The sequence below is a fragment of the Miscanthus floridulus genome, chromosome 3 (assembly GCF_019320115.1).
Source record: "Miscanthus floridulus cultivar M001 chromosome 3, ASM1932011v1, whole genome shotgun sequence".
Lineage (NCBI taxonomy): Eukaryota > Viridiplantae > Streptophyta > Magnoliopsida > Poales > Poaceae > Miscanthus > Miscanthus floridulus.
In genome coordinates this window covers 142,291,104-142,362,934 of record NC_089582.1, presented here as the reverse complement: position 1 = coordinate 142,362,934, position 71,831 = coordinate 142,291,104, and the positions used below count along the sequence as shown (strand labels likewise).

The 71,831-nt window shown below is 42.9% G+C and overlaps 4 protein-coding genes and 4 pseudogenes across 10 annotated transcripts; 6 read left to right on the top strand and 2 right to left on the bottom strand.

The window, feature by feature from the left end:
• Positions 1–15,450: 15,450 nt before the first annotated feature.
• LOC136542661 (SART-1 family protein DOT2-like) lies at positions 15,451–21,455 on the top strand (annotated as a pseudogene).
• Positions 21,456–23,280: 1,825 nt separating this feature from the next.
• Positions 23,281–24,951, top strand: LOC136547311 (uncharacterized protein C24B11.05-like). The gene is made up of 7 exons (XM_066539271.1): positions 23,281–23,429; positions 23,551–23,616; positions 23,687–23,784; positions 23,883–24,008; positions 24,135–24,338; positions 24,445–24,510; positions 24,609–24,951. The coding sequence occupies exons 1-7, from the start codon at positions 23,384–23,386 to the stop codon at positions 24,768–24,770; spliced, it is 768 nt and encodes a 255-aa protein (XP_066395368.1). The 5' UTR covers positions 23,281–23,383; the 3' UTR covers positions 24,771–24,951.
• Positions 24,952–35,517: 10,566 nt separating this feature from the next.
• Positions 35,518–38,384, top strand: LOC136547310 (wall-associated receptor kinase 4-like). 2 transcript variants are annotated; one of them, XM_066539270.1, is made up of 2 exons: positions 35,518–35,684; positions 37,019–38,384. In XM_066539270.1, the coding sequence occupies exon 2, from the start codon at positions 37,065–37,067 to the stop codon at positions 38,274–38,276; it is 1,212 nt and encodes a 403-aa protein (XP_066395367.1). In that variant the 5' UTR covers positions 35,518–35,684; positions 37,019–37,064; the 3' UTR covers positions 38,277–38,384. The 2 variants fall into 2 exon arrangements, with proteins under 2 accessions (XP_066395367.1, XP_066395366.1); XM_066539269.1 differs by lacking the exon at positions 35,518–35,684 and adding an exon at positions 36,125–36,242.
• A 317-nt stretch (positions 38,385–38,701) lies between these two features.
• Positions 38,702–40,322, top strand: LOC136544583 (wall-associated receptor kinase 17-like). The gene is made up of 2 exons (XM_066536692.1): positions 38,702–38,944; positions 39,345–40,322. The coding sequence occupies exons 1-2, from the start codon at positions 38,702–38,704 to the stop codon at positions 40,218–40,220; spliced, it is 1,119 nt and encodes a 372-aa protein (XP_066392789.1). The 3' UTR covers positions 40,221–40,322.
• A 1,466-nt stretch (positions 40,323–41,788) lies between these two features.
• LOC136547309 (uncharacterized) lies at positions 41,789–44,461 on the top strand (annotated as a pseudogene).
• A 1,814-nt stretch (positions 44,462–46,275) lies between these two features.
• Positions 46,276–49,460, bottom strand: LOC136547308 (ras-related protein RABA5a). 6 transcript variants are annotated; one of them, XM_066539264.1, is made up of 6 exons: positions 49,074–49,460; positions 48,690–48,821; positions 48,256–48,600; positions 47,293–47,689; positions 46,701–47,032; positions 46,276–46,586 (listed from the first exon to the last, which is right to left on the bottom strand). In XM_066539264.1, exons 4-5 carry the CDS (start codon positions 47,630–47,632, stop codon positions 46,704–46,706), a joined length of 669 nt encoding a protein of 222 aa, XP_066395361.1. In that variant the 5' UTR covers positions 47,633–47,689; positions 48,256–48,600; positions 48,690–48,821; positions 49,074–49,460; the 3' UTR covers positions 46,276–46,586; positions 46,701–46,703. The 6 variants fall into 6 exon arrangements, with proteins under 6 accessions (XP_066395361.1, XP_066395363.1, XP_066395359.1 ...); XM_066539266.1 differs by lacking the exon at positions 48,256–48,600; XM_066539262.1 differs by lacking the exons at positions 48,256–48,600; positions 48,690–48,821.
• A 6,841-nt stretch (positions 49,461–56,301) lies between these two features.
• On the top strand, positions 56,302–58,660 carry LOC136547307 (uncharacterized; annotated as a pseudogene).
• Positions 58,661–59,255: 595 nt separating this feature from the next.
• On the bottom strand, positions 59,256–62,922 carry LOC136547305 (protein GAMETE EXPRESSED 1-like; annotated as a pseudogene).
• Positions 62,923–71,831: the final 8,909 nt, after the last annotated feature.

The following is a 71,831-nucleotide window of genomic DNA, read 5'->3' as shown; positions in this document are numbered from 1 at the left end:
ACCGTAACATCTGGGTTTAATTACTTTATATTTTATAACTGATGTCGTTTCCATTTCCATCAATCATGACATAAATACATGTGTCCTATAAAGATTAGGGTTTGTTTACTTGAAAAAGGTACTGCAATATTTTTGTTATCTATTTTAATGTAATTATTCTCTCATCGTGCGACCTATCCATGATATAAACTCCATATACCCATCGTTGATCAATTCCTTGACGTAAAGCTATTGTCATATCCATATCCTCTTTCTTTTTTCACTCTAATCTTGTAGCTATGAATTTTTTGTTTAGGCCAAATTAAGATAGCCTTCATTTTTTTCTTGATGAGAACTATTCCTCTATATCGTTGTCCACGTCTCTTACAAATTGTTTAATTTCTTGCTATTATTTATGTCTTTGGTTCATAGAAATAGTATAGGAATTTTTCCATTGGCTATTGTTTTTGGAGAAAAGCTATAGGAATTTTAGGGCCCCTTTAAAACACATGATATCCAAAACATAGGAAATTTTCTCGACATACATCGTTGTCCACATCTCTTATGAATTGCTCAATTTCTTGCTATTATTTACGTCTTTGGTTCACAGTAATAGTATAGGATTTTTTTTTCTCCTTTTGGCTGTTGTTTTGGAGAAATGCTACAAGAATTTCTAGGGCCCTTTTAGAACACAGGACAGGATATCCAAAACATAAGAATAGAAAAAAACATAGAATTGAAGTTACATGTCACTTACAATCCTATAAAAAATAAAAACACAAAAAAAATTCTAAGGGGGCATTTGATACAACGCGAGAGAAACACATGAATTAGAAGGGACAGACACAAAGAAAAGTTTCCAAACGGTTGGACCTCATGTTAGATTTCCTTCAAAGTTCCTATGGATTGAGTCATTCATTCCATAAGAATTTTGTGAATTTTAGAATGACTAATCCTTTATTCCAAAGGATCACATATGAAAATTTCCATAGATTTAGAATTCTATACAAAATTCCAAATAGGCCATCATTGTAACCAAAACAATGGTGTAATTTGAATTTAATTATTAAATGCTCGCTTTAGCAACTATATTTTTAGTTTCATACAAAATTACGGCATTGGCAAATTTGTCCCAGGCTCCCAGCGATCATTTCATACGCTAGTCACATAATAATTCCAAGAACGCAGGCCCAATGTGAAGTCTTTGGGCCCAAATCAATGTACAACATGCAACATTAGTTCATGGTCGGCGACCGCGTCCGTGCCGACTAGTCACACTATAACAGTCCCCACCGCCGGGGGACCCTAGCCACCGACCCGAGTGGCAGTTACCTGGTGCCAAGCCCCCCAATTATTTTCGTGCCAAACAATATTTGGCAGCGCAACAAACTGAATTTGAGCTTACGTGATGACCAGGCCTGCGTAAGGCGTAGCCAACCAGGCAGCATACAGGAAATTCAAATTTGCTAACATCAGCATATATTCTGTACTTTTTGAAGTAGAAAAATAGCCGCAACTCCTAAACTAAGTATCTTAATTAAAATTTGATTGCACCATCATGTTTCTTACAATAAACTCTACAAAATAAGACCCCACGTAGATACATTTCGATATTTTTTGTGAATATTTATCTCATGATGAACCTGTATTTAAAGATCATCGTCGAATATCACATTAATACTACACGAACATCGAAGAAAAATAGCATAGAACATCATATGTATAGTACAAGAACATCATATATATCATGAAATGTAAAAAAATCAAAAAATATAAATTAGTGAACTAATTAATTATAGTCAAATAAAAAATACTACTGAACATATATATCGTAGAACATCACACTAAGACTAAACGAACATCTCTAAATATATAACATAGAACATCATATGTATACTACGCGAATATTACAAATACATCCTAGAACATCACATTAAGACTGCACGAATATCGCTAAATATAGCATATAACATTATAAATATAGCATATAACATTATATGTATACTACACGAACATCACAAATACATCGTAGAACATCACACTAAGACTAAACGAACATCCCTAAATATATCATAGAACATCATATGTATGCTACATGAACATCGCAAATATCATGTAATATAAATAAAATAATAAAATTAGTTAAGTAATTAATTAAAGTAAAAAAGAAGAAAAATGCTACCGAACATCATAAAATATATCCTAGAACACCAATGTATTCTTATTGAACATCACAAAATACTTCGTCGAACTTCACATTCCTACTCGCGGACATCAAAAAATCAATATCAAAGTACCTCCTTTCATCGGGCTCAATCCAATTCAATGGAGTTCTGCACTTTCTGCCATACAAGGCTTCAAATGGAGCCATTTTGATATTCGCTTGATAACTGTTGTTATAGGAGAATTCAGCTAAAGGTAACCATTTCTCCCATGAACCTTTTGAAGATATAACACAAGCTCTAAGTAAATCTTTTAGGATTTGGTTCACTCGCTCTGTCTGTCCTGAAGTTTGCGGATGATAAGCTGAACTTCTGATTAGCTTGGTTCCCAAAGCCTGGTGTAAGTGCTCCTAGAAACGAGCTATGAACTGTGATCCTCGATCTGAAATTATAGTCCTGGGTACTCTATGCAGTCTCACGATCTGGGAAACATATAACTCAGAGTATTTCTCCACGTGATATGTTGTGTGAACTGGTACAAAATGTGCTGATTTGGTGAGACGATCAACAATAACCCATATTGAATCGTGACCTTGTGGCGTCATTGGAAGGCCTGTGATAAAGTCCATGCTGATTTCCTCCCATTTCTGTTCTAGAATAGGCAATGGCTGAAGTAATCCAGCAGTTTTCATATGGACGGCTTTCACTCTACTGCAGTTATCACACCTAGCAACATAGGCTGCGATCTCTTTCTTCATCTTAGTCCACCAAAAACGGGTTCTTAATTCTTGATACATTTTACTACTACCCGGATGGATAGACAATTTGGATGAGTGAGCTTTATCTAAAATTTGATTCCTTAGCTCACGGTCTTTTGGTACCACTAACCGGTCCTCAAACCATAATACACCTCTTTCGTCCAATCTAAAATGTTTGGTTTCTTGCTCTTGCATTTTTCTCTTGATGTGACTTATTCCTACATCTGTCTGCTGTAGCTCTATGATTTTTCCCTCAAGTGAACAACTGATTGTGATATTGTGTAGTACAGCATGATGTAACAAGTTGAATCCATCTTCCAATAATGCTTCCACAGTGTTGCAATGGGACTTCTGACTAAGTGCATCGGCTACTACATTTGCTTTACCCAGATGGTAATGCACTTCCAAATTGTAGTCCTTAATCAATTCTAACCATCTTCGTTGTCTTATGTTCAGCTCTGGCTGGGTAAAGATATACTTGAGACTTTTGTGGTCAGTATAGATATGACATACATTGCCCAACAAGTAATGTCTCCATATCTTTAATGCATGGACAACGGCTGCAAGTTCCAAATCATGTGTAGGGTAGTTGACTTCATGTTTTCTCAATTGCCGAGAAGCATATGCAATTACTCTCCCTTCTTGCATAAGTACACATCCCAAACCTATTCCTGATGCATCACAAAATACATCAAAAGGCTTTTCAATGTCTGGTTGTGCTAGCACAGGTGCTGTAGTCAACAAAGTTCTGAGGGTGTGAAAAGCTGTTTCACATTCTGATGTCCATTTGTACTTATCATCTTTCTGAAGTAGTCTGGTCATAGGCTTAGCTATCTTTGAGAAATCTGGAATAAACCAACGATAGTATCCTGCTAACCCTAGAAAACTCCGAACTTCATGAACCGAAGTTGGGGCTTTCCAATCCATGACCTCTTGTACTTTGGATGGGTCTACTGAGATTCCATCTCTTGATAAAATGTGACCTAAGAAAGGTACTTTGCTCATCCAAAATTCACATTTGCTAAACTTGGCATATAGCTTATGCTCCCTCAGTCTGGATAGGATAATCCTTAGATGCTCCTCATGATCTGACTCATTTTCAGAATAAATCAATATGTCGTCGACAAACACGACCACGAACTTATCAAGTTAGGGCATGAATACCGAGTTCATCAGGTACATGAAATAGGCTGGAGCATTTGTTAGTCCGAAAGACATAACCAAATACTCGTATAAGCCGTACCTAGTAGAGAAAGCAGTTTTAGGTATATCCTCCGGTCTGATCTTTATCTGATGGTAGCCTGATCTTAAGTCAATTTTGGAGAATACCTTTGCCTTCGCTAGCTGATCGAACAAGATGTCGATGCGGGGTAATGGATATTTGTTCTTGATGGTCACCGCATTGAGTGGTCTGTAATCTACACACATTCTCAGTGACTTATCCTTCTTTTTCACAAACAAGGCTGGACATCCCCACGGAGATGAGCTAGGTTGGATAAGACCCTTGTCCAATAGATCTTGCAATTGAACCTTAAGTTCTGCTAACTCATTGGGTGGCATTCTATAGGGCCTTCTGGATATGGGTGCGGTACCTGGCACTAATTTAATCTTAAATTCCACGTCCCTATCCGGTGGTAGACCTGGCAATTCTTCTGGGAATACATCCGGAAACTCACAAACCACGGGGATATCACATATTGTGGTGGTTTGGATAGCACAGGCTAAATGTTGGGGTTCGAAATCGCGGGAGAGTGGGACTAGAAAAGCATTCCCTCCCTTGGGTTCTCTCAACATGATAGTACGAGTGCTAGTGTCAATAAGAGCACCATGATACTTCATCCAATTCATGCCTAAGATTACATTTATCGACAACCCCGGCAATATTATCAAATCTGTTGTGTACTCCCTCCCTTGTATCGAGATGAGTACGTTTTTGACTATCTTTTTGGTAGTAACAGTTCCCCCTGCTGAACTTATGTTAAAACCCCCTTTGCTTACTTCTATTATTTCTTGATCATGTCTAGATGCAAATGCTTGACTCATAAATGAATGAGAAGCTCTTGAATCAAATAAAACAACAGCGGGATGCTTGTTGACGAGAAACATACCAGCCGTGATAACTTCTCCGGCGGGCACTTCCTCCATAGTGGTATAATGCACTTGTCCCTGACGTGCCCTGGCATTCACCTGCCTCTGATTGTTCTGATTTGGGTTGCCATTCCTCTTGGGGTGGGGGCATTCCTTGGACCAATGACCCAGTTGGTTGCAGTTGAAACATGGTTGATTACTTCTGAATCCGGTGGAGCTGTCCTGATTGCCATTTCCTTTTGGTAAGGCAATAGTGAACGCCTTACGGAATGGTTTCTATGGCCTATTATTCTGAGCTTTCGGTGGTGGAGGCCTAAACTTGGGTGCAGGTGGACGGAATTGTGGCCTAGCTGTGATAGGTGCTTTTGACTGGAAAGATCCGGATGCACCGGCCTCATATGCCCTCTTACGACCTTTAGCAACTGCATGCATGTTGTTGTGGTTTTCTTGGGTCAAGGCATCGCTAATAAACTCATTGTACGTGGCACATCGAGAATTTGCCATAGTCTTCATTAGTTTGGTACCCAAACCTCGCTTGAAACTCTCTATCTTTTTCTCCTCGGTATCCACAAAACTGGGAGCATATCTTGACAAGTTGTTGAATGCGTGCATATATTCTGTGAGTGACTTTGTTCCCTGAGTGAGCCTCATAAATTCGGCTGCTTTCATGCGCATCAGGCCTGGGGGAATATGGTGTCCCCTAAAAGCCAGCTTGAATTGTTCCCAGGTCACTCGTGCATTAGCAGGCAGAGACGACAGGAAGTGCGTCCACCAGATCCCTGCTGGTCCTTGCAATTGATGAGAAGCATACTCTGCTTTCAGATGCTCCGTGACCCTCAACAGACGGAATTTCTGCTCAATGGTATTCAGCCACTCATCGGCCTATAGTGGTTCCTCAGCCACTTTGAAGATCGGAGGCTTCGTGTCTAGAAACTCCATGAATGTACTGTGCTGATTTGGCTCGACCCCTGGTTGATGTGGGTGGCCACGAGCAGTGTTTTGCGCAATAAGGCGCAAAGCTTCTTCCATTGTCCTCTGGCTCCCTAGGAACCGTGTAAAGAATTCCTGAGCAGACGGCGGCGGTGGGGGTGGCAAGTCATCATGGTTGCCATCCTGGCTGCTACTAGCTCCTGCACGGGTGCGCGTCATCTGCGAAGTTGCAACAACAAGCGATTATTGGTGGATGTCAAGAGATTGCAGATGAATTAGGTACTCATGCCAAACTAAAATTACTGGAGAAAATTCTCAAAAGCACAATAAAAACAGAGGCATAACAATTCATTCTTGCAACATGACATCACCAATTTGACCACTTATCGCGCTCATAACGCATGCAAATTTAAATCGTGATCACCAACAAAGGACTGGAATAACATTGATGTTCAACCAAACGTGCAATTAATCAACATTACATGATAGTCGGGTTACTAATACCAAACTTTGAACTACAGGTCCATTACATGAATAAAGGTGATACATTAGTCCTTCCACTAAGTGCTAAGCGATCTAATCCTCATCATGATCACTATCGAGGTCAGACGTAGGATCATCTCCTTTCTCAGGTTCTACTTCTTCTTCAGGCTCCACTTCTTCTTCTTCCTCGTACCCCTCTAGATCCATTTCTGTGGCTCCAGGTGGGACGTAAGGGTGGAGTTGATTGTTCAGTAGATGAACCTCTTCATGTAGATTATCATTGTATTCTTCCGCATTGGCCAGCTGCTGTCCCAGCTTAAACTGTCGAGCTCTGAGGACATCCTCCCTGGTCTAGGCTGCATTCCGCTGGTGAGTTAACCGAGTCATCTCTTCAGTGAGCCTCTCAATCTCGGCGTCATGCTCCCTCTGAAGCTGACGTCGGTCCTCGCGGGCATGACCAAGAGCACCAGACACATGTCTGAGGCTACCTTCTACTCCATCTAACACTCTTATCACTGCGAACATGGCGCTCATGGAAGGGTTATCACTGTTCTGCCCTTCTGCTGCACCAATCTCCAACGATCTTCCTCTTGCCTGCTGCCATGAGTCAGTGGAGGGGTTACCCCTTGGAAAGACTCCAACCAAAGCGGCTGCCAGCTCCTGAGGAAAATGATCCATGATATCCCTCAGGATCCCAAAGGCTGCCCTGCCAGCTGCTTCTTCAGCAGTCCTGCCAGTTGACTCATAACACCAGCCTGTCCACTCAGAATCGTCACCTTGGGGACGAACAACGGCCTCCACAGTAACTAAGAGACCTTCTCCCAACCGCTCATTCGCCCAGAAGTAGCGGGGTTCCATTCCATCAGGATAGCCTACATGGTTGAGCACTCTCCACAAGAGTGTAGGCATCCCAAACTCTCCAAGGAACATATGACATTGACGGGTACATGGAGCAAGCTGACGGCTAGGAGCTCTGCCTCCGGTGGACTTGCGAGCGGTCCGCTTGGTGCGTGCCATCTGCACCATTAACATGTACCCCTTGGTGAGACAATGCCATAATGGATAAGAGTTACATAACCAAGTAAGAATTTTATAAGGGGAGGAACAATGTAATTATGTGAATGGTAATTTAACATGATGCATGCTCGTGCCGTACGTCCTCACAAACTTAGGAAAAATTTGTTTCTAACGGTAGACACGGTGGCATACATACGTTCTCTCATAAATAGCGTAACTAGTCGAGCTACACGTTTCGTTGTTAGTGTACCTGCATAAAATTTCATTTCAGCCCTAAACCCATAATGAAATATGCAGAATGTAATTGTAAATACTTCCATATATATATACCCATACATATACTTCCGTATCAATCTACCCGACAATAATTTAAGCCCACAATTAAATACGTACCATATACACATGCAAGCATGCATACATAGCCGTACCAAAGCTAACTCTTCCTGACCGCACTCTCACGTCTTGCGGTCATACACTCATCATCTTACCTTGGCGTAGAGGCATTTGATCCATACATTACCACTCAAATGAATGGTATCCATACAATAGCACGCCGTATGGACGACGAAGTAAAAATCCCCATGTTAGTACTTAAATAGCCACCTAATAGTCCTTAATTTGGGCATAAGGAAAGTGATCATTGGCACACTTTAGATTTCAAATACCTATTATATAACTAATAGTTGCTAGAGAAGGGTTTTTGGAAAACAAAAACTTTTGTTTTAAATACACTTGTGACAATTAACGTTGAATCTTGCTCTGATGCCAGCTGTCACAGAACCGACCAATTTATAAGAATACAAGTACAATGGCAATCCACAAGCGGTCGCACTGTTATACTTGAACCCATATAAACCCGGTAGTCCGTCGAGTACCACGACGGGTCTCGATAAACGATTTATAACAACCAAGATCGTACAGGATTCAACATACATGCCACATATTACATAAAGTTCACAGATACTTTTCATCATCAGAGTACGAATAAAAGTTATTACAAACCGAGTTTGATAAATAAAGCAGAAGCAATTAAGTTCAAAGATAAAGTTTCCAACATAGTTTGATACAGTGCCAAGCCAGATCACGGTCCACAAAAGCAAAGATAGGAATTACTAAAGAAGCCTGCCCAAGGCTTACTCCTCATCCACGGCGGGATAGAAGCAACTCTTGCAATAACCATGATACACAGTGCTATCTGCAACAATGGGAAAATAAACCCTGAGTACGAGAAGGTACTCAGCTAGACTTACCCGTCATGAACCAGAAATAAAATGACTCCAAGGATTATGCAAGGCTGTATAAGTGGACGTAACTTGACAACATTTTGCGTAAAAAGGCAATTGACCCGTTGTACAATTATGATTTCTTTATCAAGTTAATTATAACTATCCATTTCTAGATTAGCAATTATCCTGTGCCAAACATGTGGTATATCATTTAGAAGCATACAATAGTAACCATAGCAGGTATTGTAATTCCATTTTCATCCGAACCATCATGTTTCATAACACAGTTACTACGATGTTGGAGCTAGTCAAGTTTCTCACTATCCGGGAGAGACGGTGATTCGAATCGATTTCAACCAGCTGGGAATTTATTCCTAACACAAACCTAGGTCTACCAGCCACGATAGCCTTAGGTCACCTTTGGTACAACTTCGGTACATATTTCGCAGGTCCGTACTGCGTCACACAATCTGGAACACCAGATGCCAGGATGCTCAGGCCAAGCCTGCCCTTGGGCTCAGTCTGATCGTTCCCCGGAAGGAGCGCACAACAGAACGATTCCCGACCTGAGTTGAATTACTCGGCTTCGCGGTCGGAACGAGTTATCCGGCCAGCTAAGTGAGAGGCATGCGTTCAATCTTGTCAGAAGTTCCAACAACGGTACGGTCCTTGATCGACACAGACGGGGATAGATCCACACCCAAGACCTCCATGTCTTGTTGCTTCTCTATCGACCTCCCGTCCGATCTCGATTTACTTTTACCTCATGGTTCTGTTCCACGATAGCAGATATAGCCAACCGTGCTCTGGTATCCACCTACATCTCGCAGGTGACAGGACATCACCCGACTTCTACCGATCTAAGCATGGCTAAGCATTTATTTGATCCTGGACCAATACCGGTTAAAGGTGTAATATCTGGACAAGGAATGTACATGCATCAAGTGGTTTCATTCAACTCTTATAACCTAATGCATCAACCATAAATATGTAAGTAAACATTTGTAAATTACTGGGAGACTTATAATGCTCCAGGGCTTGCCTCGTAGAAAGGAAGTATGGCGGTGGTCAGGGCACTCTGGAAGCTCTTCAGGGTTCTGCTCCACGCCTTCGGGAGCTACGGCTTGCGGATCCTCCTGCTGGTTCCCTTCCTCTGCTTCTTTGAATTCCAGCAACGTGATCACTTCCTCCGATCCTAGATGTATGAGTATGGCATAAGTATTATGAATGCATATATGTTAACAAGTGCATCATGTTTATTGAGTAGGTGCATATCTCTTCTCGATTATTACTTAACTACTTCTATAATGCATCGACTATGCCACAAACAGTAGCTACTTGTTTTACTCCTAACTGGAGTTCTACTAATCCAAAAACAGTGATCCTGGACTTTCTAGAAAGCTTATCAAATTATCTACAACTTTGTTATTAACCATTTTTACAGTACACATCAGTTTCAACATGCAACTCATCAAACTCTAGAATCAGTCCGAAAACTATTTAATATGCAATATAAAGTAATAATACTTCTACTTCATGTAATCATTCAAAATTTGACAACATAGAATCTACCAACAGTTTAAGCATACCAAATACATTTAAGATAATATAATGGTGAAGCCCAAACTATTTATTTAATTGCCTTTATTATTTTATCTAGATATCTAGGTTAAATAATAAACACATATCAGATGTACTTCATAAATTCTCAAAAATTTACAGTGCCTTACTAATGCTATGAAAGAACTACTATAAAAGTTTCATGTTATTCTACTAAGTAGAACATCCTATACAAAAATGACAAGGAAGCAAGGCTTGAAATAGCATAAATGGAAAATCCTATTGAAAAGTGTCAAGCAATAGATTTCCTATTTTTCTTAACATCCATATGGTACTAGTATACCCTCCAACAAATTTCATGAATATTGGATTCATAATTAATTTATTAAAATTTATACAAGGATTCACTATTTATAAAAGAAAAATCTATAACTATAGATCTACACATGCACTGATGCTCAAATTTTTACCAGAGTTCATACATGACAAGAATAGCTTACCACAAAAATTTCATAATTTTTGGAGCACAGGAACTCTAGATATAAAATAAACAAATTTGCATGCATTCAAAAACACATTTCAAATCTCTATTTAAATCTACCAAAATCTCTACTGTAAGTGCCAAGATAATATTTTTACTAAATACTACACTTCCTAGTGAACACTACAAAATTTATTTCATAAATTTAGGAGCTACCAAACTGGAGATATGAAAATCACAAAAGAAATCAAAAACTGGAATCAAATGAGTTAGCCTTCAAACACGGAGTCGCTGACCGGTGGGACCCGGTGGCCAGGGGACCCCACATGTCATCGACTCGAAGCAGGGCAGGCGGCGCTGCTTCGTCGCTGCGTGGCCAAGTTTGCCGGCGGCGAGCTTCACCGGCGACGGCACCTAGTCTACGGTGACCCTCTAGACCTTGCGCACACATTAGGCTATCTAGGCGGCAAATCACCAGCGCGAAGGACGATGGTGTCGGCCATGGCGGCACGACGGTGCTGCCCGGCGTGTGCCGGCCATCTCCGACCACGGCGACCATGCGAACCGAACTACATGACCTAGGCGGCTTGAGGCGCTCCGGCGAAGCACGGCCACGGCAACGGCCATGGCGGCACTCCGGCGAGAGTGCTCCCGCGGTGGCGCAAAGCGAGCAGCGGCTCACCTAAGACACGATCTCGGGCTCGGCAAGGTGGAAACGATGGGGAAGGCTGAGGCAGAGCTGAGAGAGCGACTGAATGGCGGATGCAGCGGTGGCGAGCGTAGGCGAGCTCGGCGGAGCATCAGCAATGGCGATGGCGAGGCAGGACGAGCACGGCTGACGCTACGGCGAGGAAGGAGGAGGCGAAATGCGAAAAAGGAGGCGCGGCTGAGTGCAGGCGGTAACTGGCGACTTAAACGCGCGCTCTGGCCAGGCTCTGCCGCGCTGGGCAGGGCGCCGGCGACGCGCGGCCAGCCGCGATGTCCACGCGGCGCGCGGACTCTGTTCCGGTCGGCCACTGACGCCGTGATTCAATTCGTTCAGACAACCCGAAGCCGAGCCTGACGACGTGTTTTGCAATTGAATTAACTCCCTAAGCAAAGCGATTCAGTGAATTCATTCAGAACAAAAGTCGTAGTCCTAAGTACCATCTCCAAATGTTGTTCAATGATCTCGTGCTAATTCGCAACCGAAACTGAGTAAAATCATCCCCAAAGTGAGCCTGTCAGTCGGTCAGTGACCCACGACTTAGAAAATTTTGTTAAGTATTGAAATGTTAATTTGCTGATTCTTGTGATCCAAATTCAAGCATGTTAGGAGCTGAATCAATCAATGACCCAAAAATAAAAGTTGTTCCTTATACCAAATACTACAACTTTGCTTTAGTGATCTCCTCCATGCAAGGTCTCTAACACCTAGTTCCAAATTGGTCAAACATGTCACATTTAAAAGATGAAACACATCAAAGCATGGCTTAATGACCAAACTAGCCCTAGCCCTAAATACCAAAGTTGTTCATGATGATACTCTAAGCATGTTTAAGCAATTTGCAAGGTCATTTAAGCATTTCATGTAGTAGTCACTCATAGAGCTATTTAAAGTAATCACATGAAATATGCCTTAAAGGCTTGATTATGAAAAGTGACTTTCATGAACCATGCCCTAATTGCTAACCCAAGTGTGGTTACGTGTTTTTGTGACTCAAATCTACCAAGTACATGTTTTCATTCATGATTATTTGCATAAGTACAAAGAAACATGCAAAAACAAGCAAACGTTGCATATGTTTCAAGAAACACGAGATAACAAGCAATGTTTCATATGTTTCCATCAAATGTTTCAATTGTAAATGATGATTTATGAATGCTTGATGCTCATGCTCATGTTATGCAAGTCAAGTTATGCAAGGCTAACACCCGAGGTGTTACACTTTTTTAGTCCGAGGATCATGTGAGAATCCATGAAATGTTTAAGAACTCATGATGTGTTTTACTCTCTTTTTTACCGTAACATCTGGGTTTAATTACTTTATATTTTATAACTGATGTCGTTTCCATTTCCATCAATCATGACATAAATACATGTGTCCTATAAAGATTAGGGTTTGTTTACTTGAAAAAGGTACTGCAATATTTTTGTTATCTATTTTAATGTAATTATTCTCTCATCGTGCGACCTATCCATGATATAAACTCCATATACCCATCGTTGATCAATTCCTTGACGTAAAGCTATTGTCATATCCATATCCTCTTTCTTTTTTCACTCTAATCTTGTAGCTATGAATTTTTTGTTTAGGCCAAATTAAGATAGCCTTCATTTTTTTCTTGATGAGAACTATTCCTCTATATCGTTGTCCACGTCTCTTACAAATTGTTTAATTTCTTGCTATTATTTATGTCTTTGGTTCATAGAAATAGTATAGGAATTTTTCCATTGGCTATTGTTTTTGGAGAAAAGCTACAGGAATTTTAGGGCCCCTTTAAAACACATGATATCCAAAACATAGGAAATTTTCTCGACATACATCGTTGTCCACATCTCTTATGAATTGCTCAATTTCTTGCTATTATTTACGTCTTTGGTTCACAGTAATAGTATAGGATTTTTTTTCTCCTTTTGGCTGTTGTTTTGGAGAAATGCTACAAGAATTTCTAGGGCCCTTTTAGAACACAGGACAGGATATCCAAAACATAAGAATAGAAAAAAACATAGAATTGAAGTTACATGTCACTTACAATCCTATAAAAAATAAAAACACAGAAAAATTTCTAAGGGGGCATTTGATACAACGCGAGAGAAACACATGAATTAGAAGGGACAGACACAAAGAAAAGTTTCCAAACGGTTGGACCTCATGTTAGATTTCCTTCAAAGTTCCTATGGATTGAGTCATTCATTCCATAAGAATTTTGTGAATTTTAGAATGACTAATCCTTTATTCCAAAGGATCACATATGAAAATTTCCATAGATTTAGAATTCTATATAAAATTCTAAATAGGCCATCATTGTAACCAAAACAATGGTGTAATTTGAATTTAATTATTAAATGCTCGCTTTAGCAACTATATTTTTAGATTCATACAAAATTACGGCATTGGCAAATTTGTCCCAGGCTCCCAGCGATCATTTCATACGCCAGTCACATAATAATTCCAAGAACGCAGGTCCAATGTGAAGTCTTTGGGCCCAAATCAATGTACAACATGCAACATTAGTTCATGGTCGGCGACCGCGTCCGTGCCGACTAGTCACACTATAACAGTCCCCACCGCCGGGGGACCCTAGCCACCGACCCGAGTGGCAGTTACCTGGTGCCAAGCCCCCCAATTATTTTCGTGCCAAACAATATTTGGCAGCGCAACAAACTGAATTTGAGCTTACGTGATGACCAAGCCTGCGTAAGGCATAGCCAACCAGGCAGCATACAGGAAATTCAAATTTGCTAACATCAGCATATATTCTGTACTTTTTGAAGTAGAAAAATAGCCGCAACTCCTAAACTAAGTATCTTAATTAAAATTTGATTGCACCATCATGTTTCTTACAATAAACTCTACAAAATAAGACCCCACGTGGATACATTTCGATATTTTTTTGTGAATATTTATCTCATGATGAACCTGTATTTAAAGATCATCGTCGAATATCACATTAATACTACACGAACATCGAAGAAAAATAGCATAGAACATCATATGTATAGTACAAGAACATCATATATATCATGAAATGTAAAAAAATCAAAAAATATAAATTAGTGAACTAATTAATTATAGTCAAATAAAAAATACTACTGAACATATATATCGTAGAACATCACACTAAGACTAAACGAACATCTCTAAATATATAACATAGAATATCATATGTATACTACGCGAATATTACAAATACATCCTAGAACATCACATTAAGACTGCACGAATATCGCTAAATATAGCATATAACATTATATGTATACTACACGAACATCACAAATACATCGTAGAACATCACACTAAGACTAAACGAACATCCCTAAATATATCATAGAACATCATATGTATGCTACGTGAACATCACAAATATCATGTAATATAAATAAAATAATAAAATTAGTTAAGTAATTAATTAAAGTAAAAAAGAAGAAAAATGCTACCGAACATCACAAAATATATCCTAGAACACCAATGTATTCTTATTGAACATCACAAAATACTTCGTCGAACTTCACATTCCTACTCGCGGACATCAAAAAATACATCATAAAACATTACATATATACTATATGAACATCGTAATAAAAAAGTTGAAACATAAAAAAAAAATATATAAAATTTAAAAATAAAAAGATAAGAAAACAAAAGAGAAATAAAAATTAAAACTAAATAGAAGGAAGGAAAGGAAAAAAAGAAAATAAAAATTAATACAGTAAAATAAATATAGTAAAGAATAAATAAAATAAAAAGACAAAAGTCCAGAAAAAAGGCAAATTAAAATAAATGAATGAAAGTAAAGAAAAAAGAAAAATATACAATAAGAAAATGAAAATAGAAAAAGAAAACAAAAGAATAATAAAATATAACAAAAATGAAAAAAAGAAACTAAAAAAGAAATAGAAGAAAATAAATAAAATAAAAATAATAAAATATGAAAAGAAAGAAAACATAAAAAATAAATAGTAGAAAGGAATGAAAAACAAAAACAAAAAAGAAATAGAAAAAAGAAAGGAAAAAAACGCAACCAACCGAGCCAACCAACGGAACGAATCAACGAATTCGACGGAACGCGCCTCTACCTGCGCTGGCGCGCTCTACCTGGGGCTGGCGCTGGGCCGTCACCAGCTGCTGTGGGCCGAAATCGTGAGCGCGGAGGGGGGGAGGGATCGGCGCGCGGCTTCGATCCGACTGGTCGGCACCGACGGTTCACGGTTTCCGCCCCACCGCCTGCCTTTTCTTCTCTCCTCCACCCTGCGTGCGCGCGCTCTTTCGTGGCCCTACTAGGCCGGCGCCCAGCACTCACCAGGTAACTCCTTCTCTCCACTTACTGTTGTGCGAAATCGAGCACCCGAACCCTAACTTAAATCTATTTGGGTACGAACCGAGCGCCAGAACCCTAACTTCTTAATCTATACTATATTGGTATTTGTATTCGGATCTGATCTAATTATGTCGGTCCCTGCGGTGGACGAGATGGAGCTGGACGGTGGTGAGAGACACCGGGATCAGGAGAGGACGGACATAGGAGGGAGGAGAAGAATCACCATGGTAGTGGAAGAAGGGACAGGGAGAGAGAGAAGGACGACAGGAGGAGGGAGAAGGATGACGGCAAGCATAGAGACAGGTTGAGGGAGAGAGACAGGGATAATGATAGCAAGTACAGGGACCGGAATAAGGAGCCAGAGCGTGACGGTGACCGTGAACGGGGCAAGGATCGGGAGCGTGAACTGGATCGGCAGCGTGACAAGGACCGTGGCAGATACCGGGATAAGGAAGCAGAGCGCGATAAGGAAAGGGAGCGGAGGGACAGGGATAAGGAGAGAAGCCGCAACAGAGACAAGGACAAGGATAGGGCAGAGAGGGACGATAGGGAGCACGAGAAGTCAAGGGGGAAGGGTCGTGGAGAAGATGATGCAGATTCATCCAAGGGTGACAAGGGGGATCAGAAGCAGAGAGTTGATGCCTCAGGGGATGCTGAGCAGCCCACAGCAGATGAGCTCAGAGAGCGCATTGCAAGGTAACTCCTTGGTCTTTCCTTCTTCATATGTTTGATAGCGTGTTGATCAACTGTATGTCGTCATTGCCTCAGTTCAGAATGATATATATAGGTGATATAGCGACTCAACGGAATTAATAATATTCTCACGGGCATTGTCTTCCTGCGACGTTTAATTGCATCACCTTCTCTGCTGATACATGGTTAACTCAAGAAAGCATTTATGCATAACCAACCAACATTGCAAATACGGCTATTTTTCACATGATTTATTTTACTTGTTGCGTTCATATGCATTAGTCAGGCAAAGTTGTGGCTGATGGCTGTCTCCAGCACATTTAATGTGCATATGAAGTGCATTTTGGTTGAAACCAGTCGTGTTGTTATAAACCTGTACAGCTTTGAAGGTTTCCTAAGGTTCCCAGGTTAGAACAACCTGGAAAATACTGCCTTACTGATGTTGAAGTTATGAACAGAGAAACCTTTACACTGTAGAACATTGGCAATCTTTATCACAAAGCATGAAAAACATGTAAGTTCAAGGAACATTTTATAGGTCTTGAGACTTTAGGCAACAGAAACCTTCGGTAGTGGTCTATCATTGAACCATGACCATTCAGCGTAATCCGTGAATGTCATATATTGTACTCCCTCCATTTTTAAATATATATATGACATTGAGGACAGACTAGAACTAATTAGCTTGTCCTAAATGTCATATATTTAAATACGGATGGTGTATCTGTTAACAGTCTGTATATCGTTCCTGAATCAACTAATAATCTTTGTTTCTGTTCAACAAAGTACAGCTAAGTATATAATGATTTGGTTCTGCTTCCCTTTTACATCTTCATCCATCACTTATAAAGCAATGGAGCTTGTAAATCATGATCAAGCTAGAGTTTTTAATGTTTTCTCTTGCTGTCAAATCTTGCTATTAAGCAATGAAACATGCAAATAATTTCTAAATGGCTTTTTCCTGTAGGGCAAAGGAGGAAAGATTGAAGGACAAAAAGGACGGAGGAATACTGGATGGTAATGATGGGGCTTCTGAGATACTGTCATGGGTGGGAAAGAGTCGTAAACTTGATGAAAAAAGGCAAGCTGAAAAGGTGAAAGCATTACATCTTGCACGAGCATTGGAGGAACAGGTTATTATTGCTAATTGTTTTTTGGATATACTGTCATAAGGTATATGTCCTTCACTAACCTTAATCTGTTTTGATGTCAGGATAATATCTTGGCAGAAAACGTCGACGATGATGATGATGAAGAGGAATATACACAAGTTGGAGGTAGTGATATACAAATCTTTTTAGTCGCAAAGACTTTCTTTTCTTGGAACTGTTAATAGTTGACTAACTGCTACATTTTTTGGGGTGATACAATTGTTTGTTTTTATTATACTGTGAATTGCAATCATGGTTACAAGTGCCTTTGTTTTTTGTTTTGGGAAAAACAGACCACTTATCTGGTGTTAAGGTTCTTCATGGCCTTGATAAGGTTTTGGAAGGTGGTGCAGTTGTCATGACTCTCAAAGATCAGAGTATTCTTGCCAATGGGGATATCAATGAAGGTAAAGGTTCCTCTCTGTCTCTTTCCCTCATCTTTTCTCAGTCTGGCCATTTTCTCTAAAAGAAAATATTTTGTAGACGCTGATATGCTTGAGAACATTGAGATTGGCGAGCAGAAACAAAGAGATGAAGCTTATAAGTCTTCAAAGAAGAAAGGAACTTATGATGACAAGTAAGTTCACTATGCACATAACATGGTCGTTGGTTGTTGCTACTGTCTCATAGATTTGTCCCCTAATCTTCATTTTATTGGTTGTTTGTAGGTTCAGCGATGATTTGTTGTCAAAGAAGTCGATGCTGTCACATTATGATGACCAAATGGAAGATGAGGTAAACATTCTGTTTAGCTTCATTTGCTTGCATTTCCAGGATATTTCTGTAATTGTGTTGTCTTTAACTTATCAGGGTGTGACACTTGATGAAGGTGGACGTTTCACCGGTGAAGCAGAAAAAAAGCTAGAAGAGGTGATTTATATTTTGCCCTATAAACCATAATAGAAAACTAGCGGCATTTCCCTTGTTTCTTGGGATAATACAAATACATTCTGCTGGTGCACTGCATGAAGCCATGAACTGATAGACGTTTTTTTGCCAGCTCCAGAAAAAGATTGAAGGTGGTTATGTTCAGAAAAAGACGGGAAGACCTTACTTCCACCACAAAGGTGTCAACAGACTATTTTACACCTGATGAAATGCTTAAATTTAAAAAACCAAAAAAAAAAGAAATCCCTGAGGAAGAAGGAGAAGCTGGATCTGGACGCACTTGAGGCAGAAGCAATTGCTTCTGGATTAGGGGCCGCTGATCGTGGCTCCAGGAACGATGGAAAGAGACAGTCCGCTAGGGAGGAAGAGCAAGCGGCTGATGCTGAAAAGAGAAATAGTGCATATCAAACTGCCATTGCAAAGGCTGAAGAGGCATCAAGAGCATTGCGCGAGGAGAAAACTGCACCTACTAAACCTGCTGAAGAAGAAGAGCTTGTTTTCGGTGATGATTACGAAGATCTGCAGAAATCTCTGGAGCAAGCAAGAAAGTTGGCCCTAAGGAAGCAGGAAGAGGCTGCCGCTTCTGGTCCTCAGTCCATAGTTGAACTGGCTACTGCAACCAAGAGCCAAGAGGATACAGAAGCCGCAGAAGGAGATTCAGAACAGAATAAGGTTGTTATCACAGAGATGGAAGAGTTTGTGTGGGGACTACAATTGAATCAAGGTAACCTGTTTGAAGGTTTTTCCATATAAATTTTTGATGATGTGTGATAGAGTTTACAAGTCCTAGTGATAATGAGCTCTTAAGTATTGACTACTGCTGTTATTTTTTTAACAGGAACACGCAAGCCAGAAGACGATGTGTTTATGGATGAAGATGATGATGCCATGCCTTCAGATAATCTTGCAAAAGATGACACTAATGGGTTGGCAGAGATGGAAGAGGAAGCTCTGACAGAAATACCAGCCAAGGTTGAAGAGGATGGAGTCAAACTGGATGAAGTTATACATGAAGTTGCAGTAGGCAAGGGTTTAGCTGGTGCTTTGAAGATTCTTAAGGAGCGAGGGAACCTCAATGAGGGAACAGATTGGGGAGGCAGAACTACAGACAAGAAAAAGTGCAAGCTGATAGGTGTGGAGGATGGACCTAAAGACATTCGCATTGAAAGAATAGATGAATTTGGTAGAGTGGTAAGTACTCAGCCACATCGTCCTGCCCACTCCCACCCAGGTCTCCATGATGCATAGACACAACGGAAATTGATTACTGAACTGCATTTTGCATTTTTAATTATTTTGGCAAGAACTAACTTTCTTTATATAGATTGTTAGTACTATCTTATTTTCTCAACATGATAATCATTTCTTTTTTGGTGCTATTCTTGCAATTTATTTGACATCTGGGAGATTGGATGTGAAAAAATGACAATGTTTATCCTGAACTATGTGTTTTCTCCCCCCTCAGATGACACCTAGGGAGGCATTCCGTTTTCTTTCGCACAAGTTTCATGGCAAGGGGCCAGGTAAAATGAAACAAGAAAAACGCCAGAAGAGATACGAGGATGAGCTGAAAACCAAGCATATGAAATCTTCTGATACACCATTGTTGGCCGCGGAAAAGATGAGAGAGGCTCAATCTCGCAACCAAACAACATACCTCATTTTAAGTGGCAATGCAAAAACAGGGTATGCTCACAACATGCTTATAGCCTCCACAGTTTGTACTCAATCCATTCCAAATTATAAGACGTTTTGGTTTTTCTAGATTCATTACTTTTGCTACGCACTTAGATATACACTATGTCTATATGCATAGTAAAAGCAATGTATCTAGAAAAGCCAAAACGTCTTATAATTTGGAACGGAGGAAGTATTTTATTTTTCATTAAGCTTGACAGATGTTTTTGATATCCTTGAATTCCTATATTTGCAAATGTCACTTCTTGATTTTAGTATTATGTTATGGTACACGGTTGTTTCTTTCACTAATATTTCATTTTGTTTATTAATCTTGATTGGCCGATATAAAATTGTTATCTAGTTATTTATGTTGGCCTTGTAAGCTTTGGGAAAGTATCAAGTGGAAACCCACTTGATAAGGATTTATTGCCTTTAGTTTAGACTTTGGAGGAACTTAATGGACACATGGATGGTTATTTGTGTAACTTCCATGAATTTAGAAATAGAATACGAGGGATCCCAATATAAATAAGAATATGAGCCATATGTTTTTCATCCAATGGCTCATATGGGAGAGCTTGAGTGCCGCCAATAGAGACGCCATTAATCATCCCCTTCCAATCGAGGTTGATAGCTACCTTATGTATGTATTATTATTCCTGATGAGATGACTAATCTAGTTTATCTATGTTTGTTTTAGTCAAACAAGTGATGCTGGCAGCTATGCTACCTTGGAGACAGAGCAACCTGGAAGCCTAACGCCCATGCTTGGGGACAAAAAGGTTGGCCTGTTGTGTAATACTCTTGTTTAATGATGGGCAGTGGTATATATATTCAGATATCTGATATTGACTGGTTTTTTCGGCAGGTTGAGCATTTCCTGGGCATCAAACGAAGTGCCAAGCCTGGAAGCTGACCTCCTCCAGTCCCAAAGTAACCAAAGAACTGAACCTGCTCTGCCATTCACTGTGTAGCAATCAGCCGACCTGCTTCAGCAGGCTACAACACATTCACTGTGAGAAGTAATCAGCCCACCTTCCAGGCTAATACACATTCGTTGTGAGTAGCAATCAGCCCACCTGCTTCCGCAGGCTACAACAGGGCCAGATGCCTACACGGCATGCTGAAGCCCCAGTGCACTGAAAATGCAATAGCCTGTACATTTCTTCTAAGCTGATCACACTAACATTCTGACACGTTCGATGGGGTTTTGTAATTCAGTGATACGTGTGCATCCTTGCTCTGCCAAACGCAGATGTTGAACATTTAAGTGATGGAACTAAATATTGTTCTCGCGACACATCGTTTTGGTTTGAATAAACTGTAGTTATGATGTCTGCCTTGGGGTTTCAGTTGTTGCCGGCATTCAAGTTCTTCGAATAGTGTTGACAAACTCAAGGTCGTGACAGCTTAAGGTTGAAGCAGCTTGTGTCAAGTGCTACCTCCGTTCCGAATATGATGTGATTCTAGACTATCTAATTTTTTGATCAAGTTTATATATAAGAGCGGTAGTCTACTCCAACTTGCTTGGGACTGAAAGACTATGTTGTTGTTATTGTTATATATAAGAGTGTTAATATTTATGACATCAAATAGATATGCAGGGAGTTGGAGTGATGAATATAGTGTCACTTATTTGATATCATAAATATTCTTTTGAGATGCCTGATTGATAGATATGCAGGGAGTATTGTCAGCGTCCTAGACTTTCAGTTTAGTTCCTCCACTTGGTACCTTTAATCTGGGGCCGTCCCCAAGCTCCGTTCGGAACGTTGTTTCTCGTTTGGGAATCAGGTTTTCAAAACTTGGAATGAGACGATGTTTCACGGTTCATGCTGCTACTTTTTCGACAAACAAAGCCAAAGCAGCTCCTTGCGCGCCAATGCAGCAGGCAGTAGCGATGGTGTGATTTCACCGCACTTTGAACGGCTCAAGTGGTCTCACCTCACATCTCACGTGTTAGGGACACAAGTAATTGACGGTAGAAATCAGATGTCCCTCACAGTAACCGGGCATCATTAGTAGAGATTTTAATAAAGGTGAAAGGCGACGGCGCTGGCCATGATCATGACCTGACCTGACCTTACCTCGTGCGGATTGCGGTGGCAAGCAGGACGCGTCGCCTCGCCGCCTGACCTGAGACGTGAACCTCGCCGTCCGTCGCCGCCTGAGAGACACGATGAAAAAAAAGGCAACGGAGACGGGGGGGACTCAGAGAGCCCCTCGATCGTCTCCTACGCCTACGAAAGCTAGCTTGGACAGGTCGCCACGCCATGTCCAAAGCGAACGAGAGAGCGATGTGATTCTACCGCACTGACACCGCCCACGGCCCGTCCTAAGAAATGCCATTCAGAGGACACTGCACGCTTTATTACCTGCTCTGAAAGCCAAAGTCGCAGCCCCATCAGCGTCTGATCTGATTCCTTTCCAGCACAGGCCATGCCGAGTGATCCCAGCAACACACACAATCGCCACGAATCCTGCCGACCGCTCCTGCCTGCCCCCTGTACCGGCAAAAACCCATGCCTAAAAATCATCCACGCACCAGGTCGGTTGCGCTTGCATAATTGTATTGCGTTTGCACCCGGCGCCAAAAGCAGGCGTCACAGGCCAGCTCCGATCCATGAACTGGACGTCGCGTCGGAGAGCACTCGGAGTCTCTCTCATGGTTGGAGATGGAGGATGACGAGTAAAGCAGGAATCCCCGCCCTGGAGTAGTTTAAGCAGGAATCCCTTAGAATTCAGAAGGGCAATGCTACGGCACTCTGATTAGTGATTAGCTACCAGGAGTCAGGAGATAATAGCTTAAGCAAATTTGAGTCATTGAGTTTTATAATTTTATATATTAGTTAAATAAACAAATAACTATGAAAAGGAGGAAAAAAATCCCCTCCAAATCCCTTAAATCTCAGGTTGCATTCTGATTGAGAATCATTGTTTTTCCTATCCTTCCTTCTATCCGATTGGTGTTTTGGAATACCATAGTAAATCCTAATTCAGAAACACACATCACTGACTGAAACAGCTCCCACTGACTGACGTCGATGTCATGCGTATGCCTATGCGTGCGTGCCTGTCATCCTCCAACAAACAAAGCAAAGGCCAGCCGCGGCCTTTTTTTCGTGTATAAATACGGCAGCCTGCTATGCGGAATGCAGGCGCCATCAACCTCTGCAGCTGCAGGACATTGTGGTTGTGGCTGTGCTTCTGGCGTCTAGGGTTCTTGCATTGGGTAGTGCCGTAGTGCAGGACACTGACGGCCAAGATGGAGGCGTACGCTGCTGGAGCCAAGTTCGATTGCTTGCTGTTTGGTGAGGACCAAATTAATCCAGCATGAACTGAGGAGCCCCGGTGCTGCGCCTTTTGTTTGTTGGTTTCTTTGTTTGCATGGAATTCTTCTGAAATAAACATGAATTGGCCTTGCACGCGCAGACATGGATGACACTCTGTACCCGCTGAGCCTAGGCATCAACCTAGCATGCCGCAAGAACATACAGGGTACCGCAACTAGCATCTTCCAAGTTTTTCTTGCTTGCAGTGTAACGAGTAACGACTGGCCAAATTGCAGAGTACATGCTGAACAAGCTGCGGATTGAGGAGAGCCAGGTCCCCAAGATGTGCCTCGACCTGTACAGGGAGTATGGAACTACAATGGCCGGCCTCAAGGTATGCATGCCTGCCCTTCATTCAATTCAAAGCTTCTGTTTCATAATCTTTGACACCACGTCGTTTATGTTTCCTGATTTGGATCATTTACGTGCTAGGTTTTGGGGTACGATTTCGACTACGACGACTTCCACGCCTGCGTCCATGGCACGCTGCCGTATGAGAAGGTGAAGCCTGACCCGGTGCTCAGGCAGTTGCTGCTTTCCCTGCCGCAGAGGAAGATCGTGAGCCCTTTTCCCCGATTAAGATGCCAATTAATTCATCTTTAATTTCCATCAACAAGGACTACAGTGTATGCTCATGTCTGAAACTAACTGCTGCTCCTGCCCCTGCCCCTGCCCCGTCTGCAGATTTTCACCAACTCTGACAACGCCCATGCGGCCAGAGTCCTGGAGAAGCTCGGCCTCGAGGACTGCTTCGAAGGGATCATCTGCTTCGAGACCCTCAATCCGCCACCGACCGAGAAGAAGGATGGCAGCGGGATCCTGTGCAAGCCCTCGCTGGAGTCCATGGAAGCCGTCATCGACATCGCCAAGCTCGACGCCAAGAGAACGGTACGGTAGTCGAACGAAACGAAACCACAGTGCTTGCTCTCGCACGCTCGATTCTCCACTGAAATTGAAACCGCCACGACCACATCGTGGCTCCCTCGCGTCGCAGGTGTTCTTTGACGACAGCGCGCGCAACATCGCCGCCGGGAAGGCCGCCGGTTTCCACACCGTCATCGTAAGCTTTCTCAGTGTCTCACTGCATGCGTGCGTGTGCGTTCTGCAATCCACTGCGGATGCTGATCGAGAGCCGCCATGGAACTGGAACCTTTGCAGGTGGGGAGCTCGGCGCTGGTGCCAGGGGCGGACGTGGCGCTGGAGAGCATCCACAACATCAAGGAGGCGCTGCCGGAGCTCTGGGAGGCCGCCGGCAGCGGCGGCGACCACGTCGAGGCCGTCCTCCGGTCCGCCGCCGTCGAGACCACAGTGATTGCCTGAATAATACGAAGAAATTAACCGTACGTCACGGGCTCACGCAGCCACGTACGTAGTGTAGAGTATATCTGGTGACGCGCAAAATGCCTTGGAATGTGGTGCGCCTGATTAAGCCTTAAGCACAACTACTAATTGTGCCGGACCGGAACTTATATATACTAGTACTAATAAGGTTTGTACAGCTCATCCTATTGGTCCGTTAGCCTGTTCGGAACTGTTGGCTTGTCCGTTGTCGGTTCGTGAGAAAGTACTGTTGACTGGTTTATGTGAAAGGAAAATACGGTCCTGGCTGAAAATACTGTTCATGTGAACGGTGCCCATGTGAGAGGGCAGCCAGCCAGCCGCTCCGGCCGAACAGGCGGCGTGTTCTTTCACGGCGCGGCCCGTTGTGAAAATGGATGGCTCGTTCAGAGGGACACGAATTTGTTTGCCCAACAAGTGCTGCGCGCACTGTGACACGTACTTTGTGAAGCATAAAATGCATGTCCATCTTCCTTAAGATGTTTAACTTTTTTGGTTAAACATGCGACTCAATAACGGCGTGACGTCCGCACGCCAGCCCCATCTGGACGCCCGCACCTGTCCTGCCCCCTGCTGCACGCGCCCGCATCAGCCTGCTGCTGTGCGCCTATGCATGCTGCCCTACCTGCTGCACACGCCCGTATGCTCACAATTTTTGAGCAGGAAGCGGACAACCGGTCATCGTTGTGGACTCCAGCTACAAGCACGAGATCTTCTAATACTCCACATGCGCCTGCTGCACGCGTCAGCATGTGTCTGCTGCTGCTAGCACGCCTACCCACGCGGCACGCCATGCTACTGCACATGCACGCAGGGACCGCCTCTACGTGCGCTCGTTCGGTGCCTGCTAATAAAAACAGTTGCAACTTGCTTCAATATTTGTCTAAAACAAGTAAAATATTTGAAACATACGATTACAACATATGTGTATAGCCACTGTAACATATACAATATCCAGATAAAAACACTTGCAACATACTTCTGAAAACAGCTAAAACATTTGAAACATATACTTACAACATATGAAACTTTCAGATAAAACACTTACACTTGCTGCAACATAAGATTGAAACAGATGAAACATTTAGTACATACGCTTGCAACATATATATGTGTGAAATATATGTAACATCCAGATAAAAATGCTTGCAACATACGTATGAAACAGATAAAAACATTTTGAATAAACACTTGCAACACTCATCTACAGTGGCGGAGCCAGGATTTATACTCAGGGGGGGCCGGCCGTCAGGAATTATACTTAGGGAGGCCGGCTCGGTCTTTTTCATTGCGATAATTTTATTATCTAGTTGTGTTTTGTATGATTATATTATCTAGAAGATATTAATAGGTATATATGACAAGAATTTTATATAATCTCCCTCTTAATATAAATAAAAAATATTAAGTCATACTACTAATTTTTTTTGTTGTGAAACATTGGGGGGGGGCATGGCCCCTGCCAGCCCCCCCTTGGCTCCGCCAGTGCTCATCTAAAACACTTACAATATATGTAACATGTGCAAAATTCTCAATCTACTTTTGCAACATCCATATGATGCATTTGCAACATACCTCTAAAACATTTGAAACACTTAAAACATACGTGTGCAACATGCGCTTTCAGCGCAGTGCAATATCTCCTTGCTGCTTGGGAGAATGGAGGCTCGTCGGAGCGTGGAGTTCACCGGAGATGGCGGCCCGGCGGCGCTTGTAGGCTGCGGGCCAGTAGCGGTGGTTGTGCGACGCAGCAAGGAGGCAGTGCTCGCATGACTGGGAGAGGGAGCCTTTGGTGCCAAGCCTACCGTTGGTCCGCCCATGACCGAGGCCATCAGCGCTGTTGCGCCGCCGTGTCCAAGATCGCTTGGCCTTCCGCGTCGTGGCCCGTTTGTGCTGAGGCCCCACCGAGGCCAGGCCCGTTCGTGCTGAGGCCACGCCGAGGCCGCTGCGCCGAGATGCTCACCCGCACCACAGTGAGAGAGATGGAATGAGTAACGCTGGAGGCACGTGAGAGCGAGACAAAGCGAAGGCAGAGAGGCACGAGAGAGCGGATCAATGGCTGATATTTTTCGAGACACGCATACAAACTAGAGAGAGGAACGAGTGGCTGATATTTTTCAAGACACGCATTCCAATGGTACTTACAGGCGGGCGGGTCAGAGTCCGGACATCCTCAGCCTATCATTGTCGATATGTTGTCGGTGCTAGATGTTCTAATCCAAAACTCCGAATAATATGGACAGCGCAAATAAATGAGTTTGACTTGTGGCTGCACGGTTACCGGGATCCATTCTTCTCTCTCTTTCCCCTCTCACTGACACCACCGCAGCACCCGGAGCCAGAAATTCGAGCTTCACCGGCTCCGGCTCCCGCGTACTACAGCAGAGATACAGTGTAGCTACAGTGCAGGGGCCGAATCTGTCGGAGTCCGGCCAAACGGCCCCTCACTATCCACTCAACATGACTTAGGCCTTGAAATTAAATTCATTTTAATAATCATAATTTAGACACACTAATTAAACTAATATGGTTGTATATGGATTATATTTCTATATTATTATTTAATGAGGTAGTTATGTGTTGCATTTCTATTGTAGAGGATCGAGTTAAAGAGCGTGTTATAAGTTGTAAAATAGAAACGTAGAATATTGATGTATAGAATTAATTTCCATCTCCTATCCTATGAATTTGAGATAGCTTACATGTGAACTTTGAAAAGTGATGGAATATCAAATTCTAAGCCAAATAGCCTAATTTATTAAATAGATTTCAATTTCTCTAAATAAAAGGAACCAAAACGGTCCCTTAGAGAAATCCAGAGTGAGACTGCAACAATATATATATATATATATATATATATATATATATATATATATATATATATATATATATATATATATAGGGGATAATTCCTGCATCTTGACTTCTTGAGGTTAAGCAGCTCCAACAATATTAAAAGAGCTAGCTCATAGAATATTTTATTGAGTATAAGGAGAGATAATGATAACACAACTTGTAATAACGCATAGTCGAAAGCAAAATTCATGCAAAGACGGCAATAAAAACTAATAATCCTTTAACTAAAAACTCTTTGCCCTGTTCTGGTGGAATCAGAGACATTACTCTAAGTACACAAGTTATTTAGGTTTGGTCCCAAAATTTCCTATGTTAATTTAGTGTTTCTCTTTTATACCACAATCTTCTACAAACCGAATAAATCGAACTTAAATTACTACATTAAGTGAGTGTTTTCCTAATAAAATTATGGAAAACCAATGCTTAATCACAATATGCCACCACATCTTTTGTAAAAAAAACTAAATGGGCCCTTTTCCTTAAGGCAAAAAAAAAAAAGAGGAGAAAAAGAAAAGGAGGCCCGATGTATAAAAGCTAGTCGCCAGAAATAACTTATCGGCGAGGCGGTGGTTGTGATTGTGGAGCTGTGTGTGAATCACTCCACTCCAGGTATAACGGTTTGAACTCTGGTGCCACAAATTTATATACACGCTGAATTGTTCAACTCCTTTTAAGTGTGTTTAAGTCTTAACTATTATTCCCTCTGATTTTCTAAAGAACGTCGTTTTGGACAGCGACACGATCTAAAAAAACAACTTTTACCGTTACTTTTTGCTATAAAATATTTATATAGATGAATCTACTTACATCACTTTCATATTTTTAAACTCAACCCAAAATAATCTATTTATAGTTAAAGTTTAAAATATTTAACTTAAGACAACCTTAAAACGACATCCTTTAGGAAACCGGAGGGAGTAAGAATGTGACTGTACTCTTTACTTAGACTCTAAAATCTGATCTAATCCACTCCATAATTGAAGGGAACCAACAAAAAGGAATAATACACTATACTATATACGTGGTGTTTCATTTCATCTGGCCCCGTTCGGCTTACTGAATCTTGGCTAAAGCTGGCTGAAAACACTGTTCTGGCTGAATTGTTGAGAGAGAAAAATACTGTTCCGACTGAAAAAACAAGTCGAACAAGTCGAATATGAGGTAAGCCGAACGGGGCCATTGGCAAGGTATATAATTGATGATTCCAGTGGATGATGATGCCGACTAAACCCCTACGTGGTGCCTGATGCGCTGATAGTTTCATAATAGAGAAATCGCACACGGAAAACGTTACACGTGTATATGCTCCGTACTCTAATAATCTTTTCTTTGGACTAATTAAGCGTGCCGGTTTGGTTGCCCTTGTTTAGTCCGTGAATTTTAGGAATTTGGGTTACTGTAGCGCTTTCGTTTTTATTTAGCAATTAGTGTTTAATTATGGACTAATTAGGCTCAAAACGTTCGTCTCGTGATTTTCAACCAAACTGTGTAATTAGTTTTTTTTCGTCTACATTTAATGCTCCATGCACATATCGCAAGATTCGATGTGACGTGCTTCAGTGTGGTTTGGTGAGGTAGGAGCTATCATGTGTACAGTTTCGTGCTCAATGTAGTTTTATGGCACTTCTATTGTGAAGTTTACTTAAAAATTTACCCTTATTTTTGTAAGGTTGTGAATTTCCCCAACCTTTCAAAACAAAGGGCGAGTACTTCCATCCTCCGTTCAGAGAAGTTAACCACGTTAGTTCAGCTAAAAAACAGGAATTTTTTATTTTTAATCCTTTTTTTATTCAATATTTTAATAATAATCGCTTCTTTTTTTTGCTGATCTGACCCTTTTGGGCGACCAAATAACGTTGTTGCGTGCACATGCATTGGCGCGACAACATCAGCCATGTTAGACGACGTTTCTGACGTGAAAAACCTTGTTGCGCCACTCCCGCCGGCGTGATAGTATTATTCTGTCGCGCCACCGAGAGTGACGTGAAAAGACTGAAACTTTGAAAAATCATAACTCTTTAATACGATATCGGATAAAGATGAACTTTATATGAAAATTGTAGCTCTCAATGAGATCTATAACTTTCTTGGTTTGAGTTTTTTCATTTGAGAACGTTAAGATGCTCAAAAAATTAATATTAAATTTCAGGACCACAATAATCAGTACTGGTGCTTGTCGCATTAGAAAAATAATATCATTTTTGTATGTTGTCAAATGAAGATACTTTTTACATAAAATTTGTAGCTCTCAATTAGATCTACAACTTTGTAGTTTTCAATTTTTACATTTGAGGTTGTTAAGATGCACGAAAAAATAATATAAAATTTCAGCAGCTTAATAATCGCATAGTAGCGTTTATCGCATTAGAAAAATTTATTGAACAAGATTCTAAACTCACTATATGATTCTAGTGATTCTGTGATTCTAAACTCTTATAGCATCGAATATTTGGACAAGATTTTGAAAGATTTTTACAACAAAATATGCAAATATTTCAAATCCAAGCAAATTTTAACAAGTTTACATACTTAACTAACCATCTGCAGGACTTGGGAGGGCTAGGATAAGGTGTTACCCTACGTGTTAGCATTAAATTTATTGAAAAATTCTTTTTCTTTAATTCATTTATTTGACCTCCAGCTAACAGAATCAAGAATAGATACGAATGGTGGCTTTGGATTTAACAAACAAGGGTAAAATCAAATAAAGTTAAAAAGACAAAGTTAAAATCATAATTAGTCTTCAAAAGAGGAGCAAGGATGTCAATCTCCATAGTATAATTCCACACTTGTATAGGAGAAGTGAACAAAAAGTTAAACCGATGAGTTTGTCCGAGAACTTTTCCTTTTACTCATGCTCCATTATCTATATACTTTTATAAAGCTAAACTTCACTATATGATTTTTCTCTTCATGCAAGGTGTCCATATCATTTTTCACTAAGTGACCCTACTAGACATGTAAGGTGTCCACAACATTCCCCACTAAGTCCATGTCATCCCTTATTAATTATAAAAAAATACCCATGTCTCTATCACGTGCAATATTTTTAATCTTTAATCATTAACATACAAGTCATCTACCTACGCTATTTGTTTCAGCAATATACTGTTATAAAGCTAAACTTCACTATATGATTTTTCTCTTCATGTAAGGTGTCCACACCATTTTAAACTAAGTGACCCCATTAGATGTCATATCTCTTCACGCAAGGTGTCCACATAATTATTCACTAAGTTCATGTCATCTCTTATTAATTATAAAAAATATCCACGTCATCTCTATCATGTGTAATATTTTAAATCTTTAATCATTAAGATACAAGTCATCTACATACGCTATTTGTTTCATCATCTATTCCTTATTCTATTGGTTTTTCTTCTATTAGTTTACCGATTTTTTTATCAGATCTGATATAATAAAATAACATGCAAGTCAAATTCATATATATACATAGTATATAGAATACCATATAGTAAAGCTATGTATATAGTAGATTTATTTTAAAAAAAATCCCACGACAACGCACGGGATATGCTTCTAGTATAATATGTCACCACGCGAGTAGTGCACAACTGCCACGATCTAACCTATTCGCAATGCAGTAAGCTTCAATGTTTAATTAGTAACCACGGCAGCGTAGCATTAACACCGGCCTCGTTTGCGTGCCCTTAAATACGACTTGATCTGCTTTTTTTTATTCGAAATAGTGTTTTTCTCTCACAAATTTCTCCAGATTCATTCAGATTCCTCCAGAATTCCTCCAAACGAACAGGGCCTGGTCTCGAGCAACAAATTAACCCCGTGCCCAAGCCTGAGACAGTGAAATGAGTGCTCATTAACAAAGCAATAGCAATCACCACGCATTAAGGCGTCCGCAATGGTGACAGAGAAATCACTAGGTTGGCTGCGTTTAGTTCACGAATTTTGAGAATTTAGTTACTGTAGCATTTTCGTTTTTATTTGGCAATTATTGTTCAATCATGGACTAAACGTTCGTCTCGCAATTTCCAACCAAATTGTGCAATTAGTTTTTTTTCATCTACATTTAATGCTCCATGCACGTATCGTAAGATTCGATTTGATGACTACTGTAGTATTTTTTGAAAAAGTTTTTGAAAACTAAACGACCACTTAGAAACAATAAAAAAAACGGATGTCAGAGTACTCCACTACGTAAGCTGTGAGAGAGGGCTTTTTGAAGAATGTGCGAGCCAAGCTAGGAGTGAGTCGCTAGCGCGCTGTCCTATCTTTCATCTGACCAATGAGATTTCATTTAGACTAGCTATTTAAACCCCGTTAGGGACGCCCTTATGCATTCTCACAACTACCCAACTACACTCCTCTGTCTTAAAGTTTATATAAAAATATATATATTACTCTCTCAGTTCTAAATTATAAACCGCTTTAACTTTTTTAATTCATCCATTTTACTTTATATCTAGACATATTTATTATTTATCTAGATGCATAACAAAATAAATGTATCAAAAAAATTAAAACGACTTATAATTTAGAACTGATGGAGTAATTATTTATGGGACCAAAGAAGTGTCACTAAATTCTTCTTGTAATATAATTTCATAATATACTTAGTTTGCATTATAAATATTTATACTCCTTTCTATAAATTTGATTACAACTTGAAATAATTTGATTAAAGGTAGAGGTAAATTTATATTCTTTGCAGGACGTACTCCTAGCCAATTTATTTAAAAAACGTACGGCGAGGTCACATCGATGCACACTCGTGAGCAATTGTCTATTTGGTCGGTTGCATCCGAGAATTAATGTTGTTCGTGTAGGATAGCAACTAAAGCAAGAATCTTCGGTCGGTTCTTACCTTCTTTGTAGATGACACGTTGCTAGCAGGTAAGAAAGACTGTTAAAAGAACCTCGTGGATTAGTTTAAGGTCAGACACTCAGACGTACTTCCACTTGTTGATACTTAATGCCATAGGAGTATGTCATCTCCAAACAAATAAAGGCGGCAGGCCTGTAACCTTCAAAGATGTACAAGTCTATGTTCTAAAATATAAGACCCGATTTATAAAATTAGTCTTTTGACCTGTAATCTATCTTATATTACAACATTTGTAGCAACAAAATTGTAGCTATGTTTTGAGGAGTCAAACAAAATTGTAGCCATTATATTGTACTTTTAAATATTTTTAAATTCTAAACTAAGAGTTGAGTGTGTCAACCTAAAATCTTAAATTTATAGGAAAAGGTGAGCAAACACCTCCTCATATATAGGCTCTCTCGGTCTTTCAATGTAGAAATATAAGTAGATTGTAATAATTATTTCTTTATTACATCCATCAGGATTTGAACTCGAGATTTCTAGTTTTGATGCCATATTAGGTTGCATGGATTGATCAGTTCCACCAAAATTTTAAGCGAAATAGCCAACTTCGTCCATCATTTGTCGTTCGATGCTCAATTTCATTCATGTTATATCAAAGTGGTCGGTTTAGTTCTTAAAGTTTAATTTTGAGCTCAATTTCGTCCTAGAACTATCAAAATAGGCATTTAAGTCCTTATATTTTATTGTTGATCTCAATTTCATGTATATACTATCAAAGTGACCATTTGAATCCTCAAAATTTTCTTTTGGGCTCATCCTCACTCCTCGGTTTGAGGACTAAAATGACCTTCACGACGAAGTTGAGGGCCACTAAGCCTGGACGAAGCGTGTATGCTGTAAGGAATTCCATGTTGTAAAGATGATGGGAAAAGTTCATTCTATTTCTTTGAACTATCATCGTAGTCTGATTTTTATCTTCAAACTCCAAGTCAGGCACTTTACCCACCCTAGACTTTCAAAACCATTTGAATTACCTCCCTCCCTAGTTCAGAGTGATTTTGAAGGTGGTTTATCTTTCGTAGTAAAAAATTTGATAAATACTTGATAAGGTTTTAAAACTATATATAATATCTCTAAGCTTTAATAATTTCAAAAATAAATTCTAAAGATAAACTCGGATACACTAGATGCTTCAAATGTAGATTTAGCTTTGGAAAGATGGAAAATATAAAAACTTTAGAAATTTTACCAAAACATCCTAATTGATGTATAAATGTGTTTCAAAAACTTATCGCAATAAAAAAAATAATACACAGACTAGCACAAATGCATAGCATGAATGCATTCATCATTTATATATGTTGCATCATGCTAGTTGCATCTCATATTTTTTTTGCCTTACCCAATTTAAAAACATGTTTGTATATTGATTAGAATGTTTTATGATTTTTTTATATTTTTTGTGGATATTTTTCTATTTTCTTATAGCCAAATACTTTGAAGTGTATAGAGATATTTTTATGAGCTCTGGGTACTTCATTTGAATTTGGCATATCCTAATCTATCTATATTTTTTTTAAAAAAATTGTTAAAAGTGTAGAGATATTTTATGTAATTTTAAAACCTTATCAAGAACTTATAAAAAAATTAACTTGAAAAAGACAAAACCACTCCAAACCAAGGCAAGGAAGTAGTTTGAGAGTTCACGAGGTAAGTTTTCTTATTTTGAAGTTTAAGGAGAAAAATTAGACTCAGGCCTTATTTAAATTCAGGGTGTAAAGTTTTTGGGTGTCACATGGGAGTGTCGCATGGGATGGTCGGATAGTAATAAAAATAGCGAAATATTGTAGCTTTACTGTAGCAACACGATGTCAAATCATGGACTAATTAGGCTTAAAAGATTCGTCTCGCAAAGTAGTCGCAATCTGTATAATTAGTATTTTTAGTCTATATTTAATACTATATGCATATGTCCAAACATTCGATGGGATAGTGAGTAAACTTTTTTAGGAGGAACTAAATCAGGCCTAAATGATAGGTTTTTTTAGGGGAAGACTCAATGATTAGTTTTTTTTTTTTTGAGGGGAACTCAATGATTAGGTGATATAGTTCACGCAGGTATAACTTTTTCAAACGATGAATGCTGGGCCACAGAAAAAGCTTATAAGCCGAAGTGGACATTTCGAAAGACCAGCCCACGAAAAGAGAACAAAAAACGCTATGACAGCCCAGTCCATTCAAGCCTCTCCATGGGCCGAGGCCTGCCCGCGCCCGGGGGCCGCCCACGCGTCTTCGTCCGCGTCGACGACAACCCCTTCTCCGTCCTCGGATTCGCCGACGACGAGGGCCTCTCCTGCACCCAGCCGTCCGCCGTCGAGGGAGACGACAACGGCGGCGAGCCCTCCCCCTCCGCCTCGGCCGATGACGGGGGAGAGCTTGACCTCCCCGACGACGACCACGAATACCTTGTCCACCTCCGGGAGCTCCGCCCCTCCCTCTCCTCCACCGTCAGCGGCGGCTCCTCCGCCGTGTTCCTCCCCAGCCGCCGCCCCACTCGCTCCGGCCTCCGCGTAGACGTCAAGGTCCGTCCGTTTCTGCTTCCGTCAGCATTCTGTACCGTTTCGTGAAGCAACATTCGCCGTGGACAGTGGCGGATGCACGATGCGGGATAAGGGGGGCTAAAACAATGGAGATGTTGATTTGCATGAAGATTTAATGGTGAAATCAAGCTTTTGCTACAGTGATTAGCCTTGAAATCAAGACATTAGGGGGGGCTGGAGCCCCCCCAGCCCCCCCTTTGGATCCGCCACTGGCCGTGGATACGAAATGAAAAATGATCAGCATCTGCAGCTTGCATTTGCACCGTGAATTCGGTGCGAAAAAGGATCATGGAGCAATCTGCAGCTTCCGCGCCCACCGCAACATTGCCTCCGTCAGAATCTGCAGCTTGCACCGTGGATTCATTGCAAAAAGAAAAAACTTCAAGGACCGGTTCCGCGGATGGCTGCATGCGAATCTATTCCAGATGGGAGATGGCTCTATTGTTGTATGTATAATGCCGAGGCAGTGAGGCACCACCAAGAAGCGTTGACTACAGAGACCCAAAGGCAGCTCGTCGTCCTTGGTAGCCCCATCCCAGCCAGTATCCTTCAACGGTGGCACGGTGCTATCAATCGACCTGCTACCACTCCGCGCAGGATTACCCGGCTGGTGGATCGATCGAGATTCGAGAGGTATGCGTGCGTCTGTTCCTACCATCAGCCGATTTTTTGCCCCTTCTAACTTTTCCATCCCAACTCCGTGTCGATTAATTTGACAAGAGAATCTGAGGGTACATTGCTTCTTTTATGTATGTACATTATCAGAATATGCTACTCCCCAGCCATTTAGCTGAGTAGTGTTGGTTTGAACTCCCAACCACAGTGGTCCAACAGCCACTTGGGCCTTGACCTTGCGCCCTGATCGGGGGCGTCCAGTCCATCTATGGCTGGCGGGCCCAGTCCATTTATGGCTGGTAGGCCCCCGTCACACTGCGCAATAAATAGAGGTGGGGCCGGTGGCTCTCAGTACGAGGTTGGCCTGAGCCGTACGCCCCATCGGCAAACCCTACTCCGATCTAACAGAGGGGCGCAGCCAGTGACGGGAAGCACCGCCGCCGCCGTCACGGCACTGCGCCAACACCACTTCATTGCACCACTCCTTCTTCATCGCCCGTCGCTGCCGTAGCGCAGATCTTCACCGGCGAACATGTGATGGCCGGATCCGCCTCCTCAATGCCTACCGATGGTCTGGTACTAACCCTAACTCTCCCTCTCCCTCTCTGTCCCTCTCCGTACACACCATTTCTACGAGAAACCCAATGAAACCCCACTGATCTACACCATGGATGGTCCTAAGTTTCTTACAAGTAGATCCGGGGATTAGCCTTCTGGGTTCCCTACAGTACACATTATACAGCTAGTCCAAGTATATGCCACCATATAGTTTGAGTTTAGGCATCCGCACATCGAGTGCCGCAATCCTGTTCAGGCACAGAGTTGCATTTGTTGTTGGCTTGTTGCTCATAAATGAATATGCACCTCTGGAACTAGTCAAATTGTCTGTCCCCACCGTGAATTAACTTTGTACAGCTTAGAGAGCGCAGTTATTATAATTGTTTGGAGGCATGACTTGCCTATAATTTCAAACGGTAGACCTACTCATAGCAAGTGTTTTTTATAATTGTTTGGAGGCTTCATACTGTATATGTTAGTATAGGTTTATTTGACATCCAAGGTCATTGCATGATGCAGTTTGCAGAGAAATTGAATTTGCTATCCCCACCTGCGATCCAACTCTGTACATCTGTTGTAACAGAGCACACATAACAAAAATGTTTCCAGCCTCTCACGATCATGCCTGAATATTCAACGAAATACCACTGTGCATCAGATCTGCTTGTTCATTCAAATTGTGAAGTCTAATAGTGGCATGCTTTTGCTGTAATTATGCAAAGTTCGTGTAAATTAGCCTCACTGTATCTTCAAATTGACTTCAGCACTGTGAATGGACATCTCTGTGGTGACAGGTCATCAGTATCTGGCTTCGTGCATAATCTTTCTTGCATCTGTTAAATGGATCTTCCGGAGAACAAGCTGGCAGACTTAATCAAAGACAATGAAAAGGCCATGTGGAGACCAGTTAACAATCACAATATAATTCAATTCACTCAAGATGACATCCTAAGGATTACAAAGAATCATGGCACACTCATTGGGAAAGGGGGTTTTGGAGAGGTTTACCAAGGAGTTCTTGATAATGGTAGTCTAGTTGTGGTGAAGAAATATATCCAGAAGAATTACAATGAAGGGTTTGCCAAAGAGTTGATTGTCCATTCTCATATAAACCATAAGAGTGTAGTCAGACTATTGGGCTACTGCGGAGAAGAAAATGCTTTGATGGTGGTCACAGAGATTATCTCCAAAGGAAACCTCAGTGAACTTCTTCACATCTCTCGTGATCCCATTTCATTAGCTACCCGGCTGAGTATTGCTATGGAATGCGCAGAAGCATTAAACTACATGCACTCAATGTATCAACCCATCATTCATGGTGACATCAAGCCTGAAAACATACTTCTAGATGATGAATTGGGTGCAAAATTAGCTGATTTTGGAATATCAAGGTTATTATCAATGGACAGAACTCAGTACACCAAAAATGTAATTGGGAGCATTGGCTATGTGGATCCTGAATTTATTCTTAAGGGACGCATTAATCCAAAAAATGATGTTTGCAGTTTTGGAGTTGTTCTTCTAGAACTAATCACTAGGAAGAGAATTTGTGAAAACGGGAGATGCACTGATCTCACAGAAAACTTCATGAAAGCTTTTGGAAAAGGGAAAAAGGTGAGAGACATGCTTGATTCTGAAATAGTGAATGCTGATCGGAAGATTTTGAATAAAGTTGGAAAGCTTATAAATGATTGCCTCAAAATGAACTTCAATGAACGCCCTGACATGAAAGATGTTGTACAGCATCTTCAAATGCTCACAAAATCATACTATGAACAAGGGAAGGAAAAAACTACACAATGGTCATTACGGGGAGAACAAAAAATCAACCAGGACAATATAGCCACGTCCAATTCACACTCCACATTGCTTTACAAGGTGGGCAGTTTGGACATCTTCAATAGGACTGCACGCAGCAAAGTCATCAGGAATGTCTCTCCAACACTTGTGCTATTCAAAATGGAGGATCTGAGACCAATTTTTAAAAGTGGCCTTTTGTTTGGGAGGGATTACTATTTCGAGCTTTACAACGGGTGTCTTCATGGCAAATAGCCAGTTGTAGTTAAGAGGTCAGTAACAGATAGTGTTAGACAAAAGAATGAATTTGCAAATGAACTTGTCATTCTATCTCAAGTCAATCACAAGAACATTCTCAAGCTCATTGGTTGTTGCTTAGAAAATGATATCCCCGTTCTGGTGTTTGAGTTTGCGTCCAAAGGTAGCCTCGATGACATTCTACATGGATACAACAGGACGCCTCTCAATTTGGATGTACGTCTACAGATTGCTGCACAAACAGCACGGGGTCTAGCTTATATGCATTCAGAAATCACAACGACGATTCTACATGGTGATGTTAGACCAGATAATATACTTCTAAGTGATGACTTTGTACCAAAGATCTCAGGGTTTGGTTTATCAAGATTGATTGCTCAAGATAGACAATACACGACGAAATCAGTGGTCATACGAGTTACATGGATCTAGTGTATATGAAGACTGGGCTGTTAACCAGTAAATCTGATGTTTTCAGTTTTGGAATTGTGCTGTTAGAACTCATTACAAGGAGAAAGGCCTCATCTCGAGACAGTACTTTGTTTCCCAAGGATTTTCTTGACGCTTACACAAATAATGAAGTGATCCAGGTTGTTGATCCAGAAATTGCAATAACAGAAAACATCGAGCTTCTTTACAGTATCACAGAAATAATTGCTCAATGCGTAAATCTTGATGTTGAAGGGCGGGCCTGGTGCAAGCGGTAGAGTCTTACCGCCTGTGACCGGAAGGTCCCGTGTTCGAGTCGCGGTCTCCTCGCATTGCACAGGCGAGGGTAAGGCTTGCCACTAACATCCTTCCCCAGACCCCGCACAGAGCGGGACCTCTCTGCACTGGGTACACGTAAATCTTGATGTTGATCAAAGACCAGAGATGACAGATGTAGCAACACATCTTTACATGCTTATAAGAGCTAACCATCAGTCAGATCAATTATTGGAAACGCAAAATATCAACCATGATGGCAACAGAATCTACACCTCGAACTCCACACAGGTCTATAATGTGGGACATTTTGACATCTTCGATTTGACTGCACGTCAGAAAATTTATCAAGAATAACAGTCCAATATTAGAAAAGTGAACAGTGTATGGGTATTTAAAAAGGAGGAGCTAAAGCCTATTTTAAAAAATAGCAACCTTATTGGAAAAGGTGCATTTGCTGACATTTATAAGGGGAGTATTGGTGGTAATGACCAGCCAGTTGCAGTGAAAAAGCCCAATAGCATAGGTTTTTTGTGGATAAAAGAAAAAACTACAGATGAAATCAATATTCAATCTCGAGTCATTCACAAGAACATTCTCAAGCTCATTGGTGTTTGCATAGAAGATGATATCCCAATTATGGTGTTTGAGTTTGCGTCGAAAGGTAGCCTCACTGACATTCTACATGGATCCAACATGATGCCCCTCAATTTGGATGTACGTCTACAAATTGCGGCACAAACAGCAAGGGGTCTAGCTTATATGCATTCACAAATCACAACGAAGATTCTGCATGGTGATGTTAGACCAGATAATATACTTCTAAGTGATGACTTTGTACCGAAAATCTCGGGCTTTGGTTTATCTAGATTGATTGCTCGAGATAGACAATACACTGACCAAATGATTGGTGAAATGAGATACATGGATCCAGTGTATATGGAGACTGGACTGTTAACCAGTAAATCTGATGTTTTCAGTTTCGGAATTGTGCTGTTAGAACTCATTACAAGGAGGAAGGCCTCAGTTGAAGACAGTAATCAGTTTCGCAAGGATTTTCTTGATGCTTACAGAAATAATGAAGTGATCCAGGTTGTTGATCCGGAAATTGCAACAACAGAGAACATCGAGCTTCTTTACAGCATCGCAGAAATAATTCTGCAATGCTTAAATCTTGATCATGATCAAAGGCCAGCGATGACATATGTGGCAGTGTGTCTTCAGGACACAGTGTGATTCACTGCTGAGTTGATATCCATGCAATTCTTTGAAGTCATATTTGTCGATAATACATCAAATAATCATGTAAATTAAATTTAAGCACCAGATCTCCATAGAAAAAACTATGAAAGCTTTCAGACAAATATGTTATATGTATGTGTGTTTCTGTTCTTATGTTGTAAGTTATACGTAACTCACTGGATATCTTACTTGCATTTGAGACTAATTGAATGGAGCTCACGCCTCTGAATTTTTACCATCGATCCCGCTATATTTCTATAATAAGGTATACTGTATAGTGCATAATGTATACACATATCATCAATATTGGACGAGTTTTTTAAACACTTAAATAAGCTGCTCCTTTTTTTGAGTGGAAAATAAGCTGCTCTTTCTTACGTATCGTATCGTATCTAATCTAATCTAATATATCTATATAGTTCATACCCACTAAGCAATAAATTCTCCTAAAACTCAATCCTTATGCTGCCACGTCACCCCTATTTGACATCTCTTCAACTCCCCCTCGACACGCATCATCATCCAAACGCATGCACCTGAACTTGCCTCCGGCTGCCATCTCTTTTACCTCCCCCCCCCCCCCCCCCCCCCCCTCAGGCCTCAGCAAATTAATGCACTTGAATTCTCACCGCAAACTCAAACTAAGGAAACTGAAAACGCAAGCAAAGCAAATTGAACCATCGCGCCTTTGCGTTTATGGCCCGTTCGGTTAAAGGAATTTTGAATGAATCTGGAGAAATTTGTAAGAGGAAAAGACTGTTCCGGATAAAAAAAAGCGAATCAAGCCGGGTGTTTAAGGACGCGCGAACGGGGCCTATAATAGTTTGTGTATGCCATCATCCGCGTACTCGCCTACACTGCCATACACACTCTGAACGTACCCACGGGCCTGCAGTGTGGTAGAGAGTTTGCTCTCTCCAGGCCTCTTCTCTCCCACCGCATTCTTTGCGCCACCATCCTCCTCCACGCGGCGGCGGCGCCCTCCTCCACATACTGAGACCAGGCAACGTGCCCCTTCTCCAGCGCTGCACCAGGGCTGCACTACACGATCTCAGCAAGCAGGCATCACCATGCTGTTGCTGTGCCCCTTCCTCCCAGTCCCAGGGCCAGCGGCCACCCACCTCGCGCCCCTTCTCATCAGCACCGGTAGGCAGTAGGCACCCACCCCTCACCCCCTTCTTCCAGCGCTGATGAGCCCCAACGTCGACGGCAACCTGTGGCGTGCCCTTCCTCTTGCGCTGGTGAGCTCACTCCCCCCATCGCGTTTCACGGCAGTCAGACGGTGATGGAACGAAGAGAGAAGGGCGAGGAGACGGTGAGGCCTCCTCACTACCAGCTCTCAATGGATCTATTGATATGTTGCCGTAGTTTCCTGACTTATTCATCAAATGATCATTTAAACTATAACATCAAATTCTCAAAGCAAATTCCCGCAGCTGGGAATTCAACTAGTAGTATATAATAACTCGGGCGGGACAGATGCTGGACCAAATAAACAGCTTACAAGCCGAAGCTGGCCATTTCGGGAAGCCCAGCCCACGAGAAGCGCACGAAACCTCCATGACAGCCCAGTCTATCCAACGCACGGGTCTCATTATTTTTCTGCGCCAGCCGGCCAGCGTCTGACTGCGTCGCGCCTCGCCTACCCCTCCCGCCGCCGTCGTGGACGCCATGGGCCGAGGCCGCAACCGCAAGCCCCGCAACTTCGCCACGTTCCGCCTCTGCCCGCGCCCCGGGGCCGCCGACGCCTCCGACCGCGTCTTCGTCCGCGTCGACGAGAACCCCTACTCCGTCCCCGGGTTCGCCGACGACGAGGCCCCCTCGTCCTCCACCGCCGTCGGTGGAGACGGCGGCGAGCCCGCCCCCTCCTCCTCCACCTCGACCGACGACGACGGAGCCGCCCTGCCCGAGCACGTCCGCCTCGAGATCTTGGAGCTAGGCCTCCCCGACGACGGCTACGACTACCTCGCCCATCTCCGCGAGCTCCGCCCCTCCCTCTCCTCCACCGGCGGCGGGGGATCCTCGGCCGTGTTCCTCCCCAGCCGCCGCCCCGCGCGCTTCGGTCCCCGCGTGGACGTCAAGGTCCCTCCGTCTCTGCTTGCGTCAGCATCGCACGCCGTTTCGTCTGTCTGCCGAGGTGGCTAACTCAGTTCGCGCGTCGTGCAGGCGTACGACTTCACTCGTACACCGCTTGGTTCCGGGGACGTTGCGGTGGTGGCGGCTAGTCGAGCTGAGGAGGCTATTGACCTGGATGTCGCTAGGCTGCTTGACGGGAGCCATTCGCCGACCGTTGAGTCGGGGGATGAGGATTTGGAGGAGGATTTTGTTATCCTTGCGAATGAGCCAGATGAGGAGCAGGAGAACGGGGAAGAGAATGTTGCTGGGGGCGAGGAGAAAGCTCTGCAGCTGCCTCGCGAGCAATTTGATTCGGTGAGCTCAGCATCTGCTTCATGATCATTACTGTCTGCGAAGAAAGAGCTGTTGATCTACCAGCAATGAGTCACTACTAGCCCTGCTCACTGCAACAATCAAAATGCACGTTTGCTGTTTAATCTTTGAATTTCTTCATGTCAACACTTCAGTGACTAACCTCCCGTCATCAATCTAACGTGGGTGTGAGTTATGCTGAAATCTTCTTGCATTCTAATTTTTTGGACATGCTTGTGAGCATTCATGTGCGCAAATTTGGTGTTACTTTTCTAGTACTTCTCATTCAAGTTCCAGAGGTATATCTTGATCCGTTGGAAACCAATATTCAAGGTTTTGATTTATGTGTGATATGCAATTTGCAGCTTGCTTTGGAAGATGCTGACAGTGGAGATGATTGTCATGTTCGAGATGCAAAGCATGAACTGTCCCAGGAGGTTACAAGCGAACTGAAATCGACTCACAGTGAAAACTTCGATGCTGATAAAAAATGCAGGGCACCAGCACCACAATATGTTGCTCACGGGATACTAGAGTCAAAAGAGCAAATTGACGTGTCTTCTAATGCCATCTCCGAATGTGCTGGATATGCTGAAATATATGAACTCAGTGGAGAAGAACAAGCGATTCTTGCTTCAGAAGGTAGTGAGGGATCTGCAGTCATGTACTCTACTACGGTACTACCATGGTTTCTGGATCATATCTCGATGTTAAAAAGAAATTTCCGAAACTTTCCCCTGGAGAAACAAGTATGAAAAAAACCATCATCAGAAAAGGAATAGAGAAGCTTCCTGCAGGGTATTTACCTCAGAGGAACACTTCGAGTGATGAAACTTTAAAACCGGGACCATACAAGGAACCAAAAGAGGAAGGGACAGAAAGCTAGGTAAAACTGGTGCATGATAGGTTTCTCATTTCAACTCTTGAACATTTTAGTTCGGTATTCCTAACATTGTTGCTGCGTTCCATTGTTCATTTATTTATCTGAGGCTATTTGCTAAGCTTATTCGATCCAGAAAATGAAAATGCTAAACAGACGGAAAGCCATCTTATTTCAGTCCTCAATGTTTTAAGCTCGATTCATACTTTGTTTAATACTCCCTCCGTCCTAAGGCGTAACAACTTTTTAGTCATGTCCCATAATATGAGGCGTGCTCTCTCTAGATGCACGTACATCGATGCACTATTACTAGTGTTGAGATAGAGAATTAAATATGTTTTTTTGGTCTTTAAACCAGAGGTGGTTACGCCTTATATACTGGGACTGAGGGAGTAATGGTCAAACACATTTTCACACTGTTCTGTTATAACATTACAGATCCAGACCAAAAATGTTTCAAAGAAGCAGGTCATTGAGGTGTATTGTTCTGCTACATTATCCTAATAACTAACCACGTGGTTCCGCAAAATGCTTGATACCATGATGTTTACTGGCTTGTGGCTTCCTTTTTTTTCCCCCTAAAGGAACATTTTTTTTTCTTGGGGTCTCCTTTTATGCATTTCATGTCATCATTGTTACTGATAATTTTGTCTCCTAGGCTACAATGAAAGATCATGTCATCATTGTTACTGATAATTGTCTCCTAGGCTACAGAAAGATCAAGGTTGCAGAACAAAGAATGATGCCGTTGTCACAGGACCATGTTTTGTACGCCTTATGAGTTATGTATGTTATTTGTTATGTAAATCTGAAACTTGAACTGTGTACTTTCAAACTTGAAGAGAACTGTAGAAGCGAAAAGACTGTACGCCAGATTAGACAAAGCTGTTAGCTTGATGTGAGGTTTTATGTCAAGGTTTTTAGGCTAAACATACTCCCTCCGTCCCAGAATATCTGTCGTTCTCACTTCCTGAGAAACAACTTTAACAAAATATATATTAAAAATATTATTATTTATGATACATAATTAACATCATTGGAAAAATCTTTAAATCTAGTTTTTTAACAAATTTATTTGAAGACACAAATATTGCATATATTTTATACAAATTGAGTTAAAGTCGTGGCACGGACACCGAAAACGATAAATAAATAAGGACGGAGGGAGTAAATTGCATGTTTTAGGGGTGGCTACATATGTAGGGCTGCTGATCATCTCATTGGAATCAAGCAAGAAATTGTCACTTATCCCAATCCAGACCAGGTGTATTGTCTCCCAAATGTCTGCTGGGGAGGAAACAATGAAAAGAAACATGTAGGCTCTGTTTGGATATTCTAGCATAGCTAGAGGTTAGAGTTAGTTTCTAGCTCAGGACTAGCCCTGAACTAACTCTAGTCTAAGAGATGTTTGGATATAAGGGTTAAAATAATAATAAATGTGCTTTCCAAATCATTGGTGCGGGTGAAAATGGAGAGAAAACAGGGGACCCCATCTCAAATAGCCCCAACTAGCCCAAATAATCATCTCTTTGGGGGATAGTTTTTTAGGGTAGGTTAGTTGCAAATAACCCACTCTAGCTCTTTTGTTTGGCTACTTTAGAGCTAGTTGAGCTTCAACTAGCCTAAACTAGCTATAACCCATGGATCCAAACAGGGCCGTAGTACTGGACTACTGGGTAGCTGAAGGGATTTGACGTTTAGAGCTTGGTCCGTATGTGAGGCTGTCTTTAGTTAGATAAAATTTGGGAATTTGGGTACGGTAGTACTTTTATTTTTATTTAGCAATTAGTATTCAATCATGTATTAATTAGGTTTAAAACATTTGTCTCACAATTTTTAACTAAACTGTATAATTAGTTTTTTTTTCGTCTATATTTAATGCTCTATGTATGTATCGTAAGATTTGATGTGATGGCTACTGTAACATTTTTTTAGAAAACTTTTTGAAACTAAAAAGTCCCGAGAAAATCCAACCAACTGATGGTTCTGCTAACTGGAGATTTGACGACAGTGTACCACGGAAGGTACTACCAACTACTGCAGCACTGCTGGAGATTGGAGTTGCCATCCAGATCACTGTGCATCAGAGAGAAGTGCAATGCATCTGAGTTCAGATCCGCTACTTTTTGTTTCACGAGATGGACTGGAACGGTATGCGTGCTGCGTGCATCAGAGAGAACGCAGAGGTGGTGCGGTGATTTGTCCTTCCCGGTTTGAACTTTAAAACGGAGCCCTTTTTAGTCACCTTTCATGGTAGCTATTGCGCTCCAATCATTTGGTGGAAATGATGATACCTCATCATTGGGTAGCAAAGCATACTGTTCATCCGTAATACGATTACCAGCGATGATGGTCTCTCAACTGCTGCACTCATTGCAGCTCTCTCTCAATTGACAGCGGAGTTTGGAAAATGGTCTCTAGCAGTCTAGCACAATGGCGCTAGTGTCATGATTTGTACAAGGTGTAGCCGTTGTTTCATGAAGCTGAGCTAGTAAAGACCACCAAAGTTGAAGTTAGACAGATTTTTATGCCTATTTTTCTCTAATGAAAATCGAACCTAGTTCCTTCTAGGTTGGTTGCATCATTTTTTTAAGGTGCATCGTTTTTCGATCTACAAGCCTAGATTGGTCACAGCCCCATGCACAGAATCGTGTAGCACAATTGTTGGTCTACATTTCGCAACGAAGGGAATCCGAAGTTTACCGTGCCCAGACAAATCCTAAGAATGGTGAAAGCACAGTGTCAGGTACTTAGATGTCTAGGTTCGGAGTAATGCAGAATGAAAGAACGGTTTCTAGGGCTAGAATGATGTAGAATGACACAACAGTCAAGTTGGTCGCTCTTTCTCTTTACACAATCATCAATACCTCCCAGGGATCAATCGAACTATACATTGATTTCCTCCGATGGAAACACCAACTTTCATACAACCAGCCTAGCCATACATGGAAAAAAAAACAACTTTTCACAAATCGGACCTGCAGGGTTTACCCAGATGCGTCTCCCAGTCCTATCGTTCTCTACTTCTCCATAGTGGCAGTCCTGGTGTCCTGCTGGATACGTCGACAAAAATCAATCACAATACACACCATTGGAAATGTTACAGCGCATAACTGAATAGGATGGTTACGAGAAATTGAGGTGGAGAATGGGGAGGGAGGTCTTACAGGTCATGAGGAACAGCACCACCTCCCACCACTGCTTGTTTGGTTGGCCTCACCCTGCAGCACCACGGCTTTCCCGTTGCTTAGCGACTGCAGCTCGCTTTTCTTCTGCTCTAGTGATTGAAACACCTTCCTGCTTAGTATGCTGTAGATCTCCTTAACGACAGTTTGGAAAGCTGCTGCAACATTTGACGAATCCAAAGCTGAGGTTTCCATGAAGAAGAGGCCCTGAGCCTCCGCCAAGGCTTGTCCTTCCGCAGTGCTCACCTCACGTGCATGCTTCAGATCGGTTTTGTTACCCACCAGAATTGTGACGACATTCATATCGGAATGAGCTGCACGTAACCAAAATGGATGAGAAACGAAACAAGATCATATAAAACTACCTAGTGCTGAAATTTATAACAAAGTATATTTGGTTTTGAGTTGCACTTGTTCATGGTCAGCTTCAAGATATTTTGGCAAAGTATACTAATTCTAAAACTCAAATCATTCTACGTGACCTGAGCTTGGTTTATTGACTAGGAACTTATGAAGCAAACTTGAACCAGGTCTGCTCTATACAAAAAGAGTTAAGTAAAATATTGGATCTTACTGTGCAGTTCATTGAGCCATCGACCAACACTATCAAAAGTCTGATGCCTGCTAATATCATAGACGAGAAGAGCTCCCACAGCGCCTCGGTAGTAAGCAGATGTTACTGCTCGGAAGCGCTCTTGTCCAGCAGTGTCCCATATCTGAGCTTTAATCTCCTTTCCATCGATTACCAACTTTTGTGTCTGGAACTCCACTCCTATAGTGGACTTAGAGTTTGGGTAGAACTCATTCCTTGCAAATCTTGCTAGCAAGTTTGATTTACCAACAGAGGAATCCCCAAGCAGAACAATTTTGAAGAGATAATCCTGGCTTTGTCCATCATCTCCATCATAGGCCATTGTGGAACAACTCTATAACTACTGCTGCCCTTCTAGGGCTTGACAAGATTACAACACCTGTCATGTTTGTAGAGTTATAGGTATAGATGAGTACATAAACAATGGGAAATGATTCAAAGCATAACGAATAAAATTTCTTAGTTATATACAAAAACAAACTAAGAACTAGGAATATGCCATATTCAGACCCACTTTGGAAGGAAGGAATTTCACAGGAATTGCATAGGATTTCATAGGAATCAGTTTATTCTCACAGGAAAAATGCAGAAAACAGGACAAATTCCAGCATCAGCTTGAGCAAGTTGAAACTTATAGCATGCCTCCAACAAAAGAAAGCTTGAACAGAAACATTGAAGTCAATTGGAAGCAAAGTAAAGTTGGTATCCACACACAGAGGATCTATGTAAAACTATCCGTAAGAGTGGTATGTTGTTTTGGCTCTTCACAATTTTGATTTAAGAAAGGCAACGCATCAGGTGCAAACCAACCAACATGTGTAAACTTGAAAACTAACAATCAGGACACCACTGGATGCTGATCAATGAATTGGGTGAGGGGGCTTAAGCGGAAAAAAAAAGACCGACCGGTGGGGGGCTTAAGCAAAAAAAAAAAAAAAATCCCACCTCTCACAAGAGTACAAGAACAGGAATGATGTATAATGTGAATTAGTGTCTGCCCTTAAATCGATCAGATAGTCCCGGATCTGGAGAGCCCAGGCAAGGCACCACCTAGTTCTGTGAAGATCATGAAAACGAGCCAACAATGGCACTGGATTAACCCGATAGTTTGTTCCAGCATAACACCAATAGAACAGTGTGTGTGAAGCCCCTGCTATTCTCGACAATCCATGCACAAAACTGTCCATGGATACGCAGTGAACCCAATGTGGCTACACACCCCCATTTCCAGAAAGGAGACACGCAAGGGGGGCAAAACAATGTGGCACGACCACATTAGGCACGAGGCACCTGCAATCAAGTCATTAGTGTCCCCGACGATCAGCTACACATGGCATCAACAGTAATTACCCGGAACCCGAGAGATTTTGATCACCTACCGCCAAAAGTCACATTCTCGCAACAACGCCAACCTCCGATTGACTTCCTTCCGCATTGCTCGCGCGGACCGCACAGACCCAGCTGACTTCCCCCAAGTCAGGGACTCGAGCTTACACCTACACAATGCAGCGCTGCCACCCGGGGAATTACCGGGGGAGTAAAATGTAACGGCGCCTTGGCTAGACTGATCTCGCGATTTCAGAGGAACAACTAAACGAAATCCGCGGACCCAAATTGCAAAGGTACCACGCAGCAAACGAAATCCGCGACGAGACGAATCGAGAGATGGAAACGCTTGGATTCGAATGGAGAAGAAAAACAAAGGTAACAAACAGAGCGAGAGAATCGATTCCATCCCATCCAAGCGAGCCTGTGCTACTCACACGCACGAGAAGAAGAAGAGGCCACCCTCTGCTCCTGTTGGATCTCCACTCGACCCCAGCTAGGCCGCCGGCGGCGGCCGAGCGGGCGGAAGCGGGCAGACCGTACGGCAGGGGCAGGGGATCCGGCAGCGGGTGGGAGTGCGGGCGCCGCGATGGTCGGGGCAGGGCGGTCGACGGCGGCGTGGACTCGGGGGAAGCTGGCTAGGTTTGGTGGACTGGAGGGAGCCGAGGCGGGGCGCGCGTGTTGGTGGAGGTGGAGGTGAGAGATCTAGATCCCCGGCCACCCGCGTCCACCGCTGCTACGTGCTGCCCGTGTGTTCCGCCCCTGTGCCCTGTGGCGGCTGTGGTGGAACTCACGTACCGCGTGGTCTGCCTCCCGGATGAGGATGGCAATGGCTAAATCCCCATCGGGTATGGCCACTTCAGACTCATCTCCACCATATAAAAATTTGGTACCGCCAGAATACCCATATCCGTCATGGGTGGCGAATTTTCTCCAGACCCATACCCGGCCGGGTAAATCATACCTGGCCAGGTCACCCGTACCCGCCAATAATTTATTCACGCACATGAAAATCAATAATTCAACAGCAACCACCACTAACCAGAGCACATAAAATTAGATAAATAATAGCATATAATAATATCTTCTGCAACCAGCAGTCACATTACACCATCACACAAAGTCATTCTGTCATAAATCATTATATTACGACGCGCTTTACTCACACGCCTATTTTTTCGGCGGCGGGACCGTGGGAGGCCTGGCGTCAAGCCTCCCTCGAGAGGTCGAGGGCTCCAGCGGCCAAGTCGTCAGGTGGGACCGACGGGTGAACCTAGGGTTTTACATGGGCTAGTGGACTTATTTAGTTTTGGGCCGGGTATTTTTCACCCATGGGTAAACGGGTACGGGAATTGCTGGAACATACCCACACCCGCGTACCCGATAGGTGAAGGGTTTGGTCCATTTACGTACCCGTGGGTAGTGTGTTTAGTCCATATTTAGACCCTAATGGAGTAAATACCCGTCGGGTATCGGGTCGTGGGTCCCCATTGCCATCTTTACTCCCAGAGTACCAGTGCGCGATGCACCGTCCCTTTAAATTTGGAGCCCTTCTACTGTCCTGCCACAAATTTTTACACCGAGAGTGTTGTAAAATTGTAGTCCCTCGTACCACTCTACTCCTAATATATTAATAGAGATGAGTATTGTTAGATTAATCATATAATGCATTTTTAATAAATCTATTTGAAGATATAGGTATAAATAGAATTTTATATTTTTATAAATCTAGTTTAGTTTAGATATTTAATTTTGCAGTGATTATTTTTGTTCTTCCGGGAGGAGTATGCCCATCAAATCTATAATTTGAATGCCATTTGGCTCAGTATTTTCAAAAGATCTTTTGTTAATTAATACCATAAACATTTAGAACAAATTCTATGGAATGTTGCTTTTATGACGCACGTCTTAGTTTTATTTCTAGTTTTTGAAAAGTTTAAAGTTGTCTCGAGCAAGGGGTACAGCTCCAATTCACAGGTGGTGTTGGAGCATTTTTTTTCTGCTAGTGGAGCTGGAGTTGTTTGTAAAATATATTTGGTAGAATAGCTTCTTCTACTCGTTGAAGGCAGTAAAATGACGATTATACTATTCTATTTGTTTCTTTCTTTTCTTTTTTTCCTCACTTATTTTACCTTTTTCTCTCTTTTCCCTCCACCTTATCTTCTCCACTGCATGCATGTCATCTCTATTTCTCGTCTCCGTCTCTTCTTCCCTCGACTCCAACCCATTTGGACGTGCCTCGCGCACACGAAGGAGGTATGTGTTCCGCGTCGTCGTCGCTCCCATGCTCCGTCTCGCCGTCCTGCCATCATCGACACACATGGTCACGTGCCAATGTCGTCCACACGCACGGAGTGGCATTTCGGGCCACGCCCCGCAAGGCACAGAGGTTGGAGCTAGTGAAATCTTTTCCAAGCAGCTCTAGTCAACACGATTTAGGAGATTCACGCCTGAGCCCTGGTTTAGTTTCACCTTAACTTCTAAAAAGTTGCTACAGTACCTGTCATATCGAATGTTTGCGGCCCGTGCATGGAGCATTAAATGTAGACGAAAAGAAAAACTAATTGCATAGTTTGGTGGAAAATTGCGAGACGAACGTTTTGAGCCTAATTAGTCCATGTTTAAACACTATTTACCAAATAAAAACGAACATGCTACACTAACCCCAAAATCTAAATTCCTGAAACTAAACAAGGGCTAAAGTTGTTTCCCCGGAGGCCATTTGATTGGTGAGACATAAAAACAAGTTCTGGAGTTGCTCTATAGGCGGTACCAAACGTACCCCTAGTATGTCAAAAGTGTACTAATAAAAATCTCGGCTCTTTGTCAAGAAATGTCAAAGAGATTTGAACTTAGAGGAGCTCCATCTATCTTTGATTGAGCTTAACTATGCAAGATAGGTTGCATAAATTTTTTTTCTCTAAAAGTCAATAAAAATTATTAGTGATTGGACTTTTCATTGGGTGTGGTGAGATGCACGTAACAAGGCAAATGCTGAAGATAAGTTTATGTCCACTGAGGAGATAGTTTATAAAGTACATGCCATGAAATGTCTTCGTACACATGAGAATCCAAATAAGAAACAACAAAAAAATGTGCATGGGATTTAGGGCCTGTTTGGTTCCTTTCCTTCCTCCTAAAATTCCTGTCACATCGAATGTTTGGACACATACATGGAGTATTAAATATAGACTAATTACGAAACTAATTGCATAACTTGCGACTAATTTGCGAGATGAATCTTTTAAGCCTAATTAGTCCATGATTTGACAACGTGGTGCTACAGTAACATGTGCTAATGATAGATTAGTTAGGTTTAAAAAATTCGTCTCGGAAATTAGCCTCCATCTATGTAATTAGTTTTGTAATTAATTTATATTTAATACTTCTTATTAATTTATATTTAATACTTCTTATTAGCCTCTAAACATTTGATACGACATAAATTTTAGGAACGCCTAAAGAACCAAACACCCCTTATTGTGAGGGGTCAAAAAAGGGCTTCCTGACACAAAGAAAAAAATGTGCATGGGATTTATTGTGAGGGGTCACAAAAAGGGCCTACGGTGATGGTTGGTGTAGGAAGAGTCGAGGTGGATCATGATGCGTTAAGTGCAGAGATTCAAGCAATCCTTGCAGCTCTATATGCATCAATGGATCGAGGTATGTCTCAGATTTGTGTTGGAATCTCCTTCAATAGTTTTAGTAGAAGCTCTCAAATCCCGTTCTTATGATTTTTTAGCTTGTGTGCACATGGATTTGTTTGCTCGCATAGGGCCTTGTTTAGTTGACGATTTTTTTTAGAAAATAGTACGGTAGCACTTTCATTGTTATTTGGTAATTAATATCCAATCATAGTCTAATTAGGCTTAAAAGATTCGTCTCGTGAATTTCGTCTAAACTATGTAATTAGTTTTATTTTTTATTTATATTTAATGCTTCATGCATACGTTCAAAGATTCGATGTGATGAAAAATCTTAAAAAAATTTATAAAATTTTGGGAACTAAACATGCGCTAGGTTTGAATCGAGGCCTGGATTGGTTCTCTGCATCTCGCGCCGGTGGCGGCACCGGGCACCGACCAGACCACGGAGCACGGAGGAAGGATTGAAAGCAGCAGCAGTGCGGCAGAGCCCTGTACAGTACACCAGCGGGCAGCGGCTGCCGTGCGGGCGAGCGCGCTCGGGACACGGGCACGCACTGACATTGACAAGCGAGTGGAGGCACAGGCATCGCGCCGCACCGCAGGCTTTGGCGCTGGATGGAAAGGCCGTGCGCTGTTTGCTTCGCTGACAAGGTCATGATTTGTCGTGAGAAAAAATTAGGGCATGTTTAGTTCCCCTAAAATCTAAAATTTTTTACGTAGTACCCGTCACATCAAATCTTGCGGTACATACATGGAGTACTAAATATAGACGAAAAAAAACTAATTGTACAGTTGGGTGAGAAATCGCGAGACGAAACTTTCGAACCTAATTAGTCTATAATTAGATATTAATTACCAAATGCAAACGGAAGTACTATAGTACCAAAACCTAAAAATTTTCAGATCTAAACGGAGCCTTACTATTTATTGGGTTAAAAAAATACGGTTTATGGAAAGCGAACAGGCCGCTTGGGGCTGGAGTGCTGGTCCGTCCGTTCCTGCCCGGCAGGTGGCAGCGCCCTGTACGAGCGAACAAACCGGAGTACCACCACCGCCACACGGCAATGATGCACCGTTGCATCCGTCACGGCGCCCACGTCCGGACTACTGTGTGGTAAACCTCTGTCCCAAAAGATTATCGAGCCTTTCACGTTTAACCAAATTTCTAGTAAATAATATTCATATTTATAGCTTTAAATTAATTTATTATAAAAATATATTTTGTAACTAATCTAATAATATTTATTTTATACTATAAATATTTATATTTTTTATTTATAATGGGTCAAACTTAATATAACAGCGTTCTTTTGGGAACGGAGGAAATACTACTACGACGGGAATAAAGTTACTGGTCGGAAGGATAGGTGTAGTACTTTCTTTCATCTATATTATAAGATATTTTGATTTTACATGATATAAAACTTTTATTATATATTTAGATATATATTATGTCTAAACATATTAAAAAATGTTATAATTTGAAACGATAGGAGCACAAATCGTCGAATTTCATCAAATTTTATTCTCAACATGTTCTTTGCAAATCGAGACATTTCTAATGACTCGATCTGATCAGTTGGTTGGACGCGTCTTTTTTAGCTTGTTTTTTTTTTGCTGTAACAGTGTTTTCTCTTACAACAAATCAGCCGGAACATTGTTTCGGTTTGTTTTTTCAGCGAAGCGAACGGGACCAACATGGTTGCTATATTTTTTTTTTCTTTTTGAGTAACACGGTTGCTATTGTGTTGCCTTCTCAGCCCTTAGCCCCTTAGCACATCCTCATGCGCGACCATCTCTACATTTGCATCTTGGCCATGACTAGTTGACACACTGGTTGTGACTTTGTGAGTACATGAACGTTAAAGTACAACATGACATTTATACGGGAGACCTATTTTGAATTGTCTGAGAGGCACCATCTAAATATGGGCATCCTCTCTTTTAGAAACCTATTTGTAGAAATGATTCTTTTTGAGGTCTTGTCGGAGAAGACGCCGAATATGTATTGAACGCTTTGCCTGTAACGTTATCCAAAGGACAAATAGATCTTGTATTTTAGGTGTTGTCGTTGAAAATAGCCTTAAGGCACCCGGTGCAGATGGCCTCGTCCCAGAGCCCAGGCCACATGGCCGATGCATGGTCGCAGGCACCATCTGCCTGTAGCCTACTGTATGGTGTACAGCGAGGAGAAGCCAGCCCGAGCCGGCAAAGTTACAGCAGCCACCCGCCAGCCGCCGCTGCCGTGGGAATGATGGATAGCTAGCGCGTATGGAGAAAGCGTGGAGTGCATCAGTGCATGGCTGGCGTCGGCAGCTGCAGCGGAGAGGCTTGCTCAGGCATGTCATGTGGCGTGTGATGTGTTGGGATAGTTTGGTTGGGTTGAGTTTGCCAGTTTGGCAAATGGGTTGCACACTTGCACTGTGGTTGCAATTGCAGGAGGAAGCAAAGCTCCTAGATTACCTAGCTCTGTGTTCTTGAGCTTTTACGACAGCACATCAGAGTATCAGATGGAGATGTGGTCCATCCATACGACCATACCCTTGCTCAATTCTTTGCTTCCGATCCCGTTTTCCTTTTTTCGATCTTTCCTCTTTTCCTTTTTTCCATGTCTTTATTTGAGTGTGGTGCATTGCTTGTTCAAATGCTGTAAGAAATGCTCCGAACTCAGTGATATCAACAAATGCTGTTGCAGAGCAGTATTAAGTAGCAAAGCTGTAGGTTATTCTTCGCTGTGAAAAGTATGAAATGCTCTAGACTCAGGCCCCGTTCGCTCGGATAAATTTTGAAGAAATCTAAAGAAATTTGTAAGAGAAAAATAATGTTTTGGATGAAAAAAAAAAACGGATATAACATTATCAGCACAGAAGGATTTCAGCCTTGTTGCCACTTTTCACTCCCTCAGCCATTCAGCGTGGCGCCCCCTTTTACTCACGCCGTGTTTAGTTTCATCAAGTTGGAATTTTGGGCTACTGTAGTACTTTCATTTTTATTTGGCAATTAGTGTTCAAACATGTGACTAATTAAGCTCAAAACGTTCGTCTCGTAATTTCCCATCAAACTGTGCAATTAGTTTTTTTTCGTCTACATTTAATGCTTCATGCACGAGCCGCAAACATTCGATGTGATAGCTACTGTAGCATTTTTTTGGATTTTAGGTTGGAACTAAACATGGGCTCACAGTATCGCGCCTTGGCTGATTGGACCGCAAAAAGAAAAAGGAAAAAGGGTGAAGTGAAATTCCAGTCTCACTGTTTCTTCACGGCAGCAGCGAGGGCAGACAATCCAATGAATCGAGATGAACCATCATGTCCACGAGCCATTTCTGATCTCCCATCCAGTCCTCCTACCAGTGGCCAGTGGGAGCTGCTGCCGTATGCACATGGCCGCTGCCCGCTGCCCGCTGCGCAGGTAGGCAGCACAGCGACGCAATGCAGCAGCTTTGCACCACTCGAGCAAGCTAGCTAGGCTCGCTAGGAGGCTAGCGGCAGCGCGGAGGAGGAGGCGACAAGCCACAGTGGCCACCTGCGTGCCTGCCGGTTCCCTCCCCCTGCCTGCAGCCAGCAGTACATGCAATAGCCCACGCGTCGGCTTGCCTGCCACTGGCACCGCCCCATCCTGCTCCTGCCTGCCTTCTGCTGCTGCTGCCGCTCCGCTGAGCCGATCGGTCACAGCAAACTCACATCGTTGGTCCGTCCAGGTCCATTTTCCTTTTCGGGGTAGCGTTCTGCGTGCGTGCGTGACTGGGTGAGATGAGAGGGAGACGCAAGTGGCCCAAGGTACTCTCGAAGGCCTCGAGGCCCAAGTAACTAGTGGGCTGTGCTGATCGTTAGAGACGGGCCTTTGTTAGGCCAACAGCCAGCCCGCCCCGCTTTTGGTTCATTTAGCCCACATAGGCCCACCCGCCTCTTCCCTTCCACCGGCCGCAATCCTCGCGGTTGGCAGAGGACGCCGAGGCCGAGGCCGAGATTGTTCGACTCCGACTTGATCTCTTCCTTCCCTCTCCCTTTACCTCGCCATGACGGGAGCCGGCCCCGCCCCACCAGCTGCTCCCGGCGCCGAAGCAACCGCGGCGGCCTCCCCGGCGGGCGAGCGCGATGAGCAGGCAAGCACGTCAGTACGCGTGCGGGTCCCCGCTATTCCATTCCATTCCCTTCCTTTTCCTCTGCTCTTCATTCTCATTCGGTCCCGTCCCGCGCACGCGTGGCGTGGCGTAGTGGTGGTGGTGGTCTGATTGGCGAGCTATGCGTGCGTCTGGCTATTGGTTCAGCAGCTCGAGGGCGACGACGGGTTCGCCGGCCGTGCCTGGACCTGGAGGACGTCCGGAGGCGCCGAGCGTCGCCGGTGTTATGAACGACTTATAGCAATATAGAATGAAGCACGAGAGGAGACACACGATTTAACGTGAAAAAATCCTCTGATGTGAATGGAAAAAATCACGGGCACCAGCTAACAACAATCTCACTATCTCAATAGTTTTGGGTTATAAGCCTATGACAGCTTACAAGAGAATCAAGTCTTCACGAAACCCTAGGATGTATATACCGTACCGCTACGCTCTGGCCTGAGCCTCCGGCGACGGGATTTGGAACAACTCCAGCAGCCGGGACCCGGAGAGACGGTGGCGGAGGGCCCTCGCGGACCGCGGGGGGAGACGAGTGCGCTCGTCTGGTCGTAACGACGATGCCACCGGTGGGCGCGCCCGGCGTGCCTGTGGCCGTGCCTATGCAGGCGCCTGAGACGAGGCCGTGGGCGCGGTCGAGGTCGATGTCGTCCGTCCCGTGGGCGAGGCTCGTGGTCGGATTGCTGCTCCTTGTTCTGCTCGGCTACGCGTTCTTCAAGTGGGGCCTCCCGTTTCTCTCCGAGAAGGTGATGATACTTCTCATCTGACCGGTCTGATCTCCTATTAGGACCGTGTTATCAGGGCAGGTATTGGTATCAATTCCTCCGGATTGGCCGAGGACTTTGGTCTTCTCTCTCGATCAGTCCGAAGGAATTGTGCGTGTCTAATCTCACAATCCAGCAGACAAGCTTCACATATGATTTTATCATTCAGATGATGGGTTATCAAATCACAATAGTCATGCTGTTACTCTACTTATTAAGTTTTTTCTCAAGAATCCCCAAATTTGTGCAGCGGATGATATTTAAGTTTTCCACAGCCTTTGTCATGTTAATGCTTTGTGTTCCATTTTATGTACGCCTGATATTGCAGGTGATCATGCCAATTATTCAATGGGAAGCAAAATCTTTTGGCCGCCCCGTGTTAGCGGTGGTGATAATTGCTTCTCTAGCGCTGTTCCCGGTGGTGTTGCTGCCTTCTGGTCCACCAATGTGGTTAACAGGAATAGTTTTCGGCTACGGTTTCGGCTTCTTGATCATCATGGCTGGGGTCACTGTCGGCATGTCTATACCTTATTGGATCGGCCTATTGTTTCGTGATCGCCTAAATGTAATGTTTCTAAGCTCCATTTGATCATGAGCTACGATTCGGTATATTTTCTTAGTGTTTTGGTTTTGATGTGCTGGGTCGTAGTTTTGCTGCCCTGCTGCTCTCATCTGTTTGCTGACATGCAGCTCTGGTTGGAAAAGAAATGGCCACGGCAGATTGCTCTGATTAAACTGGCAGGTAAAGGGAGTTGGTTCCAGCAATTCCGGGCGGCTGCATTGCTAAGAATCTCACCATTCCCATATGCATTGTTCAACTATGCTGTAACTGTGACGGAGATGAAGTTCATCCCTTACATATGTGGTTCGGTTGTTGGAATGGTGCCTGATGTGTTCATCAACATCTACAGGTTAGATTCAGACCAACAATTCATAGCTAGCTTAGTAATTACTCTAATAATTTTATTGCTATTCAGTAGTTGGGCATAGACTGCAGTTCAATCAGAATCGACAGAATCATATCTTTGCGTTGCTTTTGTGCAGTGGGCGGCTGATACGCACATTGGCTGAGCTGAACTATCGCAAGCACCGAATGACAACAGTTGAGATAGTGTACAACGTTGTATCTGTAATTGTTGCCATCGTCTTTGCGATTGATTTACAGTATATACGAGACGAGCTTTGGATAACATGGAACGTTCCGAAGCCATCTGCACTGAACCTGTCGGCGCCCCTGCTGGATCGACTGAGTTCAGAGATCAACTTCAGGGATGTTCAACTGCACGTTCTGTACCAATCGATGTAGTATAGTAACAAATACAGTACACGTCTAAGGACTGATTGCTTTAAAGTTCCATTAATGTACATATTCATGTACATACAACACGCTAGATTGGTAGAAGAAAAAGCTTAACGATGTGTGTAACTGCTACGTACTAGTATACTGTAAATCTGTACTGTCCTGACTCCTGATGCTGTTAAGCTGTTGCTGTTCGGGCGCGCATGTTGTGTGATTGTTGCTTCTTCAGAGATCAGAGTTCAGACATGCATATTATATTGCATGATGGCCTTTAGACCTTAGCTGATTCTGTCCATCAGTATCAGTATAAGGCAGGCATGTTGTGTGCCAACTAGCGGTCTCCCAACTGAACTTAAATTTGCTATCTGCCGGTGTTCATTTGTTTACCGAAACGACAAGAGAAAGGAGTAGCTTGTAAATTCGTTCATACTGAATTGCTGATGCTGCGTATAACCATAAACAATGTCAGAACATGTACGCCGATGCATTCAGTTTAATCATCACAGTTACTAATTGGTGCTCACGTCAAAGGAGTTAAGAAGAACGAAATGTACAGCGCGGCCTCTTGTTCCTTTTCATTCAAGACCGGATCGAGCATGTTGGCATTGTTAAACGTTTGCAAAGTATTTGGAGGTTACAGTTGCAAGATAGCTAGCCATGTGCATGGCGCATTAACAGAAGCCATACATGATTACTACATGGGCATGGCGTGGGGGGAACTGGTGGTTGGTACGTACTATCTGCATCTTCCTTCTCCAGAACTAAAAACACCAGACCCCCACTGCCTATTTCCTTGGCCGCAGATTGTACCTCCTGGAGACGGACTTCGTGAATCGTGATGGAGTTCTCGCCGATCTCCTCCGCCAAGACGATTTCGTTGCGCCTTCGAGTAGGAGGCGATGGCTCCGGCGGCAGGGATGTACGTTGGGTCCATCTTGCTGTCCACCTCGTCGAAGACCCACGAGTAGTCGCTCAGGCTCTCCTCCGACTCTGAGGCATTTTCCTCCAGCGCCCTCCTGCCGGCGTTTTCCTCCAGCGCCCGGACCTTCTCGATCAGCGTCTGGAGCAGCCCGTGGTTCAACAATTCGTAGTACATGAAGGATGACATAAGTTAAAATTGCAGCGAAGGCCAACCAATGAGTGTGTAGATGTGGCATATTGTGTAATAGTGCAGTGGAGGCCTTTGTTTATCACGTACGTACCTGTAGGTGAATATGGAGTGCAAGATCTGAACAGTGGCAGTGCCGAGGAACGCCACTCTGACCAAGAACACCTGGACATGACCCAGAACTGCTTGTCAAAGTCGTCGGCGCCGAGCTTGATCAACCCTATCTCCAATAAAAGCGTAATGCACAGACCTGCCAGGGCAAAATGTTCATAAAAAAATGTTAGCGAAATGGGCATTCAAATTTTCATTTACGTTAAGTGAGCAACCCGGCATTCTTTTTTTTTTTTGCGAAGAACTGTTGGCAACCGGGCATTCAGATTAAGTTTATCCAACGCGTTCTCGATTTCAGTAGTGAAATCATACCGAAGTAGAGCTGGCCCCTGATGCTGAACGTTTGCTTTGCACTGGTGAGCATGTAGATGAGGAACACAATGCAACAATAGAAGAAGAAGGCCTTGATGAAGCGAGACTCAGATAGAATAGCATTATGCAGAATGTACAGCTTGTCCAGAGTAGCAAAAATATTAGCCTGCTTTGCTCTAAACTCTTCCTGTGTATATGAAAAAAATCAATAAATATATATAAGCGAACATGTAAAGCTAGTCATATTTCCAAACTGAGATATAAGAACCTGTGCTTCCAGTATGGAGTGAGAATTTTGGATGAGATGCTCATGAGCTTGCCGGATCTGTTCTTGTCGGGACAGGAGCTCTTCCTGATTACGCTGGCCAAACTGTGCAAGTTTCTGAATTGTTTCCCTGCAATCGTTCACTTAATCAATATCTTTCTTTGGTTACTGATGAACAATGCAGTCCTGACCAAGGACAATTTGCTGAGAAGGAAATGGGTTGGTAATCCAACATGCTATTTCTGTAACAAGAGAGTCTGTCTCTCATCTCTTTTTTCAGTGTAGCACAGCCAAGGCTGTTTGGGCGATTGTTGCCAAGTGCATCGGGGCCAACGATGTGCCTAAGTCTTTAGGGCAGTGCTGGCTCTGGTGCGAGAAGTGGCTACCCTTCGGCAAACAGTTTCATACTGTTGGTATTGCAGCAATTTGCTGGGCTATCTGGAAAACACAGAATAAAGCTTGTTTTGATGGGATAATGATCAGGAATCCTGCACCAATTATATGTTATGCTTGTGCGCTCATGGGTTATTGGGCAGGTTTGTTTCTGGAGATGGACAAGGAAGCGCTGGAAGCCGGGGTAAAAACCATGCTGCAGATCGCCTCCAAGCTACTTGGTGAGAAGGTGCATAACGATGGGAGACTGACCCTCGAAGACAAGCCGGATGACAATGCTCAGGAATGAGGAGGAAAGGATAAGGGGATCTTCGAAAGCTGCTTCTGGCGATTGTGACTTGTTTGTCTCTGTACTGTATGTTGGCTCCGTGTTGAGTCTGGACTGTTGGTCTGGTTGTCGCTGTGGCTTCTTTTGGTTTATATCGTTCTCCAGGTTGGAAATGTTAAGGCTAGTTAGAGGTTGTAAGTCTGCTATGTCTGGCATGTCTGTTTTCGTTATTGTCTGAAACAGTCTACAAAACGCTGTATTTCCGTTAATCCTAATGGAAATGGGGGATACCTCCGGTTTGAAAAAAAAAACCTGTTTCTTAAAGAGCTTGTGCTTGGAAGCTGTGAAGCTTATTCAGTCCATCCATTGCTTGGGTTTGTCCATATAGTAGCTGCATCTGATTCTCCAATGACTTGCCAGCAACAGTCCCAATGTTATCAGCGGTGCTCTACAAATCCTGCATCTTTGAAGACATTGACTCACCAACACTTTTAATTTCCTTTTGCATATATCCAGTCTCTTCTTTTAGCTTATACATCCCATTTCCTAGTCTTTCATATGATTCCTCAACGTGCGTCATACCGGCCTCAATCTTCTCCCTTATCTCTGTTTGTCCTTTACTCAGTTCTGCCTGAGTGGTAGCGATCTCCTTGGACTGCTCAAAGATGGACTTGGAGTGAACCAGCACGTCGTTGATCTGCTCCCCGACGTGCTTTGATGTTTCTGCCAGGTTGTCGGCTTGCATGTCAATCGATGACAGTGTGTCCTGAACGGGTGTTTGGTTCTTTAGTTTAGTCTTCTAAAATTCATATCACATCGAAATGTTTAGATACTAATAAAGAGTATTAAATATAGATTAATTATAAAATCAATTACATAGATGGAGGTTAATTTGCGAGATGATTTTTTAAGCCTAATTAATATGTTATTAGCATATGTTTACTGTAGCACCACATTGTCAAATCATCGGCTAATTAGGTTTAAAAGATTCGTCTCGCAAATTGGTTGCAAATTGTGTAATTAGTTTCGTAATTAGTCTATATTTAATACTCTATACATGTGTCTAAACATTCGATGTGACAGGAATTTTAGAAACGCACGTAGAAACCAAACAGGACCTTACTAGATTCTTTGATGATCTGTTCTGACCTCTCCTTGATCACCTCGAGCTTCTTCTTAGCAGACTTGGATGTCCTTGTGAGGTCATTGACGAGTTTCTCACTGTTGTGCTTGAAAGCTTCAGCCCTCAACAAATAAATCCATACAAACGAAGTTTAGTACAGAAAACATACCATCTGCAAATAAATGTCAGAAGAGGAAATTAAACTTAGGCCTTGTTTAGTTGGCGAAATTTTTTGGAAAATGGTACTATAACACTTTCGTTGTTATTTGACAATTAGTGTCAAATCATAGTCTAATTAGACTTAAAAGATTCGTCTCGTGAATTTCGTCTAAACTGTGTAATTAGTTTTATTTTTTATTTATATTTAATGCTTTATGCATGTGTCCAAAGATTCGATATGATGGGAAATCTTAAAAAATTTTGCACAATTTTGAGAAGGCACTTACTGCAATTGGTGGCACAGGGTGTCGGTCTCCAAGAAGAACTCGAGGAAGACCTTGCCTTCAGATTCACTGAGTCGCTTGCGACAGTGCACCATCTTGGAGCCCTCAGCGCAGGACGGGAAGGGCGGCCGCCCTGAGTCCTCCTGGAAGCAGCTGCTAAGGTGCCACGCCAGGCGCGATTGCCTCTCCTTGTCGGCCATGATATCGCCGCAGCTGGCAAACAACTTCCGGTATGCCTCCTGCCAGCAGTTCCTCGGCCTCCATGGCGAAGTCGGCCACCGCGCCGTCCAGCTCCATCATCGGAGCGCGTTCACCTCCCGTGGGTGCAGTCGAGGAGGAGAAGATGTTCCATGAGAATCCACGGATCCTCATAGGGCAAACCAAGAAGCAGATCAAAATCACCAGCACGGACCACACGTTTCATGACATGATTCTACTGCTAATTGATCTTGGAGCTGGCAATAAGTGATCTTTATATCTTAGCAGCTTAAAATCAGTGGGGCACTCGTCGTAGTCCCTGCCAGGAACAGATTATCAAAAACTGTTCATTCGATACAGATTGTTATGCTCATAGTATTACTCTGGATTAAAAGAACCCAATCGCATCACCAAGAGGCATCTCTTGATGTCCATTATTTCAGGTGTGTTTCTTAAAAAGCAAGTTATTTCACACCCTAAATGGAGTCGTTGTCGCAAAATTCAAAGAATGGACAAGAAGTCAAGAACTAGACGAGATTCTTCTAATCGAGAATGGAAGATAATTGTGCGGCGCAAGTAATAAGTTATTGCTAACTCCGGTATACATGGACAAACGGGCCGCCTAGGCACGGCACGGCACTGCACGGTGGCGCTGTCGTGCCGTGCCGGCATCCCAGCCTAGGCGCGGCACTACGAGGACTCAGCCGTGCCGTGCTGATAGGCACGACGGCCCGCGGAGGCCGTGCCGGCCTGTCGCCATAGCTTGACGCCGTTGAGCCACAACCGCATTTGCGCGCGGACGCACCACCGTCGCAGACGCGTCGCCACCGCGTGAGCTCGCCCCTGCCGCGCCGCAGCCGCCATGGGGACGCGCCCCTGGCCGTGTGAGCGCACCTCGAGGCTGCTCTAGCACATCCACGCAGGTGCGCCGAGGCCGTCGCGCCACCGCGCCGCACGTCGTGGGAGTAGTCAAGCAACTGGGAAGACGGGAGCAGTGACGGCTGGGGATGAGGCTATGGGAGGTGTTTGGAAACGAGGAGTTAGAGTGTGGAGATCCATATATGTTCTCTGCTGGCTAGAATATCTTCTCAGGTCGTCCAACGATTAGAAAACATCGAACCACATTGTGCCGACCCAATGTCTATGCCATGCCTTCGCCAGCACTACGGGCCGATATGGCAGCTAGACACATTACTATGACCGAGCCGTGCCAGGCACGGGCACGATAGGAGCCGAGCCGGGCCAGGCTTAGGCCGTGCTTCTTACCTGAGCCAGCCCATAGTGCCACTGCCAAATGGCCAAGTATAAACTCGGGGGCCTACTGCATGAATCGCTTACCGTCAAGTAGTCACGGTCACGGCTGTGTTTCTTCACTGGCAAGGCAGAGGGGGATCAGGAGGTGTCTGTCACATCACAAATTCACATTCATGAGGGAGAGCCAATCAAATGTTTCCAAGAAAACAGAGTCGGTTTGGACCTTTTGAATTTCGCACCACAGGTGAAAAACACCCACACTCCCACTGACACGCCCAAATGAACACACAACCTGTTTACATTGGACACCATAATACGGAGTGTCAAATTGTTAGGATCACTACAAGTAAGATATAGTGGGTGATAACATTTCTATTCGGAATAAGATGAACTAGACCATGAACTAGAGAGAGACGATTGAAGTGGCTGACCATAGGTGGACTTGGCGGAGGAGCTCGCTACGGCGACAGTGTCGGTGGTGAGGTCGGTGAAGAGGGTTGAGCGCAGTGCAGGGCAGTGGCGTCCCGACGACGGCGAGGCAGTGGGGGTTCCCGTCGCTGGCAACGCCTCCCTAGATCGGTTAGGGTTGTGGGTGGGGTTGCTGGCAGCGCAGTGAACCTCGTACCGAGTGCCTCGGTCCCCCACCTCGTTTTATATGGCGTTGTGCGACGGGGCCCACCAACCATGGCTCGGTTGGGCGCCCCTGATCAGGGCGTGGATCAAGGTCCCGACTCGGTCGTTGGACCGAGTCGGGAGGAGATCAACCTAACATTCTTCCCCCTTGATCTCACTTTTCAACTTGAACTTAAAATACTTTATCTTTTCCCATTCCATCACTGATTGGTGCATAGAGTGTGCCTTCACAATAGTTAATACCATTGGATTAACAACTACAATACACCTCTTGTTTTAAAACATATTCTCAACTAGACCCTTATTATCTTGGGATCATAGGCTTCCCCATAAACCCATATCGGCTAAGTGTTCTCTGAACATATTGGGCGGTAAGCCTTTTGTGAATGGATCCGCAAGCATTTTCTTTGTACTTATATGCTCGAGACTAATTGAATGATTCAAGACTTTATCTTTCACAACATAAAATTTTATGTCAATGTATTTGGCAACACCACTTGACCTATTATTGTGAGCATAACATACTGCTGGCTCATTATCGCAGTACAACTTGAGTGGCCTATGAATGTCATCGACCACTTTCAACTCAGGCATAAATTTCTTTAGCCAGCTCACCTGCCCTATGGCCTCATAACATGCTACAAACTCGGCATACATCATAGACGATGCAGTGACTGTTTGCTTGGAGCTTTTCCACGATATAGCTCCCCTTGCGAGAGTAAATACATAATCTGATGAGGATTTTCTATCTTCTACATCTCCCGTAAAATCTGAATCTGAATACCCTTCTATATGTAGGGAATCAGATCTTCTGTACGTTAGTATGAGACCTTTTGTGCCTTACAAATAACGCAAAGCTTTCTTTACCATTCTCTAGTGTTCTATTCCTAGATTACTCTGATATTTGCCAAGTATTCCGGTAACAAAAGCTAAGTTAGAGTGTGTACATACTTGAGCATACTGCAAGCTTTCTACAGCTGAAGCATATGAAACCGCTTTCATTCGATCGATCTCATATTGGTTCCTAGGACATTGGAATTCCCCAAAACTATCGCCCTTGACTATAGGAGCAGGTGAAAGCTTACACGCATGCATACTGTATTTCTTTAGAACATTTTCTAAGTATGTCTTTTACGATAATTCTAAAACCCCTTTCTTCTATCTCGGTAAATCTCTATTCCTAAAACAAACAAAGCTTCACCGAGATCTTTCATATTAAAATTTGAGGACAATAACTTCTTCGTCTCCAGTAGTAGATTAACATCACTACTAGCGAGTAAGATGTCATCCACATATAGGATTAGGAAAATGAATTTTCCATTCTTGAACTTGTATAAATGCAATTGTCCTCTATATTCTCTTTAAACCCAAACTTTCTTATTGTTCCATCAAACTTTAAATACCACTATCTAGAGGCTTGTTTTAATCCGTAAATGGATTTCTTCATGCGGCATCACATACGATCTTTTCCTTTCATGACAAAATCTTTTAGTTGTGCCATGTAGACATTCTTATCTAAATCCTCGTTAAGAAAAGCCGTCTTTACATCTATCTGGTGTAATTCTAAATTATAATGCGCCACTAACGCCATTATGATTCTAAAAGAATCCTTACATGAGACTAGAGAAAATATCTCATTGTAATATATTCCTTCTCTTTACGTGAAATCTTTCACCACAAGTCACGCTTTAAATCTTTCCACATTCCCTTTGGAGTCATATTTAGTTTTGTAGACCCATTTACAGCCTATTGTCGTGGCTCCTTTAGGAATTTTTTCTAAGTCCCAAACATCGTTGGTACTCATTGATCTCATTTCATCTTGCATGGCTTCAAGCCACTTCGATGAGTGAGAGCTTCTCATGGCTTCTTCAAATGAGGTGGGATCACCCTACATTTGAAATTCTTCACATTCATAGACTTCGTAGTCATTAGGAATGGCTGGTTTTCTCACTATTTGAGACCTTCTAGGGGCCTCATTGATTGGCACTTGTTTCATATGGGGCTGTTGTTGTTCTTCCTCATGTGCGACAACGGGTTCTATGGGATCCTAAAGGACAGGTTCCTCATGTTCATTTATTGTAGCCACGGGAGAACTAATAACATGTGTTGTTATTATAATGTCATGTACTGTTGGTACAGCAGCAACAGGTAGCGAGAAAAATAGCTCCTGAACCATCGGAGTGGGCACGTATACCTGCTTCTCCTCAAAGTTAATTTCTCGCGCTACCATGCTCCCCCTGACCATATTATCCTCCAAGAACACAGCGTGTCTTGTTTCTATAAACTTCGTATGCCTGTCAGGACAGTAGAAATAATAACTTTTTAACTTATCTAGATAGCCAATGAAATGGCAACTGACTGTTTTGGAGTCTAGCTTCTCAATGTTTGGGTTAAATACTTTAGCCTTAGATGGACAGCCCCACACACGTAAGTGGTTAAGTGAGGGTTGCCTTCCTGTCTACAACTCATATGGTATTTTGGGTACCGACTTGTTTGGTACTCGATTGTAAATATGAATGGCGATTTTTAACGCCTCTATCCACAAACTTATCGGTAAAGTGGAGTATCATACTTCTCACCATATCCATTAAGGTACGGTTGCGTCTTTAAGCTACTTTATTCTGCTGAGGCTCACCCGGTGTAGAGTACTGGACAACTATGACATTTTTCTGTAAGAACTTTGCAAAAGGTCTAGGAACTTGGCCATATGGGGGTATGTCGACCATAGTACTCTCCCCACGGTCGAATCTTACTATCTTAATCTTTAAATTGTGCTGATTTTCTACTTTAGCCTTAAATATCTTAAATTTATCCAATGCTTCTGATCTTTTCTTAATTGGATAAATATAGCCATAACGAGAATAATCATCTATGAATATTATAAATGAATCATAATCATCGACACTTTTCATAGGAAACGGACCACAGATATCTGCGTGAATTATTTTCAAAATTCTTGCGCTTTGTTTGGCGTCTTTCTTTATTTTCTTAACATACTTTCCTTTAATGCAATCAATACATTGTTCTAAATCTGAAAATTCTAATGGCGGAAGAATTAATTTCTTAATCAATCGTTCTATTCTTCTCCTAAAAAAATAGCCTAAACGACAGTGCCATAATTTCGAAGATACATCATGAATTCTCTTTCGCTTATTACTTACATTCATAGATGAGGAGACATTCTTATTATTAGTGCTCACAACATTCACATTCTCACAAAGTGATAACAAATAAAGCTTATCTTGTCGAAAGGCAAGAACAACACACTTATTATTAAACATAATCTTACATTGGCCATTACCAAAATGGTAATCATATCCATAATCGTCTAAACGTGAGACACTTATTAAGTTTCTACACAAAGAGGGTACATAAAAGACATCTGAAAGCTTAAGTATAAAGCCATTATTTAATTCTAATGGGCGGTCTCTAATGGTTTCAACTTCAGCTTTGACTCTATTTGCTACCTTAATGTGTCTTTCTCCTCTTTGCAGGGTCCTCGTATGGAATCCCTATAATGAATTTACAACATGAATAGTTACATCTAAATCAATCCACCAAGTAGATTTTGCAAAACTTAAATATAAGGACTCATCTACAAATGTAATAATGTCCTCACCGTTTCTTATTAGGTGTTTCAGGAACTCTGGACAATCTTTTTGGCAATGTCTAGTCTTGTGGCACCATCTGCAGGTGTCCTTTTCTACTTGAACATAGTTAGATTTCTGATGGTGATCTTTCTGTGGGCCTTTTCCTTGTTGTTTAGAGGAGGAGCTATTGTCCCACTGAGGTTTTCCTTGTGGTTTAGCATTCTTGTTGTTAAAGTTCTTTTTATGTTCCTTCACATGGTTGATGGAGTCAACATGTGAGCTGTTAAGCCTCTCCTCTTCTTGCACACATATGGCAATGAGCTTCTCAATGTCATACTTATCTGGATGTAAGTTGTAATTAACAACAAAAGTCTCATACTCTTTGGGCAAAGATGCAAAAATCAAATGAATTAGGAACTCATCCTTGAGCCCCAAGTCCATTAGCTTGAGCTTGGATGCCGTGTTGCTCATCTTCAATATGTGCTCTCTAATCCCTCCACCAGAGTATTTCTCATTGACTAACATCTTAATAAGAGTGTTTGCATAAGCCTTTGAAGAGCCATTAAACTGACTCTCCACCTTCTTAAGATACTCAGTGGAGGTGATATATTCTGGGATCGAACCCCTTATTGGTTCCTCAATGGAGCCCTTAATCACCATCAAACACTTGCGGTTTGAACTATGCCACTTCGCATGATCAAGATCGTACGTCATCTCACTAATGCATGGTCACGCTATCGAGTAGAGAAAGCTACATCAGTCTCATTTGCTTTCCTCATCGGGTCCATTGGTTCAGTGGGCAAGGAGAGGTAAGTGCTAGGTCATTGTCGGATAGCGCAAGTGCTATCTCAAGCTTCTCTCGCCATACATTATAGTTGTTTCCGTTGAGAGGAGGAATTGACGAGATAAACATCATTGGGTTGTATCCTGAAAACAACGTTAGAGAAAGTGAGAAACATTTGACATAAATAATTGCATGTCTTAATTTAACGTTGGTCAAAGTTAAAACATATAACATTCTTCTACATTAACTCTACATCACCGTTGGGTAGAAATAAAACTAATGCATAAAACTCATAAATAAAATTATAATATTGCTATTATTAACTTTGGTCAGAAAATAGCAATATCAAAAATACAACACTCTTCTATATTAATTCTATATCACCGTTGGGTAAACATGAAATTAATGCATGGTAAAACTCATTAATAAACTTATAATATTGTTATCATCAATGTTATTTAGAAAAATAATAATATCATAAATTAACTTAAATAAATCGGACTACTCCTCCAATTAAAATTTTTCGTGGTCCCAATTTAATTAGAGGATGAAACTTTAATGTAGCAGCGGAAACATGTAAAATAGTCTATTTTCCATAAGTATTTTTGAGTACTTATTTACTCTCTAAAAATTAAACACGTTGGTGCAAATTTATAGATATAAAAAACTAGATAAAACATATTGCCAAAATGCCACTGAAAAATAGAAAATGGAAAAACTTAAACATTAATGTTCTATGCATTCGGTCCGGGAGTGAAATCGGTCCAAGGGTCATTGACGGGCTGCGCCGTCCTGCGGCCCAGCGGTGAAGACGGCCCATGGCCGAGCCGCGCACACCGTGTTCCCTGCTCCTAGGCCGCAACCTAGGCCTGGGCTGGGAATCTACCTTCCCGCCTGGGCCAAAACTGTCCCATGCTCTGCCGACCGTCGATCGCAATCCGATGGTCAGGCGTGCAGATCGGCGAAACAAAAAAAACCCTGGTCGGCTGCTCCTCCCCCAAAACCCTAGTTCACTTTTCTCCTTCCCCCTTCTCTCACAACGCTATGACCTAAGCGAGCAAGCAGTGGCGATGGCCGCCCGTGGCGACCGAAGGGGAGTGCCGGCGCCGCCATGGGGCCCTTCGCTAGTGTGCGTGTTCTCGCAAGGGAGAGCGCGCCGCCGTCGAGCGGTTTAGCGACGATGCCTTGAGCCCCACACCTCCTTTTATATGGTGCTGTGCGATGAGGCCCACCAACCATGGCTCGGTTGGGCGCCCTCGATCACAGCATGGATCGAGGCCCCGACTCAGCCGTTGGACCGAGTCGGGAGGAGATCAACCTAACACAGAGAAGATGAAAAACCACATGAAATGTATTCATTTAATATTACAACAAAGAAAGTCATTAACTAAATCAATCATTTCATATACAACATGTATAATGGTTTCACTTCCATTCTCAATCTTTGCAACATATACTAATGCACAAGTTCATGAGTTTGTGTTGAAATCAGGACATGTTCTTTATGCACAGACACTACCTGTCGGGTACCATAAAAGGGCCCCCCTAAGCAAGAACCAAAAAAAATCGCTTAGACCCTGTAAAAATTGAAGCCAAGAGACAACTACCGGCAAACCCCCACCTTATACGAGGCTCGGCTTGTCCGCCCGGCCCACCTCGAACAATTTTCTAACTCGCCCGAGGCCCCAACCGTAAGGCCTCAGATGAGGTGCCGATTCTTCGCCTCGCTCGAGGCCCCGCACGTAAGGCCTCGGATGAGGTGCTGATTCTCCGCCTCGCTCGAGGCCACGCACGTAAGGCCTTGGATGAGGCGCCGATTCTCCGCCTCGCTTGAGACCCCGCACGTACGGCCTCGGACGAGGTACCGATTCTCCGCCTCGCTCGAGGCCCCACACGTAAGGCCTCAGATGAGGTGCCGATTCTCCGCCTCGCTCGAGGCCCTGCACGTAAGGCCTCGGATGAGGTGCCGATTCTCCGCCTCGCTCGAGACCCCGCACGTAAGGCCTCGGACGAGGTACTGATTCTCCGCATCGCTTGAGGCCTCACACGTAAGGCCTCGGACAAGGTGCCGATTCTCTGCCTCGCTCGAGGCCGGCTCAGTAGCTACCCTGACACCACCGCCTCGACCGGTATGTCACGTCCAACTAACGCGATCAACCACTTCCGTGACGTCAGCTGGATGATGGCTCGACACAGCGGAGTGACAGACAAAATGGGAGTCACCTCGACGCCATACCGTTTGGGACGGGACAGGGCGAGGGTTACCGACCGCTGTGCTTAGCACTGTGCCCACAAGGCCACGACTCACACCTATGTGCCACTGTGCTGCCTAACCCCACCTGCTCCAAGGACAGCGCGGCGTGGAGAGTCAAGTCTGGGTCCCTATAGCCTCAAAGTCAGCGCAAAAGACCAACTGCTCCTCCGAGCCTCGGCTACCTGCCTCCGCACCCCTGTAGCCTCGGGACTCGTGCCCGCCGAGCCCCCCCACAATGGTTAAGCCTCTGCACTGACTGAGCCTCGGCTCTCTATGTTGTCAACATACAGCGACCGGCATGTCGTCCATAGTCTGCACCATGCCCTGCGTCAAGCCATCACAGGAGGCCCTATGTCGCACAGAATCGGGCGTGACCGGCACGTCGCTCCAATGCACCGAGGACAAGACCACTCCATCGACCATGCCGCCATAGTGACAAGCACAGGGCTCGGACATACCGCCTCCGCTCACGAAGTGCCACGTAGCAAACACATGTATCACCCCTATCCCCCCCTTTCAACTATAAAAGGGAGTGACCGGGGCCGTTTCTAGATGAACGAACACGGGCACACATAGACGCATGCATAGACAGACGGAGACTCAAACACACACACACGTGCAAGCA

Excerpts from the sequence above, each read along its gene's own strand:
- LOC136547311 (XM_066539271.1), top strand. The coding sequence starts at position 23,384 with ATGGAGGCGTACGCTGCTGGAGCCAAGTTCGATTGCTTGCTGTTTG. Across the intron at positions 23,430-23,550 it reads GTTCGATTGCTTGCTGTTTG|ACATGGATGACACTCTGTAC; the intron begins GTGAGGACCAAA and ends TTGCACGCGCAG. Across the intron at positions 24,339-24,444 it reads AGCTCGACGCCAAGAGAACG|GTGTTCTTTGACGACAGCGC; the intron begins GTACGGTAGTCG and ends CTCGCGTCGCAG.
- LOC136547310 (XM_066539270.1), top strand. The coding sequence starts at position 37,065 with ATGGATCTTCCGGAGAACAAGCTGGCAGACTTAATCAAAGACAATGAA.
- LOC136544583 (XM_066536692.1), top strand. The coding sequence starts at position 38,702 with ATGGATCTAGTGTATATGAAGACTGGGCTGTTAACCAGTAAATCTGAT. Across the intron at positions 38,945-39,344 it reads CAGAAATAATTGCTCAATGC|TCCAATATTAGAAAAGTGAA; the intron begins GTAAATCTTGAT and ends CAAGAATAACAG.
- LOC136547308 (XM_066539264.1), bottom strand. The coding sequence starts at position 47,632 with ATGGCCTATGATGGAGATGATGGACAAAGCCAGGATTATCTCTTCAAA. Across the intron at positions 47,033-47,292 it reads ATGGCTCAATGAACTGCACA|CTCATTCCGATATGAATGTC; the intron begins GTAAGATCCAAT and ends GGTTACGTGCAG.